The following is a 72,089-nucleotide window of genomic DNA, read 5'->3' as shown; positions in this document are numbered from 1 at the left end:
AAAGAAGTCTAATTCAGAGTGTTTTTTCCTAATCATTGTGCCTGACCACTTCTCATTTAAAACAAATAAAATATTGTTGAAATGGAGAAAAAGAGTTTAGGAGTTAGAGTTTCTTTTATACCATTTGATTACTTTTACTGCTCATTTTTAATGCAAAATGAAAATAAATTATACACTAGTTTGCAACTACAAATGGTCGACAAAAGCAAACTCACACTGAGAAACCAACCACCCCTACAAGTAGCAGTGTGCTTCTTTGCTTTGGAAAACCAACTTTTCTTATTTAAGTGATGACAATTATACAGTGGTTGTATCAGAACTCTAATGTTCTGCACAGTTAAAATTGTATGCCCTAATTGGTCAATGCCACTACATCTAGCTTGCATTCTGAAAATAAGCTGTTGGAGAAATGCCAGTAAATCTAAGGTAGCTTTTTCAGCTACAAATAGGCCAGGATATATATATATGTTTTTAGACAAAGTCTTGCCCTGTCACCCAGGCTGGAGTACAGTGGCACCATCATAGCTCACTGCAGCTTTGAACTCCTGGGCTCAAGTGTTTGTCCCACCTCAGCCTCACAAGTAGCTGGGACTACAGGTGCAAGCCACTAGTTCTAGCTGGTTACTTATTTATTTTTTTTTATTTTTTGGTGGAGATGGGGTCTCACTATGTTGTCTAGGCTCATCTTGAACTCCTGGCCTCATATGATCCTCCCATATTGGCCACCCAAAGTGTTATGATTACAGGCATGAGCCTCTGTGCTCAGCTATGTCAGATTTTTTAGGGAGCCCCATGTTTATTTCTTGCCACATCTGAATTTTTAAGTTTCACATCATATGGAGCAAACCACTGAGCTCATTGTATTGGCTTTTTTTTTTTTTTTAATTAACTAAATGTCTACAACCATCAGAGAACTGGGAGCATTGTGACCTGGGAAAGAGCACAGCCATGTAGCATTTTCCTTATGTCTCATGTCTCATACTGCACTGGTAGATAGATGGATACTGAGTGTATTAGCAGATTTCTGCTGTAATAATTCTATGCAGCAACAACCCTCCTCCCAAACCCCAATAACTAACAAAAAAAAAATTCAATTTAATGTTGATAGTGATATAGGTTGCCTGTGAATTGGCTTTGCTCAGCTGGGCTAAGCTAGACTCCAATCTGTGGTTTGGGTTTATGCCTGCTCCATATGTCTTTATTCCAGGACTCAGGCTGAAAGAGTAATGGTTACTGGGAACATACGCCTCACTCAAAGGTACAAAGTTTGAGATGTCTGACAGAAACTTGCTGTCTCTTGAAGTGTCTGCTCAGAATTGGTGCATTTTCATTTTACTTCTGCCTGTGTTCATTGGATAACAAAAGTCACATGGCCAAGCCCAGGTAAGTAAGTAGGGGCAGGTATGTATACTCTGGTTACTATTGTGACAGGCACTAGAAAGTATATGGCAGAGATTGTGAGTGTATAATCCTCTGTAGAAAGGAATAAAGAGCTGAGAGCAATAATTCAATGTAATCACACTGAATATTTCCTACAATATGTTGCTCATCCATTTTTTATAGGACCCATGATATTTTATTGCAATTGTGCTTGTATAAATATATAATTCTTCAGTAGACTGTGACTAGGTTTTCATCCATTTCCAGCCCCAAGGACCAGGGCACTGCTTCTCACATTAGTAGATATTCAATAAATATCCAAAGAACAAATGTATGAATAAATACACTTATATGTCAGTTATTATGAACAAACACAAATTATTTAATTCTCAAAATAAGATTATGCCAAGTCATCCTCTATTGGAACGTTGATAAATTACTGGTATAGAAAGTAGTCATCTACAAGAAAAGTCTTATTTTGAAATGTTCCAACTTTGTATCATGTTATCCATTTGCTGGGTAATTATTTATTGAGTGTCAACTATGTGCCAGGTACAAGGGTATGAAAGTGAATAAGATAGACTCAACTACTGCCCTCACCAAGCTACTGGGCAAGAGAGACAAACAGGAAATTATCACATCCATGATTATGGAAGTGCAGGAGCACCTGACTCATCCTGGGAGATGAGCAAAGGCTTCCTGGACAGCATGACTTTTACGCTAAGATCAAAACAGTAACTAGAAAGAGAAGGGGAAGCAAGAGGAACGTTCAAAAAGGAGGAAACTCGATGTGATTAAGAAAAAACAAGGGCAAAACCCAGGTTCAGATTTAGGTAGCTGGGAGAAGGATGTTATGATGACATTTATTAAGAAGAAATATAGGAGAAAGAGAGTGTATGTGTTGGTTAGGGTGATGGGATGGGTATGGGGATTTATTTATGAATATTGATGGCTTGGAGATGCAAGTGGTACGTCCTGAAAAAGACACCCAGGTGGCAGCTGTATTTGAAAGCCTCAATTTCAGATGAGAGGTAGGAGCTGAAATATAAGTTTGTGATTCATCCATATATATATGTGATATAATAAAGAATATATCTGGTCTTTATCCCAGTTCTTGGTGCAAAGATTTTGAAACCTTGAGTAATAACAATGTCTTTGTTATGCTAATGGGATGACTCATGCTGGGTTCCTAAATAGCTTTAGGATGGGGGCTGGTCACCAGAAAGACCAATCCCATGATTAGAGTCGTAGAACTTTAGGCTGCCAGCCCAATAATGTCCAGTGAGAGAAGTGGGGCTGGAGACTGAGCTCGACAACATGACCAGTGATTTAATTAATGATTTGATCAGTCATCAGTGATCTGATCAATCAACCATAATGAAGCCCCAGTAAAAGCTCTGGAAACCAAAGCTCAAAGGAGCTTCCTGGTTGGTGAACAACTGATGTGCTGAGAGATAAATATGCCTGGATTCCTAGAGAAGAGGGCAGAGAAGCTGAGTGTCGTTACCCCTCCCAAGACCTTGTCTTATGTGCCTCTCCTGCTTAGCTGTTCCTGGGTTGTATCCTTTACAATAAAACTGTAATGATGCGAATAGCACTTTCAGAGAGTTTATGAGCTGTTCTAGCAAATTACTGAACCTGAGGGAGTCATAGAAACCCCTGAATTTGTAGCTGGTCAGTCAGTGACTGACTGAGACTGATGTTTAGTGTCTGAAGTGGGGGCAATCTTGTGAAGGATGTTGTTCTTTACTTGTGGGGTCTGCACTAACTCTGGGTAGTTAGTGTCAGAATTGAATTAAATTGCAAGACACCCAGTTGTTATCAGAGAATTGTTGTTGGAACAAGGCAGAAATTGAATTTGCTGTTGATGAGTTCACCCTTGGAAAGCATATGAAAAGATGATGTAGGGCAGAACCCCAAGAAATGGGCATCTATGGAAATGTTTCCCAAAATGTCATTTCAATACCATTGGTGCTAAATTGAGTTTAGATTATATAGAAGTATACTTTTATTTAAGGGCTATGTATTTATTTTAAATGTTTTGAGCTGTATTTTTCATATATGGCAAATTGTACTGTTTTTTCCATTAATAACAGTGACATAAAACTTCCTTATAAGGAAATTAATTTGAGACTATAAAGTGATATGGTTTGAATACTTTTCCCATCCAAATTTCATGTTGAAATGTGATCCCCATTATTGGAGGTGGGCCTAATAGGAAGGGTTTGGGTCATGGTAGTGGATCCCTCATGAATGGCTTCATGCCCTCTTTGAAGTAATGAGTGTGGCCTCATTCTAAGAGTTCATGAGAGTGATAGTTGTTTAAAGAAACTAGCATCTCCTCCTCTCTTCCTTGCTTCATCTCATGACATGTGACACACCTGTTCCACTTTCACTTTCTGTTGTAAATAAAAGCTTCCTGAGGCCATATCAAAAGCCAAGCAGATGCTCATGTTATGCTTATACAGCCTGAAGAACTATGAGCCAAATAAACCTATTATCTTTGTAAATCATTCAGTCTCAGATATTCTTTTATAGCAATGCAAAATAGACTAACACAGAAAATTGGTATCAAAGAGTAGAGCATTACTATAAAAATACCTGAAAATGTGGAGGCAGGTTTAGAACTGGGTAATGGGCAGAGGTTGGAAGAGTTTGGAGGGCTCAGAAGAAGAAAGAAAGACGAGGGAAAGTTTGCAGTTTCATAGAGACTAGTTAAGTGGTTGTGACCAAAATGCTGATGGAAATATGGACAATAAAGGCCAGGCTGATGAGGTCTCAGATGGAAATGAGAAACTTATAGGGAACTTGAGCAAACGTCACCATTACTATCCTTTACCAAAGAACCCTAGGAATTTATGGAAGGTTGAACTTAAGACTGATGACCTTAGGTATCTGACAGAATAAATTTCTAAACAACAAAGCATTAAAGATGTGGCAGGCTGCTTCTAACTACTTAGGATCAGATGTAGGAGCAAAGAAATGACTTAAAGTTAGAACTTTTATTAAAAGGGAAGCAGAGGATAACCACTTAGGAAATTCACTACCTGGCCATGCGGTAGAGAAGGAGAAAGCATTTTCAGGAGAGGAATGCAAGTGGGCTGTGGAGCAACCACTTACTAGAGAGATTCACATGACAAAAAGGGAGCCAGGTGCTAATAGTCAAGACAACGGGGAAAAGACCTTGAAGCCATTTCAGAAATCTTTGAAGCAGCCCCTCCCATTACAGACCCAGAGGGCTTAGAGAAAATAATGGTTTGGGGGGCTAGGCCCAAGACCCTGATCCCTGTGCAGCCTCAGGACAGTGATCCCAACATCCTGGCCACTCTGGCTCTGGCCAAGGCTCAAATGGCTCTAGGCATAGCTCAGGCCACTGGTCCAGAGGGCACAAGTCATAATCCTTAGAGGCTTCCACATGGTGTTAAGCCTGTAGGTAGACAGAATGCAAGAGTGAAGGAGGCTTGATGGCTTCCACCTAGATTTCAAAGGATGTATGGGAAAGCTTGGGTACCCAAGCAGAAGTCGGCTGCAGAAGCAGAACCCCTATAGAGATACTCCACTAGGGCAGTGCCAAGGGGAAAGTAGGATTGGAGCCTCCACACAGAGGCTCACTGGGACACTGCCCAGTGGAGCTGTGGGAACAGGGATGCTGCCCTCCAGATTAGAGAATGGTAGAACCACTGGCAATGTGCACCCTCAGCTTGCAAAAGCCACGGGCACTCAACTCCAAACTGTGAAAGCAGCCACATGGACTGCATCCAGTAAAGCAATGGAGGCAGAGCTGCCCAAGGCCTGGGGAGCCCACCCCTCACACCAGTGTGCCCTAGATGTGGGACATAAAGTCAAAGATTACTTTGGAGCTTTAAGGTGTAATGTCGGCCCTTCTCAGTTTTAGACTTCTGTGGAGCTTGTTGCCCCTTTCCTTTAACCAATTTCTCCCTTTTGGAATGGGAATGTTTTATTCAATGCCTGTACCACCATTGTATCTGGAAAGTAAATAACTTTGTCTTTGATCTTACAGACACATAGGTGAAAGAGACTTGCCTTAAGTCTCAGATGAAACTTTGGACTTCTGACTTTTGATTGAGTTGATGTTGGAATGAGTTAAGATTTTGGGGGACTGTCAGGAAAAGATTATTATATTTTGCAATGTGGGAAGAACATGAGATTTTGGATCCAGGGGCAGAATAATGTAATATGGATATCTGTCCCCTCCAAATCTCATTTTGAAATGTGACCTCCATTGTTGAAGGTGGGAAGTGTTTGGGTCATGGGAGCAGATTCCTCATGAATGGCTTCATGCCCTCCTTGTAGTAATGAGTGAGTTGTTACTCCATTAGTTCATGCACAGGCTGGTTCTTTAAAGAGCCGAGTACCTCCTCCTCTCTTGCCCCTTCTCTTGTCACTTGACATGCCTGCTCCCATTTCACCTTCCACCATGAGTAAAAGCTTCTTGAGGCCTTACCAGGAGATCAGCAGATGCTGGTGCTATGCTTGTACAGCCTGCAGAACTGTGCACCAAATAAACCTGTTTTCTTCATAAATTATTCAGTCTCAGATATTCCTTTATGGCAATGCAAAATTAGCTAATACATCAAGTGAGTCAATTAAAAGAAAAATATCAGCAAAAACTGTAAACATGATATTAAAATAACTACACTCATTCCACAAATATTTATTGAGGGCTTATTATGCAACAGATCTGGAAATCCACTAGCAAACGAAAGACAAAAATATCCCTGCCCTCTTGGAGTTTATATTCCAGTGGGAAGAACAGAGAATAATCAAGACAAATAAGTAATAAAATATAGGTAGTACATCAGACACTAAGGAGTTCCAAGAAGACAAAAAGACAAGAATGTGGATAATAAGTTTGGAGAAGGAGAGTTGAAATTCTAGATTTCAAGGTCAAGGAAGTTCCCATCAAGAAGATGACAGCTGAGCAAAGACTTGAAGGAGAGAAGGAAGCATGATTTGTGGATATTTTGAAGAAAAGCATTCTGGCAAAGGGAAACAGTAAGTGCAAGGGCCCTGAAGCAGGAGCATGCCTAAAAGCAAGGAGTCCAGTGTGGCTGGAGAGGAATGAACAAGGGTTTAAGAGATGAGGGGAGGGGAGGGCAGCAGTGCAGATCCCATAGGACTCTGATTACTGAAAGAAAGTTGGCCCTTACTTGGAGTAGGATGGGAGCCATTAGAAGATACTGAGCTGAGGACTGACTTGGTCCAACTTACATTTTAACAGCAACATTTGGCTGTGATAAGATGATACTGAACAATTCAAGAGCAGAGGTAGAGAGGCTACAGTATTAATACAGGTGAGAGATGTCAGTGGTTTGTACTAGGGTGGCAATCATGGAAGTGGTGAGGAGAAACACAAATGTAGAAACAGTTGAAGATGAAGCCTGTCTTAGTTAGCTGAGGCTGCAATAACAAAAATACCGTATGCTGGGTGGCTTAAACAACCAAAAGTTATTTTTCACAGTTCTAGAGGCTGAGAAGTGTACCATTAAGAAGCTGACTAATTTGACTCCTTGTGAGGACCCACTTCTTGGTTTACAGGTAGATGCCTTCTTGCTATATCCTCACAAGGCAGAGAGAGAGAGAGAGAGAGAGAGAGAGAGAAGAGAGAGAGAGAGAGAGAGCGCATGCTCTGATCTCCTTCTCCACTTATAAGGGCATCAATCCTATCACGGAGGCTCCACCCTTGTAACCTCATGTAAACCTGATTACCTCCCATAGGCCCCACCTTCACATTGAGGATTAGGGCTTCCACAGACATTTAGGTGGGATCGGGGAGACATAACATTCAGTTCATAGCAAAGCCAACAGAACGTGAGGAGTCTAAATGTGGGGTGTGAAAGAAAGAATAAGGATTTCAACGTGATGGCCTGAACAAATGAAGAATGGGATTGTTATTCCTGAATTGGGAAAGATGGTGGATGGAATAAGTGTGGGCCAGGAGAGTTCAGTTTTGGATGAATTAAGTTTGAGAAGCCTTTAGCAGATCCAAGTTGTAGTCTGATATGTGCTGTTTTGGTGGAGTATCAGTAGCAAAGGCATGACTAGAGAGAGCTCAAGAGAGAAGTGAGAAGAGGAGCTGGGCATTGTAGATAATTCTTGCCAGCAGTTTCCTGTAAAGGGAAGAGAGAAATGGTGGGAAGCCAAAGTGGGGAGAGGGGTCAAGAGAGGATTTCTTTTTTCTTCCTTTCTTTTTCTTTTTTTTTTTTTTTTTTTTTGAGATGGACTCCTGCTCTGTCAACCAGGCTGGAGTGCAGTGGTGCAATCTCGGTTCACTGCAAGCTCTGCCTCCCGGTTCACGCCATTTTCCTGCATTAGGCTCCCGAGTAGCTAGGACTACAGGTGCCTGCCACCACACCTGGCTACTTTTAAAATATTTTTTTAGTAGAGATGCGGTTTCACCATGTTAGCCAGGATGGTCTCAATCTCCTGACCCCGTGATCCACCCCTCTTGGCCTCCCAAAGTGCTGGGATTACAGGCGTGAGCCATTGTGCCTGACCCAAGAGAGGATTTCTTTAAAGATGAGAGAAATGGCAGTTGAGTTGTGTGCTGATTGGAATGGTTCAATATTGAGAAAAACTGATGATGCAGGTGAAAGGAATCAGAATGTACCACCCCCAAACAGGCCACTTTTGCACAAAGATTATTTTAAGCTGAAGGCAACTGAGAATCAATAGATGCAGGAAAGTTTTCTGCCTTCCCCTTATCAGCCTAAAAACAGGGCATACATTTCCCCTTGGGGAAGGTGCCCCCTCATGCCAGGATGACAAGGGCATACTTATCACTGGAGATGAAGAGTCAACACCAAAACAAATGTGTATAACTAGACCTTACCACAACCTTTCTTTTCCATTAGTTTCCCCATATATTTCTTAGTCACTTTTCTATAATTTGTCATCCCTTGAAACCCAAACCTCCTTTCTTTTGTTAAAATGGCATATAAGCCCCGAATGTAACTGATTTTTGAGTTTCACTTCTTTTCTGTGAACTCCTGAACATGTAAATATTAAATAAAAATTGTACCTTTCCTTCTGTTAATCCCTCCCTTATTAGTTTGATTCACTGGCCCTAGCCACTGAATCTAAGAGAGCATAAGAAAAAGTTTTTCCTCCCTGACACAGGAGCAAGAACAGAGATGAGTAAAAGAAAAAGGGTACACAAAGAGACAGGCTGAGGAGGACAAAATACTGGAAGAATGGGGTGCCGTGGAGACCAGAAGATAATTTCTAGAAGGTATCAGTTCAAGGAGTTAAATGCTACTCAGAGGCCAAGTGAGATCAAGGGTGAAGACATACCCACTGGACCTGGGGACAAATATATCTTTAGTAACCTCAGAGAGAGGAGTTTCCACAGAATAATGGAAGTAGGCAAAGAATTGCTGAGTTGATCCCTGAATAGGAGGTAAGGAAGTGAAAACAGAGTATGGATACTTCAAGAAGCTTGACTGTAAATGGCAGGAGATAGATAGAATTCCACTACTGAGGGGCTGACATCAAGTCAGTGGTGTGTTGTCTGGTGTTTAATATGGGAAGAGAGCTAACATCTTTAATATTTGATGTGGTTTGGCTCTGTGTCCCCACTCAAATCTCATCTTGTAGCTCCCATAATTCCCATGTGTTGTGGGAGGGGCCCAGTGGGAGATGATTGAATCATGGGGGTGGGTCTTTTCCATGTGTTCTCATGATAGTGAATGGGTCTCATGAGATCTGATGGTTTTAAAAACGGGAGTTTCCCTGCACAAGCTCTCTCTTTTCTCATTGCCATCCACTTCAGATGTGACTTGCTCCTCCTTGCCTTCTACCATGATTGTGAGGCCTCCCCAGCAAAGTCAGTACTGCCAGCTATCCTAGGGAGAAGATCACCTTCATATTTCCAAACCTACTTTTTAGGCTCAACTGCCCCTTAGGCAGCTACCCAAGAGCTAACCAAAGGCCTCCCAACTTCACTGACCTCATTCCAACTACTTCCATTCTCTCTGTCCTTCAGTCTACTACCCCTAATTAGCAAAATAGCTCTACTCATTTGCATTACTTAAGCAGCATTTTCCTAGAAAGTACTGAAGGTAATACGCTAATCACAAGGACAATCTTTAGATCCCAGAACTGAGGTAAAAGCACTATAAAGTAATTAAACCTCATCTAGTCTGTGGCTCTATTGCTTAAATCCTGCTTTCCAAAGTAAACAAAACAAAACCTACTCAGAACGTTATTGCCAGAGGGAGTTCAGGAATCCCCTTCCACAGTCTGTGTCATCCCTCCCCACTAACCTCAAATTCTTTTAGCCCAGAGGAGCTAAGTATTCTAAGACCACATAGCTTTTGATAAGCAATAGTCAAGAACTTCAAGTTACCCTCCAAACTTTTAAAACTTCCTCACTAGTTTTACTAGGGCAGTAGAGTGTATTGAGAAGAAGACTGGAGTCCCAGGTCAAAAGCTTAAATTTTCTTTTTTTGTTGTTGGTTGAAACAGCCTCACTCTGCCGCTCAGGCTGGAGTGATGTGGTGCGATCTCAACTCACTGCAACCTCCACCTCCTGGGTTCAAGAAATCCTCCTGCCTCACCCTCCTGAGTAGCTGGGACTACAGGAGCATGACACCAGGTGTGGCTAATGTTTGTATTTTCAGTAGAGACAGAGTTTTGCCATGTTGTCCAGGCTGGTCTCAAGCTCCTGACCTAAGGTGATCCGCTCACCCGAGCCTCCCAAAGTGCTGGGATTACAGGCATGAGCTACCATCCCTGGCCAAAAGCTTGAATTTTAGTTTTAAAATTGTACCTTTATTTTAAGCATCATACAAATTTTGTACCATCCCCTATATTTCTGCTTTGTGTTGCTTTTAATGAACTCACCCCAATTTTGTGTAAAACTGAAACTCCTGGAGAAAGAATTATTTCAAGTTTCTTCTATCCCACTATTTCAATTTGAAAAAGACAGCACTAGATGGTGTCATTCTTGATAATACCAGCCCATTTTGCACACTTATTTCTAAAAATTAGTACTGAATGGAACTTGGGTCTACTTGCCTAGTGCACAAAAAAACCAAACAATGACACCAGGATTTGCTGCAAGAGAAAGTGAGGCATTTATTGTAGGGCTTCAAGCAAGAAGAATTAGGCAGCTGATGATTAGGACACAAACTCCCCATTGACTTACAAGGAATGGTTTTAAAGGTAGGGGCATATTTCAAAATGTAGAAGGTACAGGGAAGATTATAGCTTGATACACGGTGATTATACATTTGTTTGGCCCAATAAGGGGGAGTATTTTTGTAACCACCCAATGGGTTCACCTTACCCACTGCCTTGACAGAGCCAATTTATCAAGACAGGGGAACTGCAATAGAGAAAGAGTAATTCATGCAGAGTTGGCTGTGCAGGACTACTGGAGTTTTATGATTACTCAAATCAGTCTCCTGAACATTTGGGGATGAGAGTTTTTAAGAATAATTTGGTGGGTGGGGGGGCAGCCAGTGAGTCAGGAGTGCTGACCGGTTGGGTTGGAGATGAAATCATAGGTAGTCGAAGCTGCACTGAGTCAGTTCCTGGGTGGGGGCCAGAAGATGAGATGAACCAGTTTATCAATCTGGGTGGTACCAGCTGATCCACTGAGTGAAGAATCTGCAAAATATCTCAAACACTGATCTTAGGCTTTATAATAGTGTTGTTATCCCCAGGAGCAATTTGGGAGGGGTCAGAATCTTGTAGCCTCCAGCTACATGACTGCTAAACCATAATTTCTAATCTTTTGGCTAATTTGCTAGTCTTACAAAGGCAGTCTAGTCCCCAAGCAAGAAGGGGATTTGTTTTGGGAAAGGGCTGTTATTGTCTTTGTTTTAAACTATAAACTATAAACTAAATTCCTCCCAAAGTTAGTTCAGCCTATCCCCAGGAATGGAAAAGGACAGCTTGCAAGTTAGAAGGGTGATGGAGTTGGTTAAGTCAGATCTCTCTCACTGTCTGTTATAACTTTGCAGTGGTGGTTTCATCTTGAAGTGAGAGCTTACAGGTCATAGGTAGATTCTTTGATATGCAATTGGTTAAGGAAGCAAGCCTTTGTCTAAAAACTTGGGGTCAGCAGAAAGGAATGTTAAGATTTGGCCTATGGGTGTGACTCTCTCCAGGCTCTGTCATGCGCATCCGTCCGTGTGAAGAGACCACCAAACAGGCTTTGTGTGAGCAATAAAGCTTTTTAATCACCTGGGTGCAGGCGGGCTGAGTCTGAAAAGAAAGTCGGTGAAGGGAGATAAGGGTGGGGCTGTTTTATAGGATTTGGGTAGGTAAAGGAAAATTACAGTCAAAGGGGAGTTGTTCTCTGGTGGGCAGGAGTGGGGTTACAAAGTGCTCAGTGGGGAGCTTTTGAGCCAGGATGAGCCAGGAAAAGGAATTTCACAAGATAATGTCATCGCTTAAGGCAAGGACCGGCCATTTTCACTTCTTTTGTGGTGGAATGTCACCGGTTAAGGTGGGGCAGGGCCTTTTCACTTCTTTTGTGATTCTTCAGTTACTTCAGGCCATCTGGGTGTGTACGTGCAAGTCACAGGGGATGCAGACGTGCAAGTCACAGGGGATGCGATGGCTTGGCTTAGGCTCAGAGGTCTGACAGGCTCCTTAGGGAAAAAAAGAAAAAAAGACAGAACAAAGAATGGCGGTTGGAGTTAAGTCCTCAGCTCCCAATTTTCTGAGATCTACACGACAGCACTCAACATTTTACATCTGGTGGGAGGGTCCAGATTTCTGAAAACCAACTCAAGAATATATGTTAAGATGTTAGCTTTTATTTCTGTAGGAAAGCAAACATCGTGTGACTCTAACTTACTTGAGTGACTATTGTTTACGTTATTATTACCTTCTTGCTTAGTGGATTATTCACTCATTTCCTTCATTGCTGATTTCAGGGCAAGCTAGGTGCCTAGAATTTCCCTTGAAGGTTCTCACATCTTTGTTTATTTTTATGCTTTGAAGCAGGTGGGAAAATCCAGCAGGTCCCTATAAGGAGCCCCTGCTTCATCTCACAATCAGTAACACAACAGTCTTTTATCACTGCTGTTTCTTTATGTAATTCTTAACTCCCTATTCAATTATAAAATCCTGTATGCAGATGTACTGGATGCAAGGTTTAGTCTTCCTAAGACTCCCATCCTTTTTTTTTTTTTTTTTTTCTGAGACAGTCTTCTGTACCTTCAACCCATTCCACTTCCACATAGTTATGGTGGAAGCTGTCCTCTTAGTACAACATGGGCCGCCCCAGGTCACAGCTGATTGACTTGAGTATCTCCTCCACTTCCATCCACACAATAGTTGATTGGTCCAGGGATAGGCACCTGAATTAGGTCAGACCAATCAGAGAATTTCCATAGGCTTGGAGGACCCAGAATGAGGAAGTCATTTTCTTTCCAATGGTCAAAGTAGAGAGGATATGGTCAGGAAACATTGGTGGACATTTTTCTACCATATGGAGAATGAGCCCAACATACAGTAAAAAGCAGATGTGAGGTCTAAACACAGAATACTGATCTTGCTGGAGTTCTACTTTTAGTTTTCCCAAGGCCCAGCTGTGGCCCTGCCTTTCCCATGAGTTGATATTTTATTCTGGGGCCAATAAATTCTTCCTTTGCTTAAGCAACTTTGACAAGGGGGTCTGTTACTTGCTACAGAAGGAATTAAATGTAATAGTTCTTCAGAAAGCCTGTGGTGCTGAACAAAGATCAGGGGATTAATAAGTCCTTGTTGATTGCCTGCTTGCCATTTATTGGCTTAAGTCTTGCTGAGAGATGCCATCCTGAGAAAATATTGATTGCCATAGACTCCAACCAACAGATGTAACCCAAGGCAATTCACACTTGCAGTACTTGTGAAATTCAAGACCACTGACCAGCAGGAAGAAAGGAAGTGAACACAAATGAAGAAGCTTCCGTTGGGAGGGCAGACAGAATAATGGCTTCATCCCAGAATAACACACTGGCAAGGGAAAAAGAGCAGGGAAATCATCTGGGCCAAGGATCAGAAGACCTAAACCTTCATCCTGGATCTACTGCTGGCTCGGTGTGGGACTTTGGAACAACTATGGAACTTTTCTGGGCTTGCGTTTTCACATCTATGAGTAAGGAAGTTAGAGGAGAAAATTACCAATAAGCTTTTGAGATAGAAATGCTGAGGTGGCCAGGCATGGTGGCTCACACCTGTAATCCCAGCACTTTGGGAGGCCAGCTGAAGCAGGTGGATCACCTGAGGTCAGGAGTTCACAACCAGCCTGGCCAACATGGCGAAATCCTGTCTCTACTAAAAATACAAAAATTAGACAGGTATGGTGGTAGGGCCTGTAATCTCAGCTACTCGAGAGGCTGAGGCTGGAGAATTGCTTGAACCTGGGAGGCGGAGGTTGTAGTGAGCCAAGATCGCACTATTTCACTCCAGCCTGGGTGACAGAGCAAGACTCCATTCCAAAAAAAAAAAAAAAAAAACGGAAAAGAAAAGCTGAGGCTTCCCCTCCTTCCATGTTCTGAATGTTGTGTCCACCTAAAATTCATAGAGTGAAAACTAATCACCAAGGTGATAATATTAGAAGGCAGGGCCTTTGGGAGGTAATTAGGTCACAAGGGTTCTGTCCTTGTGAATGGGATTAGTGCCCTTATTGAAGAGCTCCAGAGAGCTGCTTTTTCCTTCCATCATGTGAGGACACATGGAAGGTGCCACCAAAGAAGAACAGACCCTCCCCAAGCATTGAATGTGCTGGTGTCTTAATCTTGGACTTCCCAGCCTCCAGAACTGTAAGCAATAAATTTCTATTGTTTATAAATTACCCAGTCTAAAGTATTTTGTTATAACAGCACCAATGGACTAAGACACTTCCCCTTTACTCATGGGGTGCTCTAACACTCATGCCTTCATCTTAAGGGAGTCGTGGGCTCTCATCACAGTCTTTCCGTGGTGTGCCAAGTCCTGCAGGTAGCAGCCACGGACGCAGATCTACCATCTGGAAACAGTAGAGAAGGTCATTGGGAAGGTCCTTCCTTAAATGGAGTCTTGGACATCACCAGTCTGGACCCGAGACTGTAGGAGAATCTAGGCTTCCAAATCAAGGCAGCAGAGTGACATGCCTGCAGGGACAGAAGACTGTGCCAGGTAGAAACGGGAGCCAAATGGAAAGCAAATGTCTGCTCCTGTTTGGTGTGTGATAATAAGGGCCTAGGAAACCTATATCTTCTGATTAAAAAAACACACACATACACACAAAACCAGAAACTGCATTGTCATATGAAATCTCATTGTTTTAAAATGTTTGAGTGTCAAAAACAAGCAAACAAACCCACTGTGAGGACAAAAATGACACAAAAGTAGCGAAAAAATATTTTTTGACTCAATTTGACCCATGACCTCTGCACAGTATGGTGTATATGTTCAGTTATGACTCTGAGTCCCGTAATACTATTATTGTATCAATCCAATAGAGCTGCCGATGTCCCAGTGAGGGCCATTGCATCGTATCAGGATCAACATATTAGGATTGCCTGATTTGTGTAAACTTGAAGTCTACAGCCTGATGGGTAGGAGTAGAAGGGCCAGCATGCACACCGGTCATATCCAGCAGGGTTTACCAAGTATATGAGCCCTGAGTTTCCACAGCTTCATGACACTTGCTTCTACTGTCCTGGCGCTTGCAGGTGCAGTCTCGGACTGGAAACTCTGGATCTCATCCAATATCCCATCCTCAGCACTGTTCTAGGTGGCTTCTGAGTGAGAGGGCATCCAGAACTTCAAGCCACACTCACATGAGCCATCACAATACCTTGTATAAGGATTGGGGTGCTGTGGTCTCTTCTCTCCCAAAGGAATGTGTATGTGCCTATGTTGAGGTATACCTTAAGAAAATGTTTGGTTTAATCAGATTAGATAGCTTCATATTGGATAATCTTTTGTTATGTCCAATAATTTTATAATAAATTTGAATCATTTGGAAAGCCCACCACTAGTGTGTTTCCACTTACAATACCAAAGCCATGCAACAAATGTAACATGATCCACTGATGGCCTTAGACTTCCAAACTTAAACAATGTGCCTTCCAAAAATGACCAAGAGGGTATGTTTCTCAATGGACACTCCAATTCCCAGTTTCTTGCTTTTTTTCTTCCTTAGAGGAAATAGAGCTGTGTTCATAAAAGAGAGAGAAAAGGAATCAGGCTTTTCATAAAAGAGAGAGAAAAAGGAATTCCTTGGCTGCTCCAAGGTCAGAAGACCCAAAGGAGTCCAAAGTCTTAAACCAAAATCTTTCTTGTGCAGGGAAAGTGGTAGCCTCATAAGGAGACCAAAAAGAAATGAAGCAGAAAGTCAGGGGTGGGGATGCTAGAATTAGGTCACTCATCTATATTTAATTCTGTTAGCTCTTTATGCAGCTTAACATTTACTTTCCATTTACCTCTGTTCATTTTGCTGATAAGGAAGTAAAATTAAGATATTCTAAGTGCCTAGAAGGGAAGGATCTTCCAGTCACCATTTTCAATAAACCTCTTGGACACGCAGACACATACCTCAAGCTTAGTCCAGTAGAAAAAGTTCCAGGATTTTCCCCACCTAAGTCTCCAGTGTTAGGGGCCCCCAGCTCTCATCATCTATCTTATTGGTTGTCTGGGTGCTTTGTTTTTCGCTTTGTCCTGCCTACAGCCAAGCTGGCACACTGTCACAGTTTCAGTTTGGGAAATGAGGGAGCGTGTGAAAGCGAACTTATGGGAAGAGCATGTTGGAAGGAATCCTCTGGAAACTTCCCCTGATTCCTAAAGGGGAGCCACTCCTATCCTCTCCTCTATGGTCAAGGAACACCCAAGGACATCAGCCTAGGCAGATAGTGAGCTGTACAACCTGCGGTTCCAATATTCTGTTTGAAAGGTGTTCTGGCCCTTCTCAACCCAGGGCTGAAGGCCATCTGAGAGATGTAGGGATGCATCAAACAAAGAAGTAAGGTAGGAGCCTTACAGCTCAGGAGACCCTAAAATTATCTCCACAGCTTGGAGGATGAAAGGGAGCACCATTCATACTCTTGCAAGGACAAGAAGTGTCAACTGACACTGTTCAGTGTGGTCACCTTCTTATGAACCAAGGAGAAGCAGAACTAACTCTGTTTTGGTCTTGGGTCCCTTTGAGAATGAGATAAAATGTATGAACTTTCTCCTTGCACATACTTACCCATATGTATATAATTTTACATAAAAATTCAGGAGTTCCAGATGCCCCCTTTATCTCATCCATTCATCCCGAGCTGGGGAGCCTTGTATAGTAAAGATAATAATCATGATCTATAAAGCCACGTCTTCCCAAGCTTCCATTAACTAACAGCAGAGAAAAAGTGAAGGCACCAGAATTCTGTGTGTTTCAGGAAAAACCTCTATTCCCATCTCACCCCTAACTATTCTCTGCATTGACATCATTAGATCAGTGCTAATTTCTTTATGCCTCTTTTTCCAGTTTTCTTGTATCATTACAAGACACTCAACGTTTCCACACCACTCCTTATGTCCCAGACTGCAATCCTCATTCAGCTAAGGGGCAGCAGGAAAATGACCCCTGCCCACTCTGCCATTACCTAGAACTGTTGTCCAGCTTCATTTTTTCCAAAGAACTCAACACCACTTCATATCAATTGTATTTTACTTGTTTGACCCCGTTAGACATAAAGTTAGGGATTCCTGTCTGTTTGTGCACTGCTTTTTCACAAGTACCTAAAAATGGTGCTTGACATGTTAACAGGCACTTCATAAATGTTTTTTGAATGAAAACCTGATGAATGGAAAACTAACAGTTATTGAGCTCCTACTACGTGCCAGGTATGCAAGTATTTTTACATATACTATTTCATTTTATCTTTGCAATAGCCTAATGATGGAAGGACTATTATTAATTTCATTTTACAGACAAGGAGGCTGAGACTTACAGGGGTTATGGAATGGTGTAAGACACAGAGCCAGTGAATGGTGGAGCCACTCCAACACCTGTGCTCTGAAGTACTGAAGTCTTACTGTGGTTTGAAGTCATTACATGAAATATTCTAAGTCATGAGTTATTCTATATCACAGATGGGACGTCTTGACTTCTGTTTTCTTTCTTTTCCTGAGCTGTTTTCTGTTTTCCTAACAGATTAAGAAATAGGCCAGGTGTGGTGGCTCACACCTGCAATCCAGCACTTTGGGAGGCTGAGGCGGGTGGATCACAAGGTCAGGAGATCGAGACCATCCTGGCCAATATGGTAAAACCTCGTCTCTACTAAAAATACAAAAATTAGTTGGGTGTGGTGGCACACACCTGTAGTCCCAGCTACTTGGGAGACTAAGGCAGGAGAATCACTTGAACTTGGGAGGCAGAGGTTGAAGTGAGCTGAGATTGTGCCACTATGCTCCAGCCTGGTGACAGAGCAAGACTCCATCTCAAAAAAAGAAAGAAAGAAGGAAGGAAGGAAGGAAGGAAGGAAGGAAGGAAGGAAGGAAGGAAGGAAGGGGGGGAGAGAGGGAGAGGAGGGAGGGAGGGAGGGAAGGAGGGAGAGTAGAGAGGGAGGAGGGAAAGAAGGAAGGAAGGAAGGAAGGAAGAAGAACAGAAAAGAAAGAAAGAAAGAAAGAAGAAAGAAAGACAAGTAAGAAAGAAAGAAAAAGAAAGAAAAAAGAAAGAAAGAAAGAGAAAGATTACCTGTTACCTGTTTCTCACAAACACAGACACACATACATACCCCATTTCTTTTCATAGCAAAATTGTAATGAGATTTGGAAGACTGGACCTTGAAATATTTTATTAGAACAAGTATCTCCATGAAACTACATACCATTACTCACTTTCTACCACCCCCGCACAAACAATATCCATTTGATGGCAAGTCAGGTTGAAGAAACCCAGTGGTTGCAATTGAGCATTCACAGCGTGTTTGGAATAGAAGCCGAGGAGCCCAGCACACACTCAGAGTGATGCATTGTGGCTGCAAGCCTGCAACAGCACATTCATTTCTCATTCATGGGGAGAATGGGACACTTCTAGAATGGGTCTGGGGCAGGTGACTAGGGTTGGACCGAAAAGCAAGCACGTTGTCAACTTGAAAGGACAGACTCTCCTTCTAAAATAGGGTTCTCACTGCCTCTAAGATGCTGCTGGTGGGGTAGAGATATGAGTGCCTAAATCACCAAGCAGAAAAAAAATCATGTATGCAAAATCTGCATTAACCTCCACATTCTCATAAACTGAAGTTTCAAATTGAAATGAGCCCTTTCTCTCTTCCCCAAAGTCCTGGGGGGCTTCAAAGGCCCACATTAAGATATTAAAAGTTTCGACAAAATTCACTCATTTGGTATGCATAGACATGCCAATAATTGAGAAAGAAAAGAGGAGAAGAGAAAAGAAAAGAAAACCAGAGCTCTCATTCTCCTGGGGCTGTACTTAGAGTCAGTTATGCTTTCTAAGGAGCATAACATTAGGTCATTAGTGCTGAATCAGAGCGAGAGCTGCCCCACTGCTGAGTCATCCAGAAGACTGGAGATGCAGAAGTAGATGCCCCAAAGCATCTTAGCTACATCAAATCTGATGACAGCATTTTTTCAGTAGGACCTCAGAAGTTGTGTGTCTCTCACTGGTCCTAGAATCTGGGATGTTGTCTTAAGTGCAGATTCCTAGGTCTCCTCCTGTGTTTAAGAAATTAGAATCTCTGAGAGCAGGGCCCAGGAATGTGCATATGAACAATCTCCCCAGAAGATTCTGATGCTCACCTTCATTTGATCCCTGGCCTAGTGATCACTGCTCTAGATCTCTAGGCCTACAATTGAGATTAAACGATTCAACTTGTTACTCTATATTCTTTTCACTCTGATGATTTTTCTCACTGTGCTAGTTTAAAACCATCCATTTAGGAGTTAGCAGAGAATTTATAAAGAGCTTGGGATTTACAAATAAAAAAAAAAAGGTCAAAATCTGCACTTAGTATTTACAACAACCTTGGACAAGTTACTTAGTTATTTAAGCCTCAGATGTGGAGTGATACTTACCTCTTGGTGTTGTTGAAGGAATTAAATGTGATAAAGCCTGTAAGGTGTTTACTCCAGTGACTGGCATGAAATAGGATAATGACGAGGTGGCAGTGGTGGTGACACAGAGGCCCAGAGCTGGGGTGAGGGGGGCTGACAGATTCATGAGGAGTCCTGGTCTTCAGAATCCGAGAACTTGGCAAAATAAGATAAGAAAAGAGATGAGTAAGTTCACGTGAGGATGTTTGTGAGGGATGAAGAAAGCACCCCAGCTCCAGCAGCTCCACAAAATATATCCCTTACAACAAATCCAGCTGCTATCTGTTTGTAAATTAAGTTTTGTTAGCACACAGCCACACCTATTGGATTATATATGGTCTATGGCTACTTTTAAGCTACAATGGCCGGGTTGAGTTGCAAGAGAGATCATCTGGCCTACAGAGCCTAAAATATTTATTAGTTGGTCCTTTTCAAAAAAATAAGTCTGTCAATCCCTACTCTTAGTGAACTGCCAAGAGGGGCTTTTATTTTACACAGTAAGAGGGGCCCAAGAGAAGAAACGGAATCATGAGAAAGACAAAGGTGCCAGCTATGCTGTCTTGTGCTGCCCAGCAACACTCTGCATACACACACTCACACTCACAATACACCCCTCCATCACAACCCCCACGTGCCCAGGAGACTTCAAGAATTTGTCCAGTGTTCTCCTTCTGAGGGTTTCTTAGGACACCCATCTTCTAGCCTGGCCAAGGGGAAGGTGAAAGCCACTACACTTAAACCCAAGCCTGGCCCTGCCACTAGCCAGCTCTGCAACCCTGGGCAAGTCATTTCATCTTTCTGAGCTTCAAGATCCTCATTTGTAAAATGCTACACACAGCCTAAGTTTAGGCCTCCACTGCAGGGGTTATCTGTCTCAGTGTGTCTGTCAGAAATCAAGGACTAGAGAGGTAAGAAGTTGATTACTGGGTATCTCTTGGTCCCTTTCCACACCAAGTTTCAGGCTTATACACTGGGAGTGGCATCCTTAATCTCTACCCGGTTTTGGACCCAGTGGCTAATAAATGAATGTTGATTTATATTATAAACTGAATTATGTCCCCTACCAGCCCCCCATCAAAATTCCTATCTCTAAGCCCTAACCCCTAATGTGGTATTTGGAGACAGGACTTTTAGGGAGGTAAGGTTAAATGAGGTTATAAGGGTGGTGTCCTAATCTGATGGAATTACAAGAACAGGATGCCCTAGAGAGCCTTGTCTCTCTGTGAGAGCCATGGTAGAACAAAGGGAGAAGGTGGCCATCTACACCTCAGGAAGAGGGGCCACAGCAGAAACTGAACATGCTGAACCTTGATCTTAGACTTTCAGCCTCCAGAACTGTGAGAAAACAAATTTCTGTTGTTTAAGCCACCCAACCTCTGGTATTCTGTTATGACAACCTGAGAAGATTAATACAATTAGATTCTAGGTGGGGCGAATTTGTAAGAAATAACAGTTGTACAGTCCTTTGCTCAAAGGGCTTCTTCTGCAGATGAGGATTAGAAAGAAGTAGTGGCAGACACTGAATATCATTAAGGCCACCTGAACCTTTCCATCTCATGTAATCTTTCTTTCACTTGAAGGTTTGTTTTTTTAAGTGAGAAACAGGAAAAAAAAAATTGACCTTGAAATCAAGAGGAATGCATTCTGATCCTGGCTCAATGGTATTGTGCAAATCAAGTCTAGCTTGAGAATTTGGGGGTTGATCAAATCTGTGGTCAAAAACCTGATTCACCTTTAGCTGTGTTACCTTGGTCAAGTTACTCAACCTTTCTGATGGACAGTTGCCTTATCTACAAAATGAAAATAATATCAGTAATTTACCAGGTCATCCTGAGGATTAGATGCAGTAGGGCATGTAAAGAATCTAGCTCATAATGCCATGCAATCTAATAAATGTAGCATGTGAGAAGGCAGTTGTGCTAGTTATCTTTTGCTTTGTAACAAATTACCCTAAAACTTAGTGACTTAAAACATAACTTAGTGACTTAAGACAAAAACTTACTATTTTATTGGGCCAAGAATCTATGCACGGCTTAGTTCACTGCCTCTGGTTCTAAGTTTTCTTACAAGGTTACAACTAATGTATTGGTCAGGGCAGCAATCTCACTCGAAGTCTTGACTGGGGGAGGATCTATTTACTCACATGGTTGTTGGTAGGATTTGGTTTCTTGCTGTATTGAGGGCCTCATTGTCCTGTTGGCTCTCTCATATTCCTAGCCATGTTGCTTTCTCCATAGGGCAGTTCAAAACATGGCAGCAAACTTCCCAGAAAACTAATAAAAGAGAAAGAATGTCCAAGATGGAAGCTATAGTTTTTTTTGTAATTGAACTTGAAAGTGATATCCTATGACCTTATACCACATTCTATTTATTAGAAATCAGTCACTAGGTCTAGCACATACTCAAGGGGATTGGCATTCCCAAGGGTGTTACCAAGGGCATGAAGACCAGGAGGTGGGGATCCCTGAAGGCCATCTTAGAGGCTGCTGACCACAGCAGCGTAAAGTGTGAAGAACAGTGAAAACATGCTCTGGAATAAGATTATACCCAATCCTCCTTACGAATGGAATTTCTCTACATGCTAAAATTTATTTGTAACTTTAAAATCAACACTCAGGGCACATTTGTGGTCACTTGCAGGTATCCTTAGAGCAGCAAAAAATTTGAGTCACTCAACACTCAACACAAGCATTCCTAGCTGAGGTAGGACAACAAAGTGACACTCTGCTTTTTCATTTCAGCTCTCAGCCTGAGAACAAGTGTCTCTTTTGTGGTCTATTTAGTGCCCCTTTTTTCCTCATTTTTATGCTTTATGATGGTGATTTTGCTGTTTCAAATGGTCCCAAAGCATAGTGCTAAAGTGATCCTAAGTAGAAGGCTGCTCTGTGCCTTACAGACAAAATATATGCATAAGGGAAGCATCATTTGGGCGTGGGTCACAGTGCTGTTGCTATAAGCTTAATGTTAATGAATCAAACGTGTATATTGAATAAGATATCTTTAAACAAAACATCATTAAAACAAGGTTATATATTGATCAGAGGCTCAAAGGAATCTCACCCTATATTTCCTGTAGGAGCAACTGTTTAGTATTTGCTAATTCAGTGCTCACAGCCACTTCATAGAACATAACCTTCACAGATAAGGAGAATTCACTGTATTTGGGTAAAATCAACTCCACCACTTTCCCAGCTGTGCTATCCTGGGAAAGCTTCTTAACCTCTCTGCGTTTTATCTTCATTAAGAGAAAAATAGAGATACCATAGGACCTGCAGCCAAGGGCTTTGGGGAGGATAAACTGTGATGTTCCTGGTACAGCAACTGGCACACAGTAAATGCTTGATAAATAGGAGATATTATTATAATTATTATTGTCTGAGTTCAGTTTCTTCATGATCATAGCAAATTTTCTGGAAATATGCTTTCTTCTATTCTGGGACAGTATCTGGTGCAGAACAGGCACTCATGAAAGACATATTAAATGAAATAAGAATTCTCTGATCATATTAGGTGGAAGATCTAAAGCTGAAAGAAAGCAAAATCCTCTGTTCCTGGTCTCTGGGTTTGATATTACCATTGTGGCTGGCAGGGGTGGGAGTGTGTGAAACATTATAAAAACTCTCTCATTAGAACCTACATCAAGACACTAAATCCATAGTATTGACAGACTGTTGACTCACCTCCCCCAGGAACCCAGAGAATGCCCAGCAGATGGAAATGTACCCAAGACAAGGAAGCCGTGGTATTTTCCCCATGTCACCAGGCGTGAAGCCAGAAGTGGATCTGGCAGTAGTATACAATGGGATTAATCATCTGTAAATAAATCACCTACGTTGTCGTGGAGATGATGGAGATGATTTTTTCATCTCTAAATGCCAAGTCATCACCATAAGAACTGAGGTGTGACATCCGTACGGCCTCTGGGCTTGGTATCTGACCTTGCTTTTGCAAGTTGCTCTTCAAGCTGTCTTTCCTCAAACTGGAAAGCATTTGGGAGCTGTCCACTACAGACTATCTCAGGGAGAGTGTGTAGGTGGATTTCAGGGGCTACAACCATTAGTCCTCTCTTAGGAAGCCAGAAGTTATTCAGGAGGGTTATCGGGGCACAGCTAAAGGAGGGTGTGCATTATATCCTGTTTCTTCAGGGCATCCTGATGAAGCTGTGTGACTCAGAACCAGTTAATTTCTCTGAGATTTAGTTGTCCTCGTCTGTGAAATAGCACCTATTTTGCAAAGCCTACGGAAACTCACCCAGATGAAGGAGAAACTTAAGTATATTCTTGGTGGACTCGTATCACCACCTAACTCTTTTTCTCAGGGTTTAGTAATAGCTACTAACAATAGTTAACTTTAATTGAGCACTTATAATGTCCCAGACATTATCTCATCTGCTCTTCTCTTCACAAGATTATTATTTCCATTGCACAGATGAAGGAACTGAGACACAGAGATGTGAAGTAACGTTTCCAAAGTCACATAGCTAACAAGTGGGGGAGCAGGAATTTATCCCCAGTTCATCTGACTCCAGAGTCTGTGCTAACGTCTAACAGCTTACCTTGAAGATATCTGAATTTTAACAAGGGCATCTTGGAGACAACAAGATACATGCTGGAAGTTTCAGGTGGAACATTCAGCTAGTGAGAAAGACATCTGCAGAAGACAGGCCCTGCAGCACGCCTTACCCATGATTATCTTTCTCTACTGGAGCGCTGGCTGCCTAAAGCAGGATTGGAAAATTAAACTCACTCATTATTTCTTCCTTCTTAAATAAAGAGCTGTGGTTAATTTGGTGTATTAAGCTGTGATTAACTCTGAGACCCTAAAGTCTGAAGTGCTTGAAGGGGGCTGAAGTGCAGAGGGCAGAAGCCCCCCAAATTCCACAGATCCTCTCCCACTCCCCAGCTTCACTTTTGAGCATCTGCTGGGCCTTGTCACTACTCTTCCCAATAATTTCTGAGCTAGCTATAAAAAAACTCCCATTTTACAGACAAGAAAGTGGAGGCAGAGCAGTTACATGACCTAACAAGACAGAAAACAAGTAATAGATAGAACTGGGATTCATATCCAAGGCTGCCTGGCTTCAACATCACACCTCCCTTTCCCTACATGGTCACCCCAGAAGGCTTACCTGATGCTGCAAACCTATGCCTCATGCCAGAAGGTTTCATGAGTCTGGCTGCTACTAGGTCGCAGTTGCAACTGTGGAGTGTGGAGTATGGTTGTGGAGTTGGCAGGTGATGGGTGTGCCACAAAAAACAAAATCCTCTTTGGAGACAGAGAGAAGATGTGGCCTGAAACACCAGCTCACATATATTAGGGGCTTAATGAGACTTGGGTTGTAAGTTACCTTTTATCACACCAAGGAGAGATGGAAGTCGAAAAGTTCTTGTGCCAGAATTCGTACCTTGGATGTCAACCACAGTTTTGAAGAATGTTTCTTATTCACCTCAGAAAGGTCAACTTATAGGCCAGTACCACAAAAATCCCTTCAAACATGGAATATCTTTCAAGCATTAATAACTTGAGCTGGAAGCAATAGAGTTTTTTTGTTTTGTTTTGTTTTAAAGACATAGGACAGATTCTGACACCCAACCCTAGGGCAATTTGGTGCCTATTGAACCAAAAATGGCTATAGCAGCACACACTGGTGCGAGTATAAATTGAAATAACATTCTGGAGGACAATTTAGCAATATGGATCAAAGAGATTAAAAATGTGAGCTGTCTTTTATCCAGTCATTCTGCTTCTAGGATTGTAGTCTAAGGAAACAATGAGATATATGCACAAATGAATTCATTACAGTATTATTTTTATTTTATTTTATTTTTCCATAAGTTATTGGAGTACAGGTGGTATTTGGTTACATGAGTAAGTTCTTTAGTGGCAATTTGTGAGATCTTGGTGCACCCATCACCACAGCAGTATACACGGCACTATATTTGTAGTCTTTTGTCCCTTGCTCCCCTCCCACCCTTTCCCCCAAGTCCCCAAAGTCCATTGTATCATTCTTATGCCTTTGCATCCTCACAGCTTAGCTCCCACATATCAGTGAGAACATACGATGTTTGCTTTGCCATTCCTGAGTTACTTCACTTGGAATAATAGTCTCCAATCTCATCCAGGTCACTGCAAATGCTGTCAATTCATTTCTTTTTATGGCTATATATATGTTTATGTGTGTGTGTGTGTGTATAGTCTAGTCTCAGCTTCAGAGTTTTTCTTTTAGTTTTTCTTTATACACACACACACACACACACACACCACAGTTTCTTTATCCACTCACTGACTGATGGGCATGTGGGTTGCTTCCATGATTTTGCTATCATGAATTGTGCCACTATAAACAAGACTGTGCAAGTTTCTTTTTTGAATAACGACTTCTTTTCCTCCGAGTAGATACCCAATACTGGGATTGCTAGATCAAACGGTAGTTCTACTTTTAGTTCTTTAAGGAATCTCCACAGTGTTTTCCATACTGGCTGTGCTAGTTCACATTTCCACCAGCAGTGTAGAAGTGTTCCCTGTTCACCGCCTCCACTCCAACACCTACTGTTTTGTTTTTTTTTTAATTTTTATTTTTTATGGTTATTCTTGCAGGAGTAAGGTGGTATTGCATTGTGGTTTTGATTTGCATTTCCCTGATCAGTAGTGATTTTGAGCATTTTTTTCATATTTTTTTGGCCATTCGTATATCTTCTTTCGAGAATTGTCTATTCATGTGCTTAGTCCACTTTTTGATGGGATTGTTTATTTTTTCTTACTGATTTGTTTGAGTTCATTGTAGATTCTGGATATTAGTTCTCTGTCAGATGTATAGATTGTGAATATTTCTCTCACTCTGTGTGTTGTCTGTCTACTCTGCTGACTGTTCCTTTTGCTGCATCGCAGCATTATTTTAAAAAGAAAAACAATAGAAACAATCTACATGTCCATTAATAGGGGATTTATCATATTACCCATTGTGATTACATTAGACAGGCGCTAAAAGCTCCTGACTTTCCCTCTCAATCTTGCTTCTCCTCCATGGCTCCCCATTTGGTTGATGACACCCTCATCCATGCAGGTGCACCAGGCAGAAACCTGGGTGTTCCTGAACACCTCTCTATCCTTACTTCCCCTCCCAATCGGCCACCAAGTCCTGTCCGATACAAATGCTAAAGAGATCTCAAATCTGTCTCTTTTTTCCTGTGCCCACTTGGCACATCCTGAGTCCAAACCATCAACCTCTGTCTCCTGCATACTCTTAGGTGCCCAATATCTACCCAGAGTCCCCAGTTCTAATCTCTACATGCTTCTGTAGCTAGAGTTCTTTTAAAAGAAAAATCTGATGATGTCTTCCTTGCTTTCCTCTCAAAGCCTTTCCATTGCACTTGTGATAAAAGAATTCCACCATATGCCCCGCCACAAAACCCCATAGCAGGGGTCAGCAAAGTTTTCTGGAAAGGGCCAGATAGTAAATATTTTAAGCATTATGGACCCTGCAGTCTCTGTAACAACTATTCGTCCCTGCCAGTGTGGTGTGAAAACAACCACAGACATTATATGAATGAGTGGGTGTGGCTCTGTTCCAATAAAACTTTATTTACAAAAATAGGTGGGGTGCTAGATTTGGCCCCTGGGCTATTGTTTGTCAACACTTGTCTTGTAGGATCTGGCTCCTATTTTTCTTTCTAATTTCCACAAAGCCATTTCACCCCCATCTAGTCATTGTCTCCTAATCAGGACCTCAGGCAAGCTGTTCCCTCCATCAGCAATTTTCCTTTCTATTCCCAGCCTGCCCCTACTCTACCCCTCTAGGACCAACACATTCACCCCTGGCCAGCAGTTTCTCACTAGTCTAGTCTCAGCTTCAGAGTTTTTCTTTTAGGTGCACTCCCTACGTCCAGGCTAGGTTAGGATGCCCCATTCTTCCCAAAGACTTAGTACTTGTTCTTTGCAGAGCTTGTCAAATTTGAGATTAAATAATTCTTAATGCAGCTGTGTGTTTATATGTCACTTCTGCTAGACCCAAAGTTCTATAAGGAATTATGCCAATTATTGATCACAACTATATTCTTAGTGCCTGGTATGGTGCCTGACACATACAAAATGCATTAAATATTTGTGGAAATGTTGACCGAATAAATGATCACAAAACTAGAAAGAAATGGGCCTGTACAGATATAATGAAATATTAGGAGATACATGTATAGGTGATTTTTATTTTTTTTCTTATACTTTCTTCCATTTCTCAAATGTTTCACAAAAGCGTATATTATTAGTCTACTCAGAAAATAATTAATGAATGGAGAGAAAGCGAGAGAGAGAAAGCCCTGCTTCTGTGTTCAAATAACCAGTGAAACAAGCCCATTTTTGGCACACCCTACATGTTGAACCATTACTTTTCTCTGCTTGTCCAGAGCTGCCTAATAAGCTCATCTACTTCCCTTCATATTGTCTTTACCTGATCATTTTTCATTTTCTATAAGTCACTTCCTCAGATCCCAGAGCATCTGTGTATCTGGGTACTGACTTGAGTTAAGCCACTGCTTCCATTTCCTGTGGCAGATGGGCACTAGTGTACATACACCCACACAGCCTAACTGGCCATCTAGGGCTTTCCAATGCCAAGTTTAGGAAGGGGTTAAGAGATTAACTGCTGCCATGTGAAATGACATGCACCCGTAGTTTCGCAATGCAGAAGCTGTCCATGCAGATGGGAAGTGGTACAGCTAACTTATTTATTTTACTCACCAGTAGCTCAGCTTCCAACATCTGGTCATTTCCATGCTAGGCTGGTCTCCAAGTGGTACATGGGGGCAGCAGGCCACATGGCGACCATGTTCCAATGTACTCATCCGATAATTCCCTCCGCATTCAACAGGAAGCCAATGAAGATGAGACTAATTATTATCTCCAAATAGAGATAGCATTTTGGTCATCTTCCAAAAAAATCTATGTGGGTAGAATAAGGGGGAAGTCAATAATTGACAAAAATGTGTGGGTTATGTAATGGATTATGGGCCTACAAAGAAGTAAAAGATCTATCTCTAACTGATTTTTTGAAGTTCCAGATTAGATGCATATTCAACATAATCACATAGAAAAATAAGCAACAACACAAGGTAAGATAAATAGCAGCTGTAATTGTCAAATAAGTGATAGTGACAGTAAGTGACATGGCAGTCACACTCCTTCCAGTTCCGTGAAAGTCAAGGCCATTACTTCACATTCTTAAATTTCATGGCATATCAGAGTGTCATTGGCTATAAGTAACAGAAAATCCCGACTTAAGGAAGAAAGCAAGTATCATTTCATATTTCAGAAGTCCAGAAGTAGGGCAGGGGTTGGTAACTTAGCAACTCACAAAGTTATCCTAAATCCTGCTTTTTCCATCTCTTCACTTGGCCATCCATGATTGTTTCAACCTCATACTTGGAATTAAAATAGCTGCAGCAATTATAGGCATGACATTCTTTTCTTATGGTTTTCTGTTTGGAATGAGGAAATTCTTTTTGGAAATCCTTCAGCAGATACCCCTAATGTTTCATTGGCCGGAGTTGGATCATTCAACCCATGAGCCAATCTCTAGCAAAGGGACAAAGAAGACCCTTGGACAAATTAGATGCACCAGTAGAGCTGGGTGTAGGGTCAGCTTCTCCTGAAGTATGTGGTTACATGGGAGATGGCTTTTGCTAGGAAGGAAAGAAAATTAATTCTAAGCAAACAACCAGTGCTGTCTACCACTCATGGATAATTTCAAGGTGAGAAACATTTTACACCTGCAGAATCTGGTATTGCAATGACCTTTCCAGCTTCATCTCTCACTGTGTAAGTCCCCACCACACACCCTAGACTAAGTAGACTGTAATTCTCTCAGTTCTTCGAGAGCTATGTGCTTTCTGAAACCACTCTGGAATGAATTATTTCTGTTTCTCAACATTAGGCTAATCATACATTGCTGTTTGCCCAGAATCGTACTGGTTTACACTGGTTATCTTGGCATTATTACTAATAGTGACCCTTTTTCATAAGCCTTCCAATTTGGATAAGAACATGAAAAATATCTAGGAAAGAGAAGGGAAGTGTTTGGGGATTGATTGTGGAGAGTCAAGGAGAGAAAGGAGTTTAGAATGACTCTCAGGCATCTGACTTGGGAGGCTGGGTAGGTAGAAATAGAAGTCATCAGAACAGGAAATCAAGGAGGGGAGATCGTTTTAGGGGATACATTAATGAGTTAAATTTTGGACTTAGGACATAGCTTGGTACAGATGACCAGGTAAACATTAACTATGTAAGTTCAGAACGCAAGAGAGAAAGACATCATCTGGTGATAGAAATGTGTGAAATAGTATCACCCTGTAATCCCAGCACTTTGGGAGGCCGAGGTGGGTGGATCACTTGAGGTCAGGAGTTTGAGACCAGCCTGTCCAACAGGGTGAAACCTTGTCTCTACTAAAAATACAAAAATTAGCTGGGTGTGGTGGCCTGTGCCTATGGTCCCCCCTACTTGGGAGACTGAGGCATAAGAATCACTTGAACCTGGGTGGCGGAGGCTGCAGTGAGCTGAGATTGTGCCACTGTACTCTGGGCAACGGAACAAGAATCTGTCTCAAAAATAAAAATAAAAAATTCTATATGTAAAATAGCATCTAGATACCTGAAGAAATAGTATCTAGATACCTGAAGTCATGAATATGAAAGAGATGACCCAGAAGAGATGTGGAATTAGAATGTGCCCATGGTAAGAGTCTGGTAAGGCCAACATTTAGAAGTTGTGCAAATGGAGGGGAAGCAGCAATGGAGACTGGGAAAAACTGACCAGAGAGAAAATTGGGGAATCAGGAGAGTAGGGGTGTGGAAGCTCAGGAAAATTAGAATTTCAAAGGGAAAGGAATGGTTGGTAAAGTCCCTAGTGTTACAGAGAGCTCAGATTAGGTAAAGATCAAAAAGAGTTTATTGACATCAGGAATTCATTGGCTACCTTTCCTGGAGCATTCAGAGAAAAACATAGAATTATATCATTTTAGCATGAAAGATGACATCATTAATGACCTAGTTTTTAATGAGAAAATGCTCTTTTCATAAGATTAGTTAAGATTTAGCGGCAGAGCCTATACTGAAACTGCCAACACTTGACTCATCATTCATGGAATTAGACTATCACGTTGTGTTGTCCCTTTCTGTGTGCTGAAACTGTGGAGATTGGTGAAAGTGGGAAGCACGCAGGATCAACACAAATCAGTCTCCAACAATCTGGACTAACAAAGTGACTTCCTCTTCTCCCCATCTCCACTACTGCTGCCTTGACTGCAGCCACGATCACAACACTCCTGGACTGCTGCAGTCGCCTCCTAACTGATCTCCCTACTACCTCCAGTCCATGTTCCTCACATCAGCAAATGCATCATAGCACTTCTCTGCTTAAAACGCTTCAAGGATGTATATTCTTAAAGTATAATAAAAAAATGTAATGGTGCTAATATTAACCCAGTAGAATTGTTGTGAAGATTAAACAAAATAAAAATTTAAAAGAAAAAAAATGTTTCAAGGAAGCACTAAGGCGGTTCAAAGGGAGAAAGGAGCTGGCTCAGAAACAACTGGATAAACATCAGAAAAAATAATAATAATAATAACTAACCACTATAATGGCCAAAATATAATTCAAAATGAATCATAAGTCCAAACATAAAATGAAAAGTGTGCTGTTTCTATTTTAAAAAGTCATGAAAGTCACTCACAACCTTGGGAAAGGCAAAACAAAAAGCACTAATGGTTAAATAAAAAAGTCAAATGGACTTCATCAAAATTAAAAGCTTAATGCTCATCAGAAAACACAATTAAGAAAATGGAAGAGGCTGGGCACGGTGGTTTACGCCTGTAATCCCAGCACTTTGGGAGGCTGAGGCTGGAGAATCATGAGCTCAGGAAGTTGAGACCAGCCTGGCCAACACGGTGAAACCCCGTTTCTACTAAAAACACAAGAATTAGCCAGGCATAGTGGCTCAGGCCTGTAATCTCAGCTACTTGAGAGGCTGAGGCAAGAGAATCACTTGAACCCAGGAGGTGGGGGTTGCAGTGAGCCAAGATTGCACCACTGCACTCCAGCCTGAGCAACAGAGCAAGACCCTGTCTTAGAAAAAAAAAAAGGAAGAAAAGTCTTAGAGAGGGGAAAATATTTATATATATATATATACATTCCAGAATATATAAAATCATTTTACAAATCAATAATTAAAAGACCAAAACCTCAATTAAAGAAACTTTACAAAACATACCACTAAATAAGACATACGTAAGGACAGAAAGCAAATGAAAAGGTGCTCTAAGTCATTAATTATCAAGGAAAGACAAATTAACATTTCAATGAAATATTATCACATACCCATTAGGACGGCTAAAATTAAAAAGGACAGACAATCCAAATGTTGACAGGAGCTTTGGAAACAACCGGAACTCTAATACATTGCTGTTTGGAGGATAAAATGGCACATCTACTTTGGAATTCTGTGGGAAGTTTTTTATAACTATGCACCTATCAAAAAAAATTAGAAGACTATACCACACAATTTCAAGACTTACTATTGTAATCAAACAGTGTGATAATGGTGTAAGGATAGACACGCACAAAAATGAGACAGAATAGAGGATCCAGAAATAGAATCACTATATATGTTAAATTGATTTTTGATAAAGGTGTTAAAGACATTTAATGAGGAGTAGGATAGTCTTTTCAATAAATGGTTCCTGAACAAGTGAATATACATTTACAAAAATGAACCTTACACCATATGCGAAAATTAACTCAAAGTGGATTATAAACCTAATCATAAAAATAACAATGTAAGACTTCTAGAAGAAAACCTTGTAACCTTAGGTTAGGGAAGGATTTCTTAGAGAGGACACAGGCATTAACCATAAAAGAAAAAAAAAATGATAAATTAGACTTGAGCCAAATAAAAATAAATTCCTTTACAAAATATACCATTACAAAACTGAAAATACATGCCACAAACTGGGAGAAAATATTGGCCAAACATATCTCAGGTAGAGAGATATGTTTGTAGACAAAATAAAGAATTTTCAAAACTCATTAACAAGAATGTAATGTAATTTTTTAATGTAAAAAGATTTAAGCAGACATTTCCCCAATCTATGAGAATGACTCGAAGCATATGAAAAGCTCCTCGGTATCATTAGTCATTAGGAAAATGCAAAATAAAGCCAAGTGAGAAAAAGGGCAAAGTAAGGATCTTTGAAAATTCCTCTGTAAAAGCAATGAGAAAACTTGCAATAACGGTCAGAATTAACTCTTTCAGAATTCTAGGAATTAACCAAATTATTGTGTGAATCAGGGAAGCAGTTATTCAAGAAAAACAGGTGAACCTCATGAAGAACAATGAGCTTTGTGGCATTGTAAGTTGAACTTCTCCCATTCCCATTCTCCAGCTTCACTTTAGCCTTGAAAATTAACAGCCCCTCATCACAGTGAAAACCAGCAACCTGGCAGCCACTGGAAGGGGCAGAATAGGTAGGGTTAGAGCTCCTTTAACACCCCACTTCCAAAGAATTGTCATTTGACCTGTCTGGTGGTTCCCTGGAAGACTTCAATAGCAAGGCTGTATTTATTTGACCTGAGTCAGAGCACAGCCAGGGCCTCTCTGGGGACATTTGTCAAAGATAGTTACTGGCAACTGCTTATCATCATGGCTGTCTGAGGTACTGGATAAAGCTTGGACAAACAGTTGATTAACCAAAGAGCCTAAAGGGAAAATCTGAGGAATGAGATATCCATAGGGGCTCTGAAAAGCTCTGACATATTCCTGAATATCTAAGAAGCCATATGCATGGGACAGTGTCAGGAAAGGCCTGAGAAGGCCCTAAGCTATCACTTCTGGCTGACCATGAGGCTCCATGAAAGACGAAAGGGAGGGCTGAGGTGGAGCTGTCAATTCTCTTGCTAAGTGTTCAGAGCATGCTCCTGTGTTCACACATAGCTGCTTTGCTAAAACTGGGTGACTTATTGGTTCTAGGCACTTAAGACAATATTTGCACAGTCATTAGCTGTCCAGTAAGCTAATTAAGCAGTGACTTCAGTGGCCACCCTCAACAAAGAGTGCAGATTTGATAGAATTAGGTCAGTAAAGTTCATTAAACAAACAATAACTACACAGAAAGCAGCAGCAACAACAACAACAAACCCTAGAAAGGGGAAAGAAACTGATTTCCAGAGTTGCTGCATCATGTTATTTAAAATATACAGTTTTCAACAAAGATTATGAAATATGTAAAGAAATAAGAAAATTTGACCCATATACAGGGAAAAAAAGCAATCAATAGAAACTCTCTGCAAAAGCACAGACATTAGACTTACTAGACAAATAATTTAAATCAGTTATTTTAAATGTCTTTAAAGAACTAAAATATGCTATGTCCAAAAAACTAAAGGAAATTATGAGACTGATAACCTCACCAAATAGAGACTATAGCTAAGGAGATAGAAATTATATAAAAGAACCAAATACAAGCTCTGGAGTAGAAAAGCATAATAGCTGAAGTGAAAAATCCACCAGAGGGGTTCTACCCATATTTGAACTGGCTAAAGAAAGAATTAGCAAATATTAATTAGCATCTTGATAGGTCAATTGAAATGACTCAGTCTGAAGAATAAAAAGAAAAAAGAATGAAGGAGAATCAATAGAACATCAGAGATCTATGCAGTAACACCAAGCACACCATGAGATGCCAAATGGGAGTGGGGGCCAGGTAGGTAAGGGGTAGAAAGAGTATTTGAAGAAATAATGGCCAAATTTTCCATTTGATGTAAAAACAACAACAACAACAATATTAACCTACATATCCAAGAAGCTCAACAAACTCCAATTAAGATAAAGCCAGAGATTGACACCTAGACAAACCATAATCAAATTGTCAAAAGCCAAATCAAATAACATTCTACTACACACTGACTAGAATGGTTAAAATGTATTTTATTTTATTTTATATTTTTAGTAGAGATGGGGTCACACTATGTTGCTCAGGCTAGTCTCAAACTGCTAGGATCAATCAAGCAATCCTCACTCGTTGGCCTCCCGCACAGTGCTAAGATTACAGGCATGAGCCACCGTGCCTGACCTAGAATGGTCAAAATTTAAAAAGGTTGTGAGGCCCCTGGAACTCTCTGGCATTGCTAGTGGAAATGTAAAATGAACAGCAACATTGGGATATATTTTTCACTTTCATATAAGTTAACATATACTTAGCATATAACTAAGCAACTTCATTCTTAAAATCATATTTAAATTTTATAGCAACTTTTTTCACAACAGCCCAAAACTGAAGACATCCTAAATGTGTATCAACTGATGAATGAATGGATGAACAAATGGTATCATATCCATACAATGGAATACCACTCAGCAATTTAAAGGAATGAACTAGTAATACATGTATCAACATGGATAAATATCAAAAGCATTATGAGTAAAAGAAGTGAGACATAAAAGACCATATAACATATGATTTCATTAACATATGAAAGTCTAGGAAATGTAAAACTATGATGACAGAGAGCAAATCAATGACTGCCAAGGACAATGAGTGGGGGAAGGACATTGACTGCAAAGAGGCATGAGAAAATTCGGGGCATGATGTAAAATTTCCATATTATGATTATGGTGATGGTTACACACTGCATGTGTTCGTCGAAACTCATCAAATAATTTACTTAAAATAGGTGAATTTTATTGTATGTAAATTATACCTCAATAAAGCTGATTAATTCAAAACATAAAAGGAAATAATAATACACCTAGTCTGTGATCCAGCAATTACACTCCTATTTACCTAGGAGAAGTCCTCAAAAAGACATGTATAGAAATGTTTATAGCAGCTTTATTTATAATGGCCAAAACCTGGGGGCTGGAGGAAGTCCTTCACCAGAATGGATAAGCCAATTATGAACATTTATGCAATAGAATGTTACTCAGCAATACAAAGGAATGAACAACTTGGATGAATCTCAAAAACACTATGCTGAAGGAAAGCGAGACATGGAACAATACATAGTGTATAAGTTTATTTATATGAAGTTAAGAATAGGCAAAACATATATAGGGTGATGGAAATCAGAAGACTGGTTGCCTATTGGGGGTGGTAATTGATTGGAAAAAGGCATAAGGGAACTTCCTGGTTGATGGGAATGTTCTATGTTGTGACTAGGGAGCTTGTTGTAGGGTATATGGACTTATCACTCCTGGTAGAATGGCACACTTAAGATCTGTACATTTCAGCTTACGTAAATTTCATAAACTTCAAGTGATCCTCATTATACTTAGAATAAAATTCAGACTCCATGTAGTCTGGATTGGTTCCAGCCTGCCTTTCCAATTTACTTTGTTCCACACTATCTTTTCCTGACCATCCTCCAGGCACCTCAAGCTCACCCCAGTAATCATGGCCTTTGCATGTGTTGTCTTCTTGGCCTGGGTGCTGTCCCCTGCTTCTTCACATGGCTGGGTCATCCTCATACTTCAGGTCTAAGACTAATGCCAGCTTGTCTGAGAGGCTTTTCTTGACTATACCTGAAGTAGCCTTGCTTGGTTGTCTTTGCCCTTAGTTTGTTTCTCTCATAACATTTATTAATAATCCTTGCTATTTTTTGGTCAATCGACTTACTTTTGCCAGCCCACAGAAGGTAAGTTCCCATCTCCATAAATAGTTTAGTATTTTGTTGTTGTTGTTGTTGTTGTTGTTGTTGGAAGGTGTAGAGGATGGAGGTCTAAAATGTGTTTTAATTAAAAAGTGACACCCAGCACTTTTTTTCTCTAAACCTGTCTCAAACACTTTTCATCTGTGTTGGTTCTGACTTTCCAAATTAAACTAAAAGTTTCCAAAGGTAGGTGTTACATTTATTTATTTCTAAATGAGACTCCCTAGACACACGGTTTGCTTTGATTTGCTACAAAAGTCTTACCTGCCCCCAAATTGTTGAGCTCACCTGCTACTATGTCAGAATATCAGAATCTTCAACCTTAAGAGTACCTTTCTGAGTCAAGACAAAATATCATTAGAAGACCCCTGTGGAAATACAAATATACTCTAGGGGGTGGACTAAAATGTTGTCATGTAGGTATAATGATTGATACGGTGTGAAGTTTATGTCCCCCTAAAAACTCACAGGTTGAAATTCTAGCTCCCAAGGTGATTGTATTAGAAGGTGGGGTATTTTGCAAGGTTCCACCCTCATGAATGGGATTGTTTCCTTATAAAAGAGGCCCCAGGGGGTGTGTTTGCCCCTTCCACCATGTGAAGACACAGTGAGAAGGCATCATCTGTGAATCAGAAAGCAGGCCCTCACCAGACACTGAATCTGCCAGCATCTTGATCTTGGACTTCCCAGGCCCCAGAACTGTAAGAAATACATGTCTGTTGCTTATAAGCTACCCAGTCCATACTATTTTATTACAGCAGCCCAGACAGACTATGACTATTATTAATAACTCTCCTTTACTCTCAAACTTGTCCAATTTTGGATACTAAATTATACGGTCACCTTACACATCAGGAAATCTCATTGACGTAGTGGCACAGAGGAGAAGTGAGCCTTGAGGAGAGCCAGGGGACAGTTGCGCTTGGAGGGGAGACAGGCATATAAAGCTAATAGGAGGTGCCAGGTGTGCAGCAGGAAGGCACAGGAATGGGAAATGATGGACGACAAAAGGGACTCCAGAAAGGGAATAGGAGATGTTCTGGAACAGGAATCATCAAGACAAACTTTGCTATTTAACAATTTCATCAGGTGCCAGTTCAGCCTGCAACACACACAACCCATTTACCTTTCCTCGAGGCAAAGGTGATTAACTAGCACCAGACTTGTCCAGGAGGAAGTTAATACATTTTAATAATTTATATTCAACCCACAATCCTCATTTATTCTAGCAAAGGAGTTAGGAGCATCTATTTCAACACTTTAATTCTTTGGCTAAGTCATTTTCCAGCAGTAGCTGAAACTGTGCACAGGGTAAACCCTGAGGGATGGGCTGAGGGGAAAATTCTCCATGGAGCTGGGTGAGCAGTTGTTCTTAGGACAAAATGTTGGCTAGAGAATCCCAGTTTCTTGGTCCCTCAGGGAAAGTTGGTGCAATTCTCATTAATGCTTACCTCAAAGTTCCCTGATCTGACAACTCACTGTGAGTATCTCCTAAGAAGAGCTGGTCTACAGGGAAAAACTCCTTTTCAGATTTATCTTTCTCCAAGCCTGGAAAAGATTCCCTTTTTTTCTGTCATCTGCTGCCATGGCTGTTGGCTGATGTAAAACCCAGGGCTCATCACCAGGTAAAACGTTCACACGTGTTTCCAATCAAGGTCTGCCATAGAGAGGTTGAATTGGCCTTTTTTACCCATTCCCTGCCAAAAGCCCAAAGCGCAAAGGCAATGTCACCGTAAGGTGTTTTACACCATGCTCACCATATATCATGCCAAGAGGAGAAGAGTCATGGTCTCTGTGAACTGTAAAAACTTACACCAAAAATGTGGTCACTTGGCAGCTTTTGGATTGCCTCACTTTTTCTCCCCAGCTGGGCTTTTCTTCAGAATTGTTTTCCAAGTGGCAGCTTGTGTTTATTCTACTGGGCTTTTGGAGAACTTAGGAAAAGGAAAAACCAACAAAGTGTAGTTATGCACATGGAAAACCATATGCTTCATAAAACTGCATATGTGCTGTGTTTAAGATGTAAAGGAAGATATGCAAAAACAGCCACCTGCCAACTTCCCAATCCACCTCGATTAAAAAACTCAGAAAGTCTATGTTCATAGTCAAAACCTACAGTGAATGCCTTAAATTTCACAGATTGTTAAACCTGAAAGCTGAAAGTGCTATTCAAGGTGGCAAATAACTCCTTTGCTAGAATAAACGAGGATTGTGGGTTGAATATAAATTATTAAAATGTATTAACTTCCTCCTGGACAAGTTCCCACAAGGAGCAGGCAGGTAACAGAAATGAGTGAAGTGGGCCAGAAGGGGTGTAGAACTGGGAGTGAGGGCCTTGCCTTTAGACAATTGTTGCCAAACAAAAACACAAAGAAAGCTAGAAATCCACATTATTTTATGAATTTTCTCAATTTTCAATGTTATTGAATTATTCAGATTTAGTCTAAAACATTCTATAAGCAATATACTCCACTAAGATTTGATCCAAGGGCTTCCAGTGTGAGATTTCTATTCTAGAACAATTTCACTGCTAATTTTTTTTTTTTTTTTTTTAGACAGCATCTCACTCTGTCATCCAGGCTGGAGTGCAGTGGCACAATCATGGCTCACTGCAACCTTGACCTCCCCAGGTGCACGCGATTCTCCTATTTCAACCTCCCGAGTAGCTGGGGCTACAGGTGTGTGCCACCAGGCCTGGATAATTTTTGTTGTTGTTGTTAGAGACAGGGTCTTGGCAGGTTGCCCAGGCTGGTGTCAAACTCCTGAGCTCAAGTGATGCACCCGCTTCGACCTCCCAAAGTGCTAGGATTATAGGCGTGAGCCACCATGCCCAGCCTCATTCTTAATTAATAATAAGGAAGCTTGAGTAAACAAAGACACTTTCTCAAAGTCACACTGATTGTAAATACCAAAGGTGTCACCAGGGCTCAGCTCTTCTAACTTTTAGCCTGCTATTTTACTCCTGATTCTGGTTTTGCACAATCTGCTTTAACTTGCAAGGTTTTATATACAGGTATTCAGATGGTCAATTTCATTGTGCTTTTGTCCTGATTGTTTTTCATTTACCCTTCAAGATCCATTCTGCACCCTTCTTGATCTGTGTTTCAGGAGGCTGGCCTATGTAGACTAGGTCACAGAACTTCTTTGCTCTCTGGCTTTTAGCTGAGTCTAGCCAACGGGAGGTGTCCCAACAGGAGTTCAGAGGGAAGGTAGGTGGAGAATGAAAATCGTGTGTTTATTCTCCTTGCTTCTTTCCCATTTCCTTCCATTAAGGGCTTCTCCATGGGGCTTATTTCTCAGAGTTTCAGTAACGACACCCTCTCCTTGCCCCTTCAGACTTGTGGGTAGTAATGGAGCAAAAGTTCATGATGTGGGTCTCCACACGCTGCTCTGTCTGTCCGAGTGGGAGCTATAAGTTAGTCCCGCCTCCTATCAGTCGTTTTACCTTCCAGAGTTGGTAGTAGTGGCTCCCTGTGGTTAGGTCCAGGGCACTATATTGTTCCTTGCTGGTTTCCCCAAACTCTGTCCACATGTTTGTAAACAGTCTCTTCATTAAAATCTCTTTGGTTACCTAGTGGAAGTAACATGACCACCACATGCTTTGCCTAATGAGAGTCTCCCTTAATATTGAGAAACTTGTCTCCTGAGAAATGCCTCCGTGCTGGGCAAACCAACTTATGCATGAGTCCTATTTATGTATTTCTTTAAAATTTTCTGCTTCTTGTATCATACTACTTCTTTTACCTTTAATAATTTTAAATGCTCTTATTTTATAGTCTCATAAAGATATGTCTATTATTTCGAATCTTTAAGGTGCTAATTATCCTTTTGAAGCATTTAGTATCTTATTTATGATGGTAATTTCTGGGTGTGAGTCCTTCATGCCCTGATGTGTAAAAATGTTCCAACAATGCAGTTTCACAATTTCCCCTATTATATCCTAGGGGTTTCATAGACTTAGGCAACGTGTGCTAACTTATTACTGGTATACATTTAGACACCATGCCCATATGTGGCTCAGACCTGGGGTTTTGATTTTTTGGACACAACTTCTTTTTCTTTTCTTTTCTTTTTTTTAACTGGGGTTCTAGATGGGTGGCAAGCTTACTTGCTGCTTTCCTGGACTCAGATGTAGAGTTTTTGTAGTCACCATCCCACAGACAATGCAACTTTTCAAGGCTCATGGCTTTATGCTGAAGCTCAGTTCTATTTTCCCTACCTAGCAAGGGCTTGAGGCCACATTTCCTGTACCCCAGTGGGTGTTAAATCCCTAACCTTCAGCTCTCAGGGCTTATATCTGGGTCAGAAAATTTTGCTGAAATACCAACTCTCCATTACTGTCCTAGCTTTGATTTCTCTCTTCAATTCTTGTACCTGGGGATTTTTTTCTTTTATGCCAGAGTATTTTAAAAAATTCTATTTCTATTTTTTATTCATCCTTTGTACAAGTTTGCTCTGCCATATTATCAGAACCAAAGATCACTTTGAAAAACTGAAGTTCATGTCCAGCATAAAGTTGAGGTAAACTACATGTTCCTGCTTCTGTCTTGCATAGTCACTGACAAAATTCAGCTGACAAATTAAGGCCAAAATGAGCGAGTCCGAGGGGCCCAGACTTGGATACCTAACAGAGTGTGAGTCACTTCGGATATTAATCTAGCCTCATTTACAGTGATTGGCACCAGGAGGCAAGGTGGAAATGAAATATTCATTGCCCATTCAATATTACCTAATTTGTATGTCTAAGTGTTGACAAAAGAGAAGCCTTTGCTGTCTACTTTATGAGTAATTGTAAATTAATATGCAACCCTGCACCCATTCCAGGGAGAAGAGAATCACTTGGATTTGCCAACTGTTCAACAGCACGGCCTGGTTTTATCTGCAGATGTCACCCATCCCACCTCCCACTGTTGGAAACCAGCGGGAACAGAGAGACTTCCTATGAGAAGTGCCTTTGGATAATGTCATAGAATCTTGAATCTAAGAATCTTAAATAATCCAGATTAAAAGCAACATTAAATATTATGCTTTAATTTAATAAATGAGGAAGATGAGGCACTACTTGTATTTCAGCTACAGATGTTTCCTCAAATTCTTCCAAGCACTTTTGCAGCACTGCCAAACATTGTCATTTTGCTCGTGCAATTATTTTCTTGTTATGAGGCTTGCTGATATATTTTTTTTTCACTTGAAAAGTTGTATGGAACAGATCTTTGGATGTTCAATACCTACATAGATACAGTAGGCGGGACTGGAGTGCTATATCCATCAGCATAACTTACAGCCCAAAGACGGCTGCTTTTTCTTCATTTCCTTAATACATTGGGCCCTGAGTTCTTCATTTGCTTAATATATTGAGCCCTGAGGTTTCCTAGGGCTCAGTGAGAAAGGAAATGCTCAGGACTTTGACACATTGCAAATGTCAACTTGAAGTTCCAGACACTTCTCCAAGCACGTAGGCTGTCAGCATAAAATCCAGGGCCCCATAGCACAAAGCAGGCGTCTCTACCATTCCCCAGCCTGGGCCCTCTCTAGGGAGATTCAACTCAAGTTCAAGGCTGGGAGTGGGAGGCCGTCTGTGAATCTAATTTTTTTTATTTAATAAAAAGAGCAGGGGCCAGTGGAAGAGGATCTCAGAGGAATAAGGCTATGTGGGGATTAACCACAAGGGAAAAGCATTAATGTAATTGGAAAAGAAGAAGATGGTCATAATAAAACTAGTCAGTATCGTCTATGCCCTTCTCATTTGTTATCTTATTTCATCATTACCCCTGAAAAAGCTGTGAGTTAAGTACCAATATTAATTCCATTTTACAGATGAAAAAACAAAGGCACAAACAGCTCAATAGGAGGTCACATAGCTGGTAAGTGGCAGAATCAGAGTTTGATTCAGACATTCTTACTCTAGAGACTTCAGTCTTAACCACTATGCCTGCTATGTCATAGATTCCAAGGAACACCGTAATCAAGCATAATGCTTATATGTTCCTTTCGCATTTCGTAAGTCTGCTCCCTTCTCTTATAGGTGTAGGTTTTACTAATAACAATAGTTTCTAAACTTCCCTATATAAAAATGCAGCAGGGCAAATACTTTACATGAATACATTTTCTTATTTATTCTCACAACCCTATGAGGCATTATTAACTGCTGAAAAAGCTGAGATTGAAGGTTATTAGCCCAAGGTCATACAAGTAGTAAATGGCAGAGACTAGATTTAAACCCAAACCTTCTCATTTCAAAGTCTGAGCTCTCATTACTGTGACAGTGAATCTCAAACTTTACACTCTGGGAATCTTTTAGGAAAACAAATTCCAGGCCTCTATTCACAGATTCTAAATAGTAGGTCTGGGTAAAGCCCTGGAATCTAAATTCTTAAGAAAGAAAAAAACAAAACAAAACAAAACAAAACAACCTCCCTGGATGACCCTGATGCCAATAGCTCGAGGATTCTGCTTTACCAAACCCTCCCCACCACATTATCACTGTGACTACAACGAGTCAAGCATTAACTGATCAGTTGTATTTTAGCTGTATTTATGCTATTGTTCATTGAACTTGCTCATTACATTGCAGGTGTCTCTTTCTCCTCTCCCTGCATATCAACCTGGGTATTAAGGTGACTGTGTTTGTTGGGACATTTCTCATTGCAAGTGACAAAACCCAATTAAAATCAACTTAAGTAAAAGAGGGAATTTACTGGCTCATTGGACTGAAACATCCAGGGGCAAAACTACCTTCAGGTGCCATGTTCAAGGAATTCATCTCTCTCTATGCCTCAGTTTTGTTTCCCTTTATGTTAGCTTCATTTTCAGGCCCAGGATGCCCTCAAGAGTTGATGGCCACCTGCAGCTTCAAGCTTATATCCATGTAGTTTAGTGACTCTAAAGAAAAGGGAGAGTCTCATTCTCAATTGTTCTGGCAAAAATCCCGAGGCTGATTTTCATTAGGCTGTCTTAAGTTCTCACTCTCGAACCAAACACTGTGGCTAGAGGGTGTAGAATATGCTGGTTGGCTGAATATTAGTCAAGTGTCCACTTGACTAATGGGTGAGAAGGTCAGCCATTCCATCACCACATGGAATGAGAATGGCAGAGAGGCAGTTCTCCAAAGGGCAGAGCTGAAAGGAATAGAAGGAAAGGACAACAAGCAGGGAAAACTACCTAAGTCCAGCACATTGGAGCAACATGTCTAATTTGTGGAGCAGAGATGGCCCTGCTACAATTTATTCTCCTCCCAGATGATGGAATATCCTTACTCCCATACCATAACTGAATTATGCTGGCTTGAGGACCCTGACGCTCTGCACTAGTGAAACAAAAGAAAACTTGACTTTTTACAAACATTGTAGAACACACCATGGAATTTTAGGGTTGAAAAGGATCTTATCGATCTTCCAGTCCAGCCATTTAATTTTGACATTTTAAAAAATCAACAGAATTAACCATTTTGAGTCAGGAAATTCAATAAACCATTCACTGAGCACATAAGCAAAGAGCGAGCATGTTTGTTTGTGGAAGTATCACTGGAAGGTTTTGGAGTCTTGGTTTCTGGTTGCAGATGAAGGAGGCAAGTCCCTTCAGCAATTTGGTACCTATCTTCCTCCATCTGGAGACTTGTAAGACTTGTCTCAGTGATGTACTAATAGAGTCAGGAGTGGAACCCAAGTCCCCAAGCCTAGGACTCTTTCTTTCAACTCTGCAGTACCTCATGGGAGGTATCTCCTTTTCTTACCTTGGTTGTATTTTCTTCCCTCTTCACTGAAATTATGCTTTCCATCCATCAAAAGTTTGCATCACTCCTTCAGCCAGCCTTTAGTGACTGCCCTCCGAACACCTAATGTAGTGGAGAAGCAGCAATAGGTGACATACGGTTGGTGCCCTCAAATTTACAACATGAGTCTCAAGCTTCTTGGAAACTACCACTTTCCTGCCAGCTCACCCCTTTCTGCCACATTTTTCCCTAGAGTCTCAACAGTTCAGACCCCTCCGCAGCCTCTCTCATCGCTCCAAATCTCCTTCTCCTCAGGGAGGTTGTGTGGACACAGACTGACTGCTCACTCTCCCACCCCACGGGCTTTGAATAACCTCTCTCAGAGCTCATTCTGCACCATGGACACCGTCCGTTAAAATTTAATGGCAAGTTAGTAAAAAGATGGCATGCTTTATTGGTAATTCAAATCAGGTTATTGGGCACCATCTGCCTTTCTTCAAATTAATGGGAAGAAGAAATGGATCCTTTGGGTTTTGTTTATTTTTAGATGATCACAAAGGAACCCAGAAAGCTGCCCTAGATCATGTTAATCCCCACTGTAAATGAGGCCAAAATATCGGGGGGAGACAGGGGGTGGTAACAAACGATCATAAACAGGTCTCCACTTACATGCAGAGATTACGGGAAAAGCAGAGAAAAGTGTTCCTGTCTTCCTGTCTTCGTCTTGTCATTCCCGTTTCTGGACCAACTGGGAAAAAAGCCAACAGAATTATAACCCCAAGGAGGTAGCTAATTGAGACTGCCTGAGTAACAGAAGTGTGGCAAGAACATCCTCTCCTCTGCAGCCCCTATCAAATTCAGGCCAAGCTCCTGGTTATGTTTCACCTTTGATTTCAGTTCTGGACTCAGATGGAACTCCAGAGACCTGGAAAACACTAGACAGATCAAGTTTGGACTTGACTGAGAAATTCCCTCCACATGGTGCCCCTCTCTCAGGCTGACATTCTAAAGCTCTTCCCCTCACAGGCACTGGCCCTAGAAGGCTCCAATTAAAAAGCAAACAGGTTACCCAGGAGATGAACAAGTAACTCATTAGCAACTGCTATCCCATCAGCACAGATTCCTGAGCAGATGGCTGCACTGTACTCTGAGGGAAGAGCACTGGGCTGAGAAGGGCGGATAGGCTACAGCACTGAACATGAGGCTCCTGGGAGCAAATACAAAGGAAATTGGGAAGGTTCGGGTGGGAAAGAGAGATGAAGACATGGCACCTAGGTCCTAGGGGGCTTGGAGGCAAGGATGGAGTATTGCCCAGAAAAGAGGAAAAGAAAGTGATGGAGAGTCGGAGAAGTCACAGAAAAGGGCAAGGTGATTTCAAATACAATGTTTGCTCCCCTCCAGTATTTTTTCTAAAGTATGTTGTCCCAGATTGGAAGGAACATCAGAGCATTTGATTTTCCATCCTTGATACCGTCATAGGTATTTCTGGGGCAGGGGATGGGGCAGGGGAATGGAAGAGTCTGTTTATTTNCTAGGTCCTAGGGGGCTTGGAGGCAAGGATGGAGTATTGCCCAGAAAAGAGGAAAAGAAAGTGATGGAGAGTCGGAGAAGTCACAGAAAAGGGCAAGGTGATTTCAAATACAATGTTTGCTCCCCTCCAGTATTTTTTCTAAAGTATGTTGTCCCAGATTGGAAGGAACATCAGAGCATTTGATTTTTCCATCCTTGATACCGTCATAGGTATTTCTGGGGCAGGGGATGGGGGCAGGGGGAATGGAAGAGTCTGTTTATTTTAGTAATCTTCACATTAATATATTAATAAATTAAAATGACCTTATTCCTCTGATTTGTTTTGTTTGTATGTTATAAAGTATAAGAACAACTTTTGACAATTTCCGGCAGCAATTATTTCATTTGGGAGTATATTTTGCAATAGACTTTAATGCATAATTGTCAAGCTCCTATTGATGTTCTGTCAGCACCTCATAATTATAACAGTATTTCATCATTAAATGTGCTTGGGAAATGCTGAAATCCACACCCTCATTCCTTCTGTTTCGAGTGGTCTTGTTTGCACACAATGGAGAATGCTATGCCACCAGCAGTGGCAGCTCATTTTGCTGTTGGAAAACTCCACTGGGTAGAGTATTCTTATGTCAAACCCAGGTAGCTCTCAAACTTCAGTGCACATAAGAATCAGTGTAGAGTTTGTGAAACTTGCCTTGCTGGGTCTTACCCACAGAGTTTCTGACTCAGTAGATGTAGGGTGGGGGTCTGAGAATTTGCACAGGTGACTTAATCCCATCCATCTCCCTGTAGTTTCCACTGCCTCCTCCCTGTAATTCCCAGAATGACCCAGAAAGTCGAATTCCCTTTCCAGTGTGCAGAACTTCAAACACTTAAGCCCAGCTCCCCAATGCAGTATAAGCATCACAAGGGTAGGGATAGGGTCAGTAATGGTTTCCTTGCCTTCTTCCCAATGGCTTCAATGGTGTTGACAAGTGTGCATGCAATGAAAATCTGTTGAGTGACTGGCACAGAGTCACTGCTATATAATTGTTGCTTGTTACTACTACTTCTGAGGAATAGAAACCCCACAAGACAGAGCTTCCCTCCAGAGGGCTCCAAGATAAGCTGCAAATGCACTCTTACCGTGTCTTCTATGTTTCTAAACCTCAATAGGGCCTAGAATCAGACAAAGAGTATGCTTTTGCTTTGGGTAATGGATTTCTAGATTTTTTCATGTGCAGACCTGGCAGGGCTGATGTTACTTTATACCTCTTTAGAGAATGGGCTTACAAAAAGACTGACACGGTGGATATTTTCACCCAAGAATTCTCTTAGCAAGTGGAAGGAAATAATGGAATAATGGAACTCGGCAATTGGATGGGAAATGGAAGAGTGAAACCAGTCTCCTATAGTGGATGTGCTCCAGACATCCTGGTAGGGTAATTTACCCTTGTATTAAAACCGCATAACAGGAAAAGAACGCAAAAGTAGTCATGACAAGGGCCTAGTGCAAGAGCAGTAGGTTCTTACATCTGGCTTTTCCAAGTGAATGGATGTTTCTCTGGTCTATTTCATCATTATTACCATTCCCACCTTCGGCATGGTGTCCCTCCAGTGATGAAGCTGCTTTGCACCTGTAGCTGGCCTCCTTGCCTTCCCAAACCCCTGCAGGGCCAAACAGCTGCTGTTTAAGGGAGAAGAAATAAAAAGCCTTTGAAATAAATCATCCTAAAAGCAACTCATTTTTTGTTTGAGGGCATAAGTGGGGATTTGAGAGCTGACTGGAAAACTTCCTTTTCAGAACCCTTCCTGGCCTCAGGAACAAGTTTTTTCCAAAGCCATCTCAAGCAATTGTCTCAGCAAAGAGACAAAACCAGAAGACACTATTTATATAATTACAACTAATTACAATCTTATGATTCCATTTGATCTCCACATAAGAAGTTCACCAATTGAAGAACAGCATTGATCCACTGCCTGAGCCAATTAGATATTTTGGTTCAATCCAGAATGGCTACCCAGCCTTTACCAGGATGAATTTGTGTTTAGAATTTTATTTTTATGGCCTCCAAGGCATCCCAGATTTTAGAGGGACACTGGAAACCATCCATTTTCGCATGTCTGCTCCAGCAAGATCTGCATATTTCAAAAATCATTAAGAAGTTGATACTGAAGCCCATTTTACTTTTCTCCCCAATAACAAGATTTTTTGTAACATTGAAGTGTTTAGATTTCCCTGAGAAAAATGAAAAATGATTTCTTAATACCCTAGAATCTTAATCCAGATAGTTTAGGAGAAAAGAGATTACAAGTGACATCTCAATTTCAGGCACCTCATTAGTCAGGGACTTGATTTCCGATGATTGCTCTGCTAATTGACTCGGAGCTGACTGCTCCTCTCTGGGGAAAGAACTCCATGAATCCTGCTTCCAGGCCTCCAGGGGTTTGCAGAATCTTGCCTTTCACCATCTGAGGGTCCCTGGGCCTCAAGAGAAATCATAGAGGCAGTGGAGTCTCTGTTATTTACCTACTCTGAAATCCAAGGCAGGTTATTTATCCTCTCTGACCCTCCTCTTCCTTGGAGTATAGAATGAGGAAAATGCTGCTTGCCTGAAAACTTACTGTAAGGATGAGAGCATGTGTTACTCTAGGGGACAGGCACAGAGTCAGTGCCCAAAAAAAATCTCTTGTTTCTTCAACCAAAAGTTAAGCACAAGAGTGGATGTGCAATATCCCAGCCCTGTTTTCCTGTCCATTATAATCTGATGGGGAAAACAGATGTGAATCAAATAATCCCCCAAATTATTTAGAAACAGAGATAAGCACAATAAAGGGAAGGAATGCAATTTTGTGAGAATTTCAGCAGAGCAACTGCTAGCTTGGTGAAGATGGGAGAAAGACTGAGATCAGGGAAGCGGGGAGGAAGATGGAGGAAGCAACACTTGAACCGAGCTCTGAGAGATAAGAGGGTGGGGAGGAATCCACATTGTAGACACTGGGAAGGGCAGGATCAGGGATAGAGGCCCTTGGAGAGAGCAAGGGGCAGCATGGCAGAAACGGGGTTGGATTAATCACCAGCAATTTCCCATAAGTTGTTGGCAACCTTTATCCCACGTAGGCATACAGCAAAGTCCTTGATTAAATGACAAAATTTTCCAAATATATCTTAAGAAAAAACTTTTAATCTTGCTATGAAATAAGACTTGACAGAAATACTTCCTGATCAGGTTACTGATTTCCCTGAAAAGATGCTTAATTTACGTGAAAGGAGAAAAAAAGGAAAAAATATATAATTATATATAGCTATGTAATTATATGTAGTAGATAGGTAGAAAATGAATAGATGAATGCATTATAATTTGTAACAAGGAGACGTAGACTTGGAGTTGACAAATGATCTGAGACAGAGTCTCAACCCTGATCACTACTAGCTATATTATCTTAAGCAAATGTGTTACCATTTACTCAGAGTTTTCTCTGTGACAGGCACTGTGCTGTATCATGTTGGGATACATTACCCAACATGTATCATTGAATTTTTGCAGCCAGCCAGTGAGCTACCCAAAGTCCTCTGTATCATCATCATTATTATCATCTCCACTTTACAGAAGAGACAGAGGCTTCAAAAAATTAAGTGGCATGCCCACTTTGACATGTGTAATACATAACAAACTTAGCACCTGAATCCCAGCCACTGCCTCCAGAATCTACGTTCTAAAAATTACAGCATCATTTGCTCTGTCCAGCCAGAAAGTGGTTCTGAAGATGAAAGAGTCACAGAAGACCTTTGTAAAACCCTCAAGGCCTCACCAGCAGAGGCCGCCAGAATAAACAGCTCTGCCTTCTTGCCGTGAGACCAGACCCTTTCAGGGTCACTCTGACTTCATTCCAACTATCGAATCTGGGTCTTCAGAAGGAGATTCCTTAGTAGGCTGCTTCACCTGCCCAGGGACCCACACATCCACTGTAATTGCTGCCAAAGTACCATATGTATGTGCACCCTTGCATTTTTTCTCGAGGTTGGTTACCCAAAATGTTTATGAGCTTCTGGGAAGAGGAATCTTCTCCCAAAATTCTGTTTCAATAGAGTTGACTCAAAACAATAAGGGACTAGGAAGTTCAGGAGAAATTTGTAATTCAGTCTGGTCTCAAACAGGAGTCACTTGCTCACTAAATACTTTAGGTGGGTCCATGATGTGTCAGTCCAGAGGTCCAGCCACAGCTGGAATCCTTTAAGAATTATTTCAGGTTTACTCAAAACAAAACAAAATGAAAAACAACTTTCTTACTCCTCCTTTGTACATTTAGGAATTAAATAACTTGCAGGAAAAAAGTCTAAAACACATTAAACTCTGAATAATCTGTATCCTTCAGGTTCTGTACAGCCTTCACCAATGTATATTGAAAATGCTATCGCAGAATTGCAATTAGTACGTACCTTCCCCTTCACACTGGTTTTCACAAATGATATTTCACATAAACATTCTTGTGTACTGGCATGGCCCAGGTTCTTGTTATTTTAATAACCCGATAGTATTCCATTCTGTTAACATTTCTTGAATGCATTTAAGTTAAAAAAAGAAACTCAGTTTTTGATCTTTGACACTTTGATTTTTGCTTTAGCATTTGAAAAAACTGATATGAAAAATGCTAGCAATGCATGACTTAAGAGTTTCAGAGGATAGGCTTTGGAATCCAACAGACATGTACTTGAATCCCATTTCTACCTCTTAGAAGTTATTTGACCTTGAGCAAATCACTCAAGCTGTCTGAGCCCTAGTTTCCTCATTGTAAAACAGGGATAATAGCAATATCTTCCTCTCCAAATTGTTGCAAGATTAAGCAATATAATATGCTTAAAGTGCTTTACAGAGTGCTTGGTACATGCTAAAAGCTTGGTAAATGATAGTTCTTGGCATAATAGACAGGAAATAGAGAGTTGGACCCACCTAAGGCATTTTCTTTAAAAGGGGTGAAAACGTTATTTTTTCAAGGTTATAAAGAAAGAAAATCAGGGGGAAATAAGGAAGTATCTAAATTGACCACATGTTGTTGTCAATTTACTTGCCAATTCCAAACTTGGGTGTCTGAAATGAACATTTTCAGTCCTAAAGTGAGGATGGCATCCTGGGGCTCGTGAACATGAATAAATATATTCAGAGAATAAATACACTCTACATGTCTCTGGCATGATGCCTCTGTTCAGCCTCAACACTGCCCACCTTTCTGCAAAGCAGGTCCTTATACACCAAGTCAGCCCTCCACCACCACCACCATCAAGGAGAATTTTCTGACACCTTCCCCAACCAATTGTCTGAACATGTAAGCTAGACAGAACCATGGTAATTCTCTTTTGTCCAATTCATTTGCTTTATAGATCAGAAAATGGGAGGCTTAGGCAGGTGAAATGAATTTCCAAGGTTGCATATCTACTTAAGGGCAGAACTGGTATGTACAAACCTAGTCACTTCTAATCATCAACCCACAGATTTTCTGATCGGTCATTTGTGTTTCACCTTCATGATATTTTATTGATCCATGAATCTTCTAGACTCCCATTTACTTGATCTTTCTTTTCTTTTTTTTTTACTAAAATAAATGTAAAAGAAATGTTATATAACTAAACATTAATAGATAAAAAACAGTATTACTAATTAAATGAAATAAAAGATAGTCATAAAATAAACAGCAGAGCTATAATTAAATTCTGGTTGAAATGCAGTGATCTATCAAAGGATCAGAGATGGAAGCAAATGCTCTCATCCACAAAAAAAGAAATTAGCAAGGGTTCAAGAGGGGCTGAACAAGGATAGAAACCAGCAGTCTAAGATTCCATCAAACAAAAAGTTCATCAAAGTTTTCTTTAAGGGGATGGAAAAGGAATGAAAAAGGAATAACTGCATTGGCTTGGTAGGACAGGTGTGAATTTGGGAAGTACTAACCTGTGACATCCTGTCTCTCCTACACCATCTCTTACCTGTCACCCACCAGGGAATAGTTCCTGAAACTTCGTGTTTTGAGATTGATTCTAGGATCCCACAAAACTTTTCACTTCTTTGCTTCCTTTTGCACTCTGAAAGCTCTGTTTAAACCCTCAACCTTCACAAGTAAAGTTGTTCACAGTTTCATTTGCAAATAATCTTAGCTGTCATTTAGCTTTGTGCATAGGCATTATCTTATTTAATCTCAACAACACCTTTTTAAGTGGAAACCACTGCAATCTCCATGTGAGGATTGACACATGGAGAAATTACTGAACTTGTCTATGTCTTCAGCTGGTAGCTTGGAATTGCCTGATTCCATACTCTATGCTCTTAATCACTGTGATACAACACTTTCTAGTCTAGCTTTAGTTGATTCATTAATAATTTGCTTCAAAAATATTTACCAAATATTTCATATGATCCCATCAATGGACTCAGCATATAGGAACAAGCAAAGATTGATATAACTTAGTCCTTGTCCTTGACTTTTATATGTCATTAATACATTCAACAAATATTTATTGGCCTATTACCAAGTTGTAATCTTGATAAAGAACTGAGAGTTATGCATCTGAAAAAAATGCACAAAAAAAAATATAATAAAATACCAAAATGTACAGAGCAATTGGTAAGAGTTATGAGTAGGTCAGGAAGGAGATGGAGTGTTGTGGTCTAGCATTACTGGAGAAGGCTTCCTGGAAGACATGACCCTTGAAAGGAGGGAGGACATTGCAGGCAAAAGTACAAAGCAAGCAAAGTGACAGAGGAGACACCCAGCATTGAGTGACAGAGACTCCTCTTCTTAATACCTGATCAATTGGCAACAACACTAAAACAAACAAAACACCCACCCAAAGGGCAGCAGGGTCTCACATTTCTTAGCTATGATTTTCAGAGATCAATGACAATAAACCCTGTGAGGCACAAGTTCCTCCACTCTTAAGAGTGACATTGGGTAGAAGGGGAGCTTTCACCAAAGATGCCTTAGGTTTCAATCGTGTGTCTGAGAAAGCCCTGCAATTGGCATGGCCTAGAATATCAACACAGGGGCAGGAAGCTTTCAGTTAGCCTCAATGCAGCAGAGAGTGAGGAAGAAAAAAACATACTTATTAGGATTGTTGGCCTGGGAAGCTTTGAGGTACACCAGCGAGGCAGGAGCTTAGAAAATAAGTCTTGCTCCTCACAGTTAAGTGCCAAATGCTGTGAATGACTCAGAGCTGGCTCATTATGGACCTATTTCAGCTAATCCTCCACAGGCAACAATCCTCCTATTTTCTGGGACTGTGGAAGCCTGGGGAAAATCCATTCCTTTTCCAGTTTGGCTTGACGGTGAAGAGCCTTCCTTCTTTAATAAATCTCCAAGCTCACAGGATTCTTCTTACTATAGCTAGTGCTAGAAAGTGTAGAGTTTGCAGGTTTCTGAAATGTTCAACACCCATTCTGCCCCTTCCTGATTACACAACAACAATAATAACATGTCTATTATCCTATCCATCTTCTCTATTAGATGTTAAGCTTCTAGAATGTTATCCATACAATCACTTACCTGTGCATTAATCCAATCAATAACCGAGTGGCGCAATGTACTCACCTCTATTTTAGCACCCATACACTTCATTGTACTTATTTTTTTTTTTTTGAAGTTTTTAGTTATTAACGCCGTGAAAATCCAAACTGGACACAGGTAGGCCTTTACTGCAGCAGCTTACCTTTCGGCTTTTTGCCAGCACGCACATTGCCTTTGCAGTCCCCTGACTTTCTCATTCTGTTCTTGGCGTGCTTTCGTTGGCTTTCTTGAGTCTTTCTTCTATACAGGCCATGTCTGCAGTCTATGTTTGGGTCATTTTCTTGCATAATACGGGAGTCATAATCATGCAAGCAGTTGTCTTGCCACCACCAAAATGATTCGATCGCAAATACGAAGATGACATCCGGTGGGTCTTGTATTTGGCTAGTTTTCCCTAATTTCTGTCTAGGCACGGTTGGCCTTCCAGGTGAAGAGCATCATGACCATTAGTTCCTCTGAGGTAGTAGTTTGGTCATGAATTATCTAGTGGCGATAGTTACATGCATTCATGGATGGCGGGCCTATCTTCAGACAGTCAGGGAGGACCATTGTACTTATTTCTATTGGAACCTGGGCCTTATCTACATCTCCAGCCTCGTCTCCCACTACCCAGTGCCTAACACTGTAAGGTTCGCCGCATTGACCCTTCTTCCTAGACAGTGAGCTGGGCCTTCTCTCTCCCACCGTAAGGCATTCACATGTGCGGACTCTTCTGCATGGGCATGGAACAAATATTCTTTTCCACCTTCCTCCTTCATCTAATTAGCTTCTACTTACCCTTCAATTTCAAGTCTCACCCCGCCCTCCCAAGCCCAACTCCCAGGCTAGGCCAACTTTTTAAATCCTAGGCAACTGAACATGAGTAGTCTGTAAGTACAATGAGGCAAGGGATCTTGTCTGATTTTGCTTCCCAGCAACTAGCATGTTGCCTGGCCTGAAGTAAGCACTCAGTATGTGCCTGTGGTTTGAATAAATGAATAAATGAACAAATGTGGCCCTTTCTCTCGGGGTTCTGTTGAACGTATTAATATTAATATTTGTTGAACGTATTAATGATATATAAAAGTCATGGCATATGAGCACTTAGTAAATGTTTGTTGAATGTGAAACTTCCATGTGCAAGTCTCCACTTTAAAGTACTGTGAAGGACCACAAATAAAAAGTTACATGAACAACAAAAAGCCAAGCACATAAACATATAGTCCCAAACCTCAGAGAGTTTTCAGCAAAATACAGAAAAGGGGACGAGTACAAGATAATCATAACGGTGAAAAGAAAAAAGGGCACAGAAGGAGTACAGACAAAGGGGCTAAGGAAGTTCAGAGGAAGGGAGACCACATCTGAGAAAGGGTACGGACAGGTTTTAGGGAGGAAGCTCTGGGCCCAGCAGCTGTTCTAGTCTTTATCAGGAAGCCGTGTGTCCAGTGCTCTGTTGGGTAGGACTATTCCTGGGTCAAACATGAGTAGGGGAGGTGCCCACCTACCACCACTCCACTTTTGAAGCCTTTCTCTGTTTCATGAAGGCTCAAAGCAGGGCAGACAATTTAAAACTCTGCAGGGGCCAAGAAACTAAGATAACCAAAAGGTGCAGGTTTACTGTGGCCAATTCCAAAGCACATTTCCTGTCTGACAAGCAGAGGCAGCTGTTACTCAACTACTGTCCGTTGTTGTCCTGTGTGAATACCAGCCCTATATAGTGATTTTTATTCCCCAAGAAAATAAGGAGATCCAGATTCTTAAATTAAATCTTCCAGTTTTAAAATGTTGGCAACTAATTCAATTTTTAGGCTCTAAAAACACTCTTTAGGTCTGTGGATGGCATCCAGACTGCAGATCTCATCCAGTCATGAACAGCTGGCTTACAACCTCTGGCCTAAACACATTAGACCTGTGAAAAATTAAAGCCACCATTTTGCAGCCAGGTGATTAGCAAATGTTAACAAATTTGATCAAATCAGATGTTGCCAAGGAAGTGGAGCAACAGGAATGCTCATATTCAGCTCCTAGGAATGATGATTGGAACAGCTGCTCTGGAATGCAAATTGGCATTATCTTGTAAAGATAAGGACATGCATATCTCATTACCTAGCAATTCCATTTTTGGCGTATTCTCTAGGGAAATTGTTGCAAATGTGCACAAAGAAACATATAACATATAAAGAACATACAAGAATGTTCATAGCTGCATTGTTTATTATGGCAAGAAACTGGAAACAAATCAAATGCCTATTAAAAGAATAAATAATCATAGAACAGAATAAAAATAACTGAAGTGCTATCAATTAACATGGATCTGGTGTCTTGAAGGGTCAGGTATACCCTTCTAAGTAAGATCTTTCTTCTAAGGTCTCTAATATCTCATCTCTAATGTGAAACAATCCTAGATATTACTAACCCATTGTTAGTGTAACCTTTATTCATTCAGCAACTACTTACAGACCATCCATACGCCAGATATTCTGCTAGATGCTGAGGACGCTGTGACAAACCAGATATTGCCCCTGTCCTTACAGTGTGGTAGAAGAGACAATGTTAAACAATCAAATAAACAAATAGAGATGTATAAATGGTGAAAAGAACAGGATGCTATGAGAACACAATGGAGCAGGAACATAGCTTAGATGGAATAGGGAGGAATATAAAGGGTTACAAAAGCCCTCTCTGTAGAAGGGACAATTAAGTTGAGGTCTGTGAAGTTAGCCAGGAAAGGAGACAATAACATACCAGGTAGAGAGAATAGCCCTGCAAGGATCCCAAGCATGCAAACAGCTTAACCTACTCAGAGGGATGGAGAGGAGCTCAGTGTGGCTGGAGCATGGTGCATTCACACTGGAAAGCTTGTTTGCAATGAGGGAAAAGTCTGAGTTCATCCTTCCACCCAATTTTCAAGATGGTTGGCAAGCAAGCCAGAATGGTGTATGAAATTTAAATGTCAAAACAAAACGAACTGGATTTAACCCACAGGCTCTTACTGTATTAACATGACATTCTACTAAACTAGCAATCAGTTAGAAGGAAGAGAATATTAAGCTCAAATGTTCCCCTTCTGCCCACGCTGAAAGACCAGAGGTTAAGTCCATACACTCAGGGGATCAGAGTTCATTACCCAAAATATTTTCATATATCAAAGCTAGACAAATTCATGTGAGCTACTCAGCTTCATGGAAGAAAGTATTACCATTCAATGATTGCTTTTCTTGTGGTTTCCAATTCACAAATTGTTTCCTCTCTATGCCATTTCCATATATCTATATATGGGTGTATGTTTGTGTATATATACTCACACATATACACATATACTGCATAGATACACAAATATTTCAGAATCTAACTTAAAAGTTTTCTGTCCTTGCTGTTTGATCCATGGTGCCTTGGCCAGAAACCCCAGCTAAGCACAGCTCATATGCTAGAGTTAAATTTTTTAAAATTTTCATCTCTTAGGTAATTATAAATGGGACAGCATCAGGGGCTCCTGCAATAGCCCACCAGGGGCTTCACAATTGGCACCAACACTTTTTAGGAACAGGCAAGCAGTATTTTAATTTCAATAACGGTTTTTGCCAAAAGCCCTCTATAACTAATTTTGCAGTCAGAGTCCACAAGACCTATTTAGTGTTTGGCTAAATCTCATGGAACATCTCGTTTCCCTTCAGTTTTTCATTAGTTTGGATTACAAATAAAAAAGCTAACAAACATGGCTTGCATGAATATTTCCAAATTACACCAAACCAGCATTTTCAGAGGTGACCTCACTCCCTTTTCTCATCTGAAACCCCTTAATATCCACAGTCAGTTTGGCAATGCCATCTCTGTGCCCTGAAAGAATGCAGCCTGACCTTGCTCCCAGCAAAAGATGTGGAGAATGGCTTGTTCCTTACCACACAGGCACTTGATTTTTATAGTTGCTGTCATCTTTGCAGCTTTTTGATTTGCCAGGAGCTCAGCAAGGAGCATAACCTCATACCAAACAGCTCGCACTTTAAGACCTCTAAATGAAACTAGCAAGCAAAGAGGGGTGGGGTTCAGGTGATGCATGCAGAATGAAAGCATCCTGGAACTATGGCAGAGGAATTATCTTGCAGGATCCACAACTGAGACAAGTGTCTGCAAAATTTTCCATGAAAAAAGGGCTGAAAATACTGCATAGTGTGCTTTTATGATCTAAGTGCAAGTGATTCTGCTAGGCATTGGTGTTACTCTGAATGAAGAGGTGAGTTATTGCTTGCAGTTATTCACCACCCACATTTACCCATTGCCGTGTAACTTGCTGTGCTTTCTGGGGATTACTCTGGGCTTAGTCACGTGTCAAGCTTTGGCCAGTACAATTAGAACAGGCACGATATGAACCACATCTAGGCAGAAGCTTTCAGAGGCATCGCAAGTTTCTGTAGATGTTTTGCTTCTCCCCCTCTTTCCTGAGAACTGCATGTCCCAGACAAAGGCTGTTCTCTCCACCAGACCTAGAATGAGAAGGCACATGGAGCAGAATGCTGCCCAGAACAGAACCACTGCTGACCTGCTGGGGAGCATGAGTGTTATAGGGATGAAAAAATAAATGGTTGTTGCTGAAAGCCTCTGAGATGATTGGGTAGTTTATTAGGTTAGCAAGCCTGATTAATGCACTTATTAATACAGCAAAACAGATTTGATCCCTTTTCTTATGGACCTGATGGTCTAGCCAGGGGAGGCACACAATAAACATATGAGCCAACTAATAATTGTTGAAACTACTTTCTTTTTACATTAGGCAACATCTAATTATGTAACATCTCTTCCATTTACACCAACTTCTCTTCCTCATTCAACCACATGTTGCCCTGAGCCTGCTTTCTTCTGGCCACATTCTCTGAATTGACAACTCCATCTATTCCTATAGCTTCCAGAAGCACCTTTCTTCAAATGCCCCACAAATCTACTTTTATGGATGACATCCAAACAGAAGACCTCATCCAGCCAGGCACAGTTGGCTTACAACCTCTGGCCTAAACAGACTAGACTTGTGAAAAATTAAAACCACACCATTTTGTACCCACAAGATTAGCAAATGTTAAAAAATCTGATCAAATCAAATGTTGCCAAGGAAGTAGAGCAACAGGAACACTCATATTTGGCTGCTGAAAGTGACAATTGGAACAGCTGCTCTGGAAAACAAATTGGCATTATCATAAAAAGATAAGGCTATGCATATCTTATTACCTAGCAATTCAATTTTTGGGCATATTCTCTAGGGAAATTGTTGCTATTGTTGTACACATGCCAGATCCGTATTTCCAACAGACAGGTGGATACCATGTCTGCAGGACCATTAGTAAACCTGAACTCACCATGACCAGAACTAAATACATCTATTATCTCTTATGGTTTCTGTGGGTCAGAAATTCAGGAAGTGCTCAGCTGGATGGTTCTTCCCTGGGGTCTATTAATGAGGCTGGTGCTGAAACAGTGAGAGGGGCTGCATGTGTTGGGTCTGTTCAAGGCATTCTCTCTCTATCTCTCTCTTTCTCTCTCTCCCTCTCTGTCTCTCTCTCTGTCTCTATCTCCAAGTGTGGTAACAGGGCCTCCCTTTGTGGCCTCTCCATGAATGGAAAATTTGGGCTTCCTTGCAGCATGGTAGCCTCTGGACTGTCAGGCTGTTTACATGGTGACTGAAGGTTCAAGGATGAAATTATTCCAGACAGCAAGACAGAAGCTAAGTCACTTCTTGTGACTTTCCATCAGAAGTCATGTAATATCACTCTTGGTTACCCACAAATGATTAGCCCTCTCAGAACCAAGAGCAGTGGAACCTGACTTTATGATGTGATGGGAAAGAAGATCCTGTTGTAGTTATCTGTGGACAATACAATTTGCCACACCATCCATCAGATCCTCCTACCTGCTTCTTTTCTGACTGGGACTAAATCCTGACATTTTACTTCCACAGTTGTTCTTTCCTTTCCATTATCATAACACCCTCTTTAAGAGCAGGTTCAAATAACTTTCAGTGTGGGTTAGTGGCGGTATTAGCTGACTCTCACTCCAATTTCTCTTCTTTCCTCTTCACTGCCACCCAGTCTTTCTTCCTAAAGCAACTCCTGATCCTTCACACATCTGCAGAGGGGATGACACATAGTAGGTGCTCTCTAAAGATCGGGTTTACCTGAAAATCTTTGAGGACTCTATCTGTTTGGTTAGGGACAAAGTCCTTGGTCTGAGATTGACAGATGTCTATAATATTCATTTGTTTGTTCAATAAATATTTATTGAGCATCCACTCTGTGCTAGACATTGTGCTAGGAACTGGGGATAAAACAGAAACCAAGATGAAAAAGCTTCCTGCCTTCACAGAGCTTCTGTGTAGTGGGGAAAAGGGAAACATTCACTCATTCATTCAAAAAATATTTAATGTGTTGCACATACAACTGCCCATTCTAGGTGGGAAGGCTTTAATCAATAGAATATTAATATGTCCATATTGTACCTTACTGGACACAACAAATTTAATATCCTGCTTCTCTTTTTCTTGAAATATACACTCCAAATAAACTAGACTATCAATTTATTCCCTGTTTGTTTGCAGAAAGTTTCCATTTCTACATTTTAATTTATGTTGGCTTCTTTGAAAGTCTCCTTGTTCCTCCCCAATCTTCAAATCTATCTCAAATCCTGTATACTATAAGAAATGTTCCACTCGGCTCTCCAACTGAGTGTGGATTCTTCCTCGTTTATGTCTTCAGAGTGTACAGTTTGCATCTTTCTCAGGCCACTCCTTATGTTCTACTTTGTGTGATAGACAATATATGTGAGTCTTGGCTTCACTACTAGACCACTAAGCCCTTAAGAGAAAGGACTGCTCCCTATTCATCTTTATTAGTCTTTGTTACATATACCTACTTATGGTGCATGCTCAATATTTATTCAATTAGTGGAAAGCCTGGGAACAAACTTGAGAAAATACCAATATATTCCTCTGTTTTAAAACAGGAAATATTCTCAGAGTTGTTTGGTTGTAAGTTCTTAAAAATTCAACTGAATTTGGCTTCAGAAAAAAAAAAAGGAATATATTAGCAACATAATTGAGAAGCCCCTAGGTAGTTCCATGTCGTTGGGAATCCCTTCTTTCTCTCTGTTGGTACTGCTTGCTTGCCACTGTGTTGCTTATTCCTAGACAGGGTCTCAAGTGTCCCGCCAGGCTTCTGTCCTATGAACTTAGCAACCCCTTACTCTTTGCTAAGGTCCAGGGTCAAATGTCATTGACTCAGCTGAGGTCATATACATAACCCTGCACCAATCACTGTGGCCCAGGAATGTGGTCCTCTGTACCTAGAAGTACATCATAGAGGAGATAGAGAAGGGGTGAATTGTCAAGTAGTGCTGTGAGAAAAGCAATCTGATGGGCATGTGAAGGGTGGACTGAGGGCAATGCCAGACAAAACAGGGAAGTCTAAAATGGCATTTGAACTCTGAGATGGGAACCTCAGTTCACCCTTTTCAGGAAAGATCAGCCAAAGCAAAGGAACAGGAAGCATTCTATCAGACCTAAGATGCAAGTTTGTAGGCAGTCTTTGGACAGCACTTACTCTCAGGCCCACAGGCTGTGAGGAAATCATTGGATCGACAATAGAACAGGAGTCAGGAAACTTGGGTTATCCCCTTGGCTCTGTGACTTACCCTCTACAGGACCTTGGGCAATTCACTTAACCTTTCTGAACCTCAGTTTCCTCATTTCTAAAATCAGTCAGGAGGGTTGCATGGTCACTGACTTCCTTTTCCATCTGACATTCTGCGCTCCTATTTCTGATCTGAGTGTAACTGATCCTTCCTTCATAGCAGCGCTGGAATTTACTTCTCCCTGTCTAGTGGACTAGGTCTTTACAGAGTCATTAAGAGTATGATCTCTTTTGCTTACCAGCTGTGGGATTGTGGGCAAATCACCTAATCTCTCTTTGCCTCAGTTTCTTTATCTATAAAATGAGGATAATAATAGTCCCTACCTGTTTGAGTTGTTGTGAGGATTAAATTAAATGAATATATGCAAAGTGCTTGGGACAGTATGAGGCAAATTTTAAGTGTCACATAACTGTCAGGTACTATTAGAATTACTCACTGAGTTAATTTATGACTTCTCTTAGGATAAGAGGCTGTTGAAGCCAGGACATGGAAAGATGGACAGTATTTGACAGATACATTTCTTTGGCCAAGTAAATAATTCAGAAATGGTCACAATTACAGTCTCCCTTGGGCTTGAAGAAGGAAAGCAGTGCATTGTGGGTGTAGTGGGCATATTTTTTCAGAACTTTAAATTAAACTACATAATTTCATAAGTCTGATTACACTTATCAGGCAAGCAGAAATGACCATTTGAAATAAAACCTGCCTGCCCTATGTTCTTGCCGTAATTATGGATACATTTCGTTTGTCTGAATCCGTAGTCCTGTCCCTTCAACAAACAGTGTAACCACCAAAGAAAAAACATCACTTATGTTCGCCCAGAACCAGTTATATTGTGCCCTCGCTCCCTGAGAACTGTTTTCTACATGCCGCAGGGACAGCAGAATACTTAGGGACACACACACACACATACACACAGACTTACACACTTTTTTTTTGTTCCAAAGGCTGAAGTTTCACCAGTTTCAGACTCCTCCAACAAATTCCAAATGAGTCATTTCCCAAAATCTTCCTTGTCAAGTCCTGCCTCTTAGTGCCAACATCCTCTGTGCAAAAAATAAAACAAGAAGACATGAAAATTGATGTGCCTGGCTGGCTTCTAGAAACAACCTCATTTCATTTACTAGAGTTACTGGGAATTGCTTCCAAAGCCTAGGTACTTAAGGTAGGGCCCTTCTCCTTAGTCTTGATGCTAAGTTCAAAGGAGGTGTGACCTAACTCGCCTCTGAATGCTGAGGGGTTGAGTCAGAATAGCAACTCACACCTGTGCTTCTGTTTCCCAAGGGCTTTCATTTCTATTACTACATCTGTTTCTCACAACCCTGTGGGTAGATATGATTATGATCGGCATTTTATGAACTAGGTAACTGAGGTTCAGAGAAGGAAAATGATTTCACTAGGGGCAAAACAAGTTCATGTTTCAGGGAGACCAAAAACCTATGTTTCCTATGACATCTACCTCAATGATTTTTCCCAAGAACAACAAATAGTATTTTCCTCATATGCCATTTGTCTTGTCTATCGGTGGTGGCTGGCCAAAGATCTAGCACTGAAAAAGATTCTAAGATCACGCATAGGGTTGTGATTGATTAGCAATGTCTTATAAGGTATGGGATAAGAAAGTGGTAGCCTGTGCACTAGGGGTCTGCCCTACACTGGATCATGATATCTAGACTTTTAATCTTCTTTTATATTTCAGCAATCTATCGATCATTGTGTCTTAGAAGTATAAGAAGTATGTATTTTAGTTGCAAGTAAGCTCAAATACACTTAAACCAAAAAAAAGGAGAATGTATTATATAAGAGCATGGTGGTGTCTCTTGAAACACAGTGATAGGAAGTGCTGACAGTCGTCTCCATGGACTGAAACCAAGAAATGAAATGTCATCAGAAACCCAGGCAGAATCTTTCTGTCACTTAACTTCTGTCTTATTCTAACTCTTCTGTCCCCCCATTTACGCCACTCCTTCTCCTTATTTTCTTTCTGTCTCCTCTAATTCTCTCCAGACACACATGTTCATTTGTACCATTTGCTACAGCCTTCTTTCTCTGTAGATTGGTTTTCTCTCTTTCTGCAGGCACACGGGACAAAATCAAGAGCTGCACATTCCGATGGAAATACATTTGTGAGTTGCAAATGTAATTGTACATTTTGTATCTAGTAGCCACATTTAAAAGAAGCAAAGCAAACTTAATATTAGAAATATATTTTAATCTATATATTTACAATATCATTTAACATGTAACTTAATATAAAAAATTTAATGAGATAGCGTTCTGAATTTTTTCTTTATATTAAGTCTTTGAAATCCAATGTGTAGTTTACGTTTATAGCATGTTTCAATTTGGATTGGTCACATTTCAGATGGCCAGTGTCTAGTGGCTACCAAACCAGACAGCACAGATCTAGAGCTCAATGTCCTTTTTTTTTTTTTTTCCTAGCAGCCAGCAGGGAAAGGCCTGGCATCTCTGAATCTCCCTGTCAAGCTTTCAGGACAGAATCTGATTAGCTTCTATTGAGTCACTTGTTCATACCTCATCCAATCAGCCTTTGCCAGTGTCTTAGTCTATTTTGTGCTGCTACAACAGAATACCTGAGACTGGGTAATTTATAAAGATTACAGATTAATTTCTTACAGTTCTGTAGGCTGGGAAGTCCAAGGTCAAAGGGATCGAATCTGGTGAGGACTTTCTTGCTGCATCATTCCATGGCAGAAGGTGAAAGAGAAGAGAGACAAAGAAAGAGAAAAAATGGGCAAAACTCATACTTATTATCGGGATCCCACTCACACAATAACGACACTAATCCATTCATAAGGCAGAGCCTCATGACCGAATCACTTCTTGCAGATCCCCCCTCCCAGCACTGTTGTACTGGGGATTAAGTTTCCAACACATGAATTTTGGGGGACACTTTCACACCATAGACACCTGGAAGGCAAGGATCCCTTTTTATAGACATGGCAGCCAAAGGACATGAGACAATAAGGGAGGACTTGCCTGAGCCTAAAAGATATATAACACAATGTTTACAAAGGACTCGTTACACATCAAATTTGGGAGACACATTCACACCATAGCAACCTGGAAGGCAAGGATTCCATTTTATAGACATGGCAGCCAAAGGACAGGGCTGTTCTCAGAGACAAAGATGGAGGACTTGCCTGAACCTAAAAGATATATAACACAGTGTTTACAAAGGACTTGTTAGGAAGAACCATCTAGTGTCACCTGCATTCTCTGGAAGATTCCAGAGGTTCTCCATAATCTTGCATTTGGGGGTAATATAAAACAGGTTTTACAAGGCAAGAATAACCCAAGAAGAATAGCGTGCTGCTACCTGGAAAGATAAATCAAGCATGCATTTCTAATTCAAGAGAGACCCAGAGCTGCCCAGAGAGAAGACACTATGCAGGATAAATTCAGTGGTGGATCAGAAGTTTGAGGTGGAGGCTCACTTTCACAAGTTCAAGACTTATCTCCTAGAATTAAGTTAATCCAGGAAGGACAATCCCATGCCGCTTGGGAACCTACTCTGGCCCGCTGGCCCCCTTCAGACCTCAGGAGAGAACATTTTTTATGCCATTTGCCAACACCAAGAGCTCCCCTTTATACAGACACATTTCAGTTACACAAACAATTTTTGTGGGAACATCCAGTAATCTCTAGCTTTGTTTATGGAAGCTCTTCAATATGAAGAAGGCTTAAGTCCTTAATGAGAGCAGAGGAAACAGCTGTTCTCTCTTCCTCAGGACACTGGGTCTTCAAAAAGAGTGTCATGCCACTTACTTAGTGAGCCATAACCTGCTTATGAGGTGACTGTGTTGACTGCCTGTCACAGCTCCTCACCAAACACTTGCTGTTAGCCCTCTGGTAATGAGAGTGACAGAGAAAGATGACTGCATGGAAGATGGCTGCATGGCAGTTACTCTGAGGACAGCTAATGCTGGAAAGGGTGGAAAGGTGAGAAGGTAAAATTCCTGGGAGCCCATTTCTCTGGGTGAGGCAGAGCCATTGGGTCAATATTCCTCATTCTCAAAGTGTAGAGCAAGGATCATGGTTTTCCACGGCCTGAAAGCTAGGATCTAGCCCCCACCTACCTTTCTGCCCTCATCTTTCAGTTTTCTTTATTCCAAAGCTGGCTGGTCTCCGTTTTCGTTTTTTTTTTTTTTTTTTTTTTTTTTTTTTTTTTTTTTTTTTTTGTTCTTTTTTTTTTTTTGGAGATGGAGTGTCCTGGGTTCAAGCGATTCTCCTGCCTTAGCCTCCTAAGTAGCTGGGATTACAGGCACCTGCCACCATGCCCAGCTAATTTTTTGTATTTTTAGTAGAGATGGAGTTTCACTATGTTGGCCAGGCTGGTCTCGAACTCCTGACCTCATGATCCACCTGCCTCGGCCTCCCAAAGTGTTGGGATTACAGGTGTGAGCCACCACGCTCAGCCCCGACAACTGGTCTTTCTATTCTTTGAACATGACAATCTTACAGAATATTTGCCTAGGACCCTCTTCCCCAGCTCTTTGCATGACTTGCCTATTCTCATAGCTCAGGAATCAACTCAAGTGTCCTTTCTTCACTTAGACCTCCCTTGACCCAGTCTCCCAGCTCCATGCATAAAGTAGTCTCAGGTCATCCTTCAACACATCACCTACTTCATCACACTTTTTCCAACTTGCAATCATCTTCTTTATTCATCTGTTTCTTCAACTTCCCCACTGGAATGTAAATTCCCTGAGAATAAGGACATATCTAGCTTATAAACTTCTGAACCACAGGGTCCCAAATGGTGCCTGTCACATAAGAGGATCTCAGGAAATACTTGTTGAATATATAAATCAACTTTCTGGAGTGCCCCAGGCCCACTAAATCACATTCTCTAAGAGTAGAGCCTGAAATCTGTGGGGTTGCTTTGTTTTGTTTGTTTGTTTGTTTGTTTGTTTGAGACAGAGTCTTGCTGTGTCCCAGGCTGGAGTGCAATGGTGTGATCTTAACTCACTGCAACCTCCGCCTCCTGGATTCAAGCTATTCTCCTACCTCAACCTCCCAAGTAGCTGGAATTACAGGTGCCCACCACCACACCCGGTTAATTTTTGTATTTTTAGTAGAGACGGGGTTTCACCATGTTGGCCAGGCTGGTCTCGAACTCCCGACCTCATGATCCACCTGCCTCAGCATCCCAAAATGCTGGGATAACAGGCGTGAGCCACCGCGCCCGACCCTGAAATCTGTGTTTTTCATGAGTGCCTCAGATGATTTGTACATATCCTGGGGGGTGAGAAGTGTACTATTTTTACTCGCCTTGTCAAGATCCCTGCTTTCACTCTTATCCTAACCTAAAGGCTGTGTCCTGACAGAGACTATGAGGCAAATTAGAGGGAACTTAAGGCTCCTCCAACTTGGTGGCTCAATTTGCTCTTCCTAGGACTATTCACTGAACAATGACACATTAGGGGTGTGAGCTGATGCTGATGAGCTCAGTGAGGGCAAGAACCATGTGAGTCTTCTTCATTGCTTGTCACTGGTGTGCAGCATAGCCCACAATCAACATAAGCAAATGAATGAGCACTGACATGAGTGCCAGGCAATGTGTGAGATACCAAGTGTGGCAAATGTGCATAAAACTACAAGATGCTCAAAGTCAAGGGAGAAGGCAAAAATGAAAAATTTAACATTAGAACATAAGCTAAATGTCCAAGGTTCTGTGGGCTTCCTAGTAAAGGTAAAATTTGAGCTGCATGTTGTTTTATATCTTCTGCATCCCGTGGGTAAGTCTGATAACCTCTGATGTCAATTATCTGTAAGTAAAATAGTTTATTTTTCTTGAGATACAGTAGAGAATAGTAGGTTGTTTTTTGGCTCCATAGTTTTCTTAATAATTGTGCAAAATGAAGCAAGCCTTTCTAGGCCTCAGCTTCCTGCTTTTGTACCAACTTTACAGGGCTGTCTGGAGAATTAGATCAATTAATACACATAAAAAGCCTAGCTTGAGACATAGCAAGCACTCAAAATATATTATTACAATGTAGTTTTAACATCCTATAAACACTGTATCTAGCCCTGTCTTCAATGAACATTAAGAAAAAAAAATGCCTTTTTAAAAATGTATTTTACTAATAACTAATGCAAAAGAGAGTATCAGTTCCAGGCTCTGTCCAAGTTAATACAAATCCCAGGTTAGTGGAGTCTGAAATTAATTGGCTTTTCTTTCCTTGTGACATTATAATTTAGAATGTAAGTATTTTCTCCCTAAATGGGAGAGGAATTTCACTGTTACATCACAGAGAACAGTATCCGCATGGCTGCTGAAATTTTTATGAAAAAAAATTGTATTATAATAAAATGGGCAAGGCAAGATCTTTTGTTATGTGAAACTTTACAGTAGAGAAATGTAAGATGGAAAGATTATTAATAGTCCATGCCTTGGAGAGGCTTTGAATCCCATGAAATGAGGGGAGGGTCAGTGGGGTTTGTTAATAAAGCTCCATTAGCTAGTAAATCTATGGACTTTATGGTTACAGAAACTATACACCCTGGCTTGCCCATGACAGCCCCAGTTAGTCCCATCATTGTTGTTTAATTAATAGTAACATTTTCTTGCATTCTCAAAACTGCCCCAGTTTGGGTGATAAATTAGATCGTCACCTACTTATGGCTCTTCCTGTCTCCCCGGCAGAGAACCTGAGGCCCAACCTGGGGTAGTAATGATGCAAATTACATTTGCACAGCCCTTTATATATACTGGGCACTGTGTTGAATACCCACCATGCATTATTTCATTTATTCTTCCCAAAAAGGCTCAGATAAGACTTCTAGAAGACAAAGGCACAGAAAAGATTCCACTGTACCCCTCAACCATACTCAACATAAGAACAACTATACATGCTAAATTAAAATATTTAAAATCCACATGCATTTTGAAAAATAGCTTCTTTCCTGATGTGTCATTACAAAATTCGGAACTCAGGCATCAAAGCTGAACTTTTCACATTTTCCTTCTCTTTCTTGCTAGGGCCTGAAGCACATACTTGATCTGCCTGTGTTCACAGATCTAGAACTGCTCACAATAACCCAGCGAGGTGAGTGTGATTGCATCCATTTTACAGATAAGACACCTGAGGTTTAGAAGAATCATCCCACTGTCACACACTAGTTCCTCAGTTTTAAAACATCATGCTTAGTCCCCCTCACATTTTAACATTTCTGGAATAAAGGTAACCTCACAACAAAAGAACATTTTTAGTGTAGTATTTCTCTCCTGACTCATTCTTATGTCTTTAATAATGTATCCTATACCTGACAGCTTCTTAGGCTGCAGGACACATAAGAACAGCAGAACTGACCTTCAAACCTGCTCCATTTGACTTCTTATCTCTTTTTGTTTTTTTTTGAGACGGAGTCTCGCTCTGTCGCCCAGGCTGGAGTGCAGTGGCCGGATCTCAGCTCACTGCAAGCTCCGCCTCCCAGGCTTACGCCATTCTCCTGCCTCGGCCTCCTGAGTAGATGAGACTATAGGCGCCCGCCACGTCGCCCGGCTAGTTTTTGTATTTTTTTTTTTTTTTTTAGTAGAGCCGGGGTTTCACCGTGTTAGCCAGGATGGTCTCGATCTCCTGACCTTGTGATCTGCCCGTCTCGGCCTCCCAAAGTGCTGGGATTATAGGCTTGAGCCACCGTGCCCGGCCTGACTTCTTATCTTTAACCACTGTGCCACACTGCCTTGAATCAATCTTTATTAAATGTCATTATAAATAAAGAGAAAAAGTTTTAGCAAAACTTAAATGGCCATGCATAGAGATCAAATGAGGAGAGAAGAATCTTACCTCTGTGGTTTTCAGTCTTTCAGCTTCTTTCTGATATTCTGTATGACTGACAGGGGTGGGAACCGGGGAGTGAGAATTGGGGGTGAGAAAGTAAAGCACCAAAAGCATAAAGAGAGGGAAGTAGAAAAACCAAGGCATTGGGACAAGGGTCCCCAAATTCACTTTTCTGATCTCACTTTGCAGGAAACAGACATTGCATTGTAACTTCTAGTAGACTAGGTCTTACCTGACTTTGACCCTGCTTAACTATTCTGAGCCTCAGTTTCATCATCTGTAAAATGGATATAATTAGGGTTGTAGATACGACAACTCGAACCAGGTTGGGGATTTTTCCTGTCCTTCCTCTAGAGCATTAGAAGAAGTATTACAAGAAAGGCATTTAGAACAGCGCCTGGCACACAAAAGTCCTTAAGAAGTATTACCCGTTATTATCTGTCATCCCTTCAACCTCATTTGAGGCCACCACACATTCCCTCCATTGTCCCCCAACACACAATCCCCAGTCATGTCAGTTTTCTTCCAGTTATTCCGACAAGCCAAGCTTTTTACCTCTTCAGAGTCTTCACACATGTTGTTCCTTCCTCCTGGCATGCTCTTCCAGAATTCCATCTTTGAAGAGCCAATTCATGTTCATGCCGAAGCCTTAGCTAAATTATCACCTCTTTAGTGAGGCCTTCCCTCATCCTCTCCAAATACAGTCTTACTCTGTCTCTTTCTATTGTGTATCTTTGCTTACTCCCTTCCTATCCTTCGTCGGAATCTAAAATGGCCTCATTCATTCATTAGTACAGGTGCTTATCACCTGCCACCACCACACCGGGGATATACACAGTCTTGTATTCTTGTGTCCCTGCACCTAACACGTGCCATGCCTGGCACGATAGATGCTCAATAGATCTTTGTTGAATTGCATTTCCCAAACTTAATAAATGAAAGCCTCAGAATCTAAATCCAGGTCAGTTTATAGCCAGAGGCTGTACATAGAAAGGGAAATGGTTTGTTTTATAAATGGTTTTCTCTCCCACAGGAATCTCCGTCAGTCAAGAGCCTGGAGCCTATGACTTGGCATTCCGTCCCAGGTGCCTCTCGTGTTTATCTCCCAGTGTGTGAGCTTCACAGTAGGATTCGGTTTTCATGCTCATGTATTTGATGATTTGGGTTCATCTGTGACACTCTCAGGGGACCAGGCACCTTCCCATGGACCTTTGCTTGAAAGTAATGAAAGCTGCCTCACAAAGCTCTCATTACCTGTGCTGTTTGGGGAGCTGCAGCTTTATTGAAGGTATCACCACATTGCTTCCTGAATCAAAGATTTTCAAACCAGATGCTGGTGGGATTTAGGGAACTCGAATCAGGCTGAGGATTTTTCCTGTCCTTAACAGACACAGAGTGCAGGGTTATCGACTTCCTTGTTCATTAGAGTCACCTCCAGATCTCAGTTAAAAATGCGCATTCCCAGCATCCTACCCCATGGGAGTCTGAGTCAATAGAATTTTTATTACAGTGATATTTATTCAGAGGACCTTTTTTAGCTTCCCATGTGATTGGTGCTGGGACAAGCAGCTTCACATACATTATTTGGTTTAATTGAACTAACAATTCTATGATGTAGGCATCACATTTATTCCTCTTCATCGATAAATAAACTGGATATAAGAAAAGTTAAATACTTTCCCCCAGGTTCTACAGCTTATGAGTGGGGCTCCAAAATCTTGCTACTCAAAAGTATGGTGTATGGACCTGCAGGTTTGGCATCCCCTGGAAGGTTGCTAGAAATGCAGGCTCTTGGGCTGAGCACAGTGGCTCACACCTGTAATCTCAGCATTTTGTGAGGCCGAGGCAGGTGGATCACTTGAGGTCAGGAGTTTGAGGCCAGCCTGGCCAATGTGGCAAAACCCTGTCTCTACTAAAAATATGAAAAAACAAAAAACAAAAAACAAAAAGCTGAGCATGTTGGTGCATGCCTGTAATCCCAGCTACTCAAGAGGCTAAGGCATGACAGGCAGGAGAATTGCTTGAACCCGGGAGGCAGAGGTTGTAGTGAGGTGAGATTGGGCCACTGCACTCCAGCCTGGGCAACAGAGGGAGACTCTGCCTCAAAAAAAAAAAAAAGAAATGCAGACTCTTGGGCCCCACCTCAGACCTCTTGAATCTGAATTTGCATTTTAACAAGATCCTAAACTGACTGATGTGCACATTCAAGTCTGAGAACCCTACTCCAGTGTACCTGACTCAAAGCTGGGGTTCTTTCTCTCCTCTCTTGTCCAGTGGTTTTCAAACATGAGTTCCCACTAGAATCACCTGCGATCCATATTAAACAGGTAGTTACTTATTGAAGTTCCACTATCAGATGCTGTGATTTAGTAGTTCAGGGCTGAGGCACAGGAATCTATATTTAACCAACAGCCCAAATGGTTCTAATGTGGGGGTGATCTGAGGATCATGCTTTGAGAAACACAAGATAGAAAATGCATTGACCTCACTTTTCCTATCTGTTGAGAATAAAATAGGAGATTTAAAAAATGAGCTTCTAGCTTATAAAGACACTGCTTTTAGTGGCTGGGTGTGGTGGCTCACGCCTGTAATCCCATAATTTGGGAGGCCAAGGTGGGTGGATCACTTGAGGTGAGGAGTTCGAGACCAGCCTGGCCAACATGGTGAAACCCCATCTCTACTAAAAATACAAAAAGTAGCCAGGCTTGGTGGCATGCACCTATAATCCCAGCTACTTGGGAGGCTGAGGCAGGAGAATTGCTTGAACCCGGGAGGTGGAGATTGCAGTGAGCTGAGATTTTCCCACTGCACTCCAGCCTGAGTGACAGAGTGAGACTCCTGGAGGCAGGAGAATCACTTGAACCCAGGAGGTGGAGGTCACAGTGAGCTGAGATCATGCCACTGCACTCCAGTCTGGGTGACAGAGCGAGACTCCATCTCAAAAAAAAAAAAAAGACTGCTTTTAAGATCAGTTCCCACATTTGTAATGAGGAGAGGAGGGAAAACAGACCCCTCTAAACCTTGAAAGTTGGAGGTTGACCAGGCACAGTGGCCTGCGCCTGTAATCCCAGCTACTCAGGAGTCTGAAGCAGGAGGATCACTTGAGTCCAGGAGGTTGAAGCTGGGCCACATAGAGGGACCCTGTTTCTAAAAAAAAAGTTTAAAAAAAATAGCTGATTGTAGTGGTGGATACTGTTAGTCCCAGCTACTCAGGAGGCTGAAGCTGCAGTAAGCTATGATTGCACCACTGTACTCCAGACTGGCCAACATAGTGAGACCCTGTCTCTAAAAGAAGTCAAAATGAAGATTAGCTGAGCACAGTGGTGCATACCTGCAGTCTCAGCTACTCAGGAGGCTGAAGTGGGAGTATCACTTGAGGTCAGACATTTGGGGCTGAGTGAGTTGTGATTGTGCCACTGCATTCCAGCCAGGATGACAGAACCAGATCCTGTCTCAAAAATAAAATAAAAATAATATTAATAATAAAACAAAAAAGAAAATCAGAGGTGGAGAAACTTTAAAGATAACTTGTCCATGATCACGTGGCTCATTGGTGGCAGAGCTGAGGCAGTATCTAGGACTGCTGATTCTTTCCATTAAAATGCAAATCAACAAGCATAAAGCTCAGTAGCAGCAGCAAAAGCACAAGTGGCAATTATAAAGCTCTATATGTAAGTGTTTTTACATATTAATTCATTTAAATCTCATAACAGCCCATAAGATAGGTACTATTATTCTTTTTACACTA

General features: G+C 41.2%; 1 long non-coding RNA gene across 1 annotated transcript; it reads right to left on the bottom strand.

Moving 5' to 3' along the window:
• Positions 1-28,163: 28,163 nt before the first annotated feature.
• On the bottom strand, positions 28,164-44,533 carry LOC108537938 (uncharacterized). Its single transcript, XR_001887959.1, has 3 exons — positions 44,493-44,533; positions 43,845-43,946; positions 28,164-28,356 (listed from the first exon to the last, which is right to left on the bottom strand). It is a non-coding gene; the product is annotated as an uncharacterized LOC108537938 (long non-coding RNA).
• Between the last annotated feature and the right edge of the window lie 27,556 nt (positions 44,534-72,089).

This window comes from Rhinopithecus bieti, unplaced genomic scaffold, assembly GCF_001698545.2.
Source record: "Rhinopithecus bieti isolate Rb0 unplaced genomic scaffold, ASM169854v2 scaffold_15146, whole genome shotgun sequence".
In the NCBI taxonomy this organism is placed as follows: Eukaryota; Metazoa; Chordata; class Mammalia; order Primates; family Cercopithecidae; genus Rhinopithecus; species Rhinopithecus bieti.
This window is presented reverse-complemented; position numbering and strand designations above follow the sequence as displayed.